The 72089-nt window shown below is 44.9% G+C and overlaps 1 protein-coding gene across 2 annotated transcripts; it reads right to left on the reverse strand.

Annotated features, from left to right (window-relative positions):
- Positions 1-1011: 1011 nt before the first annotated feature.
- TRAF3 (TNF receptor associated factor 3) lies at positions 1012-50673 on the reverse strand. Of its 2 annotated transcripts, none has more exons than XM_083518716.1 (11): positions 50553-50673; positions 43656-43914; positions 37648-37699; positions 32156-32260; positions 30196-30363; positions 28535-28615; positions 22518-22592; positions 15826-15918; positions 5675-5815; positions 5136-5310; positions 1012-2046 (listed from the first exon to the last, which is right to left on the reverse strand). In XM_083518716.1, exons 2-11 carry the CDS (start codon positions 43892-43894, stop codon positions 1475-1477), a joined length of 1701 nt encoding a protein of 566 aa, XP_083374842.1. In that variant the 5' UTR covers positions 43895-43914; positions 50553-50673; the 3' UTR covers positions 1012-1474. The 2 variants fall into 2 exon arrangements, with proteins under 2 accessions (XP_083374842.1, XP_083374843.1); XM_083518717.1 differs by lacking the exon at positions 50553-50673 and adding an exon at positions 45476-45585.
- Positions 50674-72089: the final 21416 nt, after the last annotated feature.

Raw genomic sequence — 72089 nt, forward strand, 5'->3', positions numbered from 1 at the left:
AGCACCTGAAGAAGTAGTATTCCACAACACTGAACGGATGGAATATCTGGTTAAGTCAGAAGCGCAGCTGTTGGGCTTCTGTTTCCGTATCTCGCGAAAAATATTGGCGTGGGTTTTTACAGACCAGTCAGCACATTATGCCTAAAGTCCAGTTAAAAAAAATGACCATTTCAGGAATCTGAACTTAAAATCTGAATACAAAGCTATGAGCTATAAAGCAGCACGTTACAGCTAAGGCACATGAATTGCATGCAAGCCACCGTTTTTCCATTAAGACACTGCTTTCTCCTAACGGATTGTCCTCTGCACGATAGCGGTTAATTTCTAAGCAGAGGATCAATTAGCAGGTTTCCTATAAAGGTATTACTCAGCACTATGCCCCCTTCTCAAACACCAAAAATATGTTGCACATTTATGCTTTAGCAAAAAAATAGATTATATATAGATATATAGATATATTTTTATAGAGCTTGGTCTGAGCGCATGAGGCAGAACTTTAAAAACATACAGGATTCCGTTTAGAACTCCAAAGTTCAACAAATGCCCTATTTTAGGGTGAAAATTATAAATCTGATAATGATGCACAGCATCCATGAGTGATTATTTTTTCTTAATTTTGAAATAGTGTCATTAACTACGACATATATTGTTAGGTTTACATTTCTAAAGAGAAATAACAGCTGTAGTTGAATAGTTTCTTTTCATATCACAAGTGATAACCTGCATTTGATCTTTTTTTTTTCTTCCAAGAAATATCAGTCTATCAACAGTTTTAAAATAAAATGCTTTTTTTCTGTAGCAATTAATAGAACTCTAAACAAAAATATGACTCTGATTTAGACACTTTCGAGAAGATCTGGACATTCTGTCGAGGTCTTCTGGCAAAGTAATTATTTTAAAACAGAGACCAGGAGAGGCCTTAAAAATAAACAATATGCTGTATTTCAGACAGGATTGCACTTATCGATTTTCAAAGTAATAATATCTTTTAACTGCAATGTTACTTCATAATTTCTTCTTCTTTTTTAACTTAACATGCTGACAGTTTCTAGCTAACCCACGTGTGAACTTTTACTTTTGTTTTCTAGTTAAAAAGGAATAAAAGTTTCATGTCTTTTCCAGCACAGGATATTTTTGTCTCCCCCCCCCCCCCTCCAACCGATTAGAGATTACCAATAAATTACGAAAAGGTTTTCTGACTGTAATCGTTTGTCCTCGTGAGGATTAAGTGACTTGTCAGAACTTGAAGTGTTCCTATTAGTTTTAATTAGAAAATATACCATGGTATGACTTCTTAATGGGTTGCTACGTTTGCCATTGGACCCCTATGCAAATTTATGCCTCCAAACGCTTCCTTCTGATAACACAAGGTGGTCCCCTCTGAGCTTTAGGGACCTCTTATTGAAGACAGGTAGATATAAAAAAGAGCCCCAAATGGAGTTGTCTTCTGTTGAATCTGCCTCTCTGCTATACGTCAGGGGTCTGGTAGGTCCGATGTATCCACTATGACTTTAATAAAAATAGTATCATCTTTAATATATGTTCCGTTTTCTAGAACAGTCTGTGCAACGAAGACTGGGCAGCCAGAAGCAATATTCATTTCTCCGGTGGGCTTCTTGAAACTACTGCTGTTGGGGTCTGGTTTGAAAGCATCCCCTAAATGGCGCCTGGAAGGTCCTTGATCCATCAACATAAGGGTGACTTTTTGCTTGAAGGGCCATGGAAGCAACGCGTCGTATTCTCCCCGCATGATGACAAAGAACAAGGACAAGTGCGTCCCTTTCCCCATGCCGTCTCCGTTGAGATAAACTCTGGCACACATCTTATAGCCGAAGTACCCCGTATAAAAAGGTTGACTGTATAAGGACAATGTCTTCCCCATGACCGCCTCTTGCTTCCGACGTTTATAATCTCGGATTTTCCAGATCAATATTCCATTGTAGCTGGCCGTTTCCAAAACTTGAAAGCGGAGATCCATATCAGCTAATCGGATGTCGTGGACGCTCAGCATCTGATCATGCCTAGATAACTGGGATTCTAGCAGACCTGGAAGGAAAAGAGAGAAAACACCCAAACATTATCAAGGAAAAACATTTATTCAGGTGGGTTTTCAGGTCAGTTTTTAAAAATGATATTGGGCTTCTTTTTCCTTGGGACCTGAAAACACAACGTGAGCAATGTAATACGATGGATCTCAGCAGTTAGCCTACACACACACACACACACACACACACACACACACACACACACACAACATTACTGCTCGTGCAGACAAGATGTATTCCAAGTGCAAAAAAGATGTAAAAAGCTCAATATGAAATGTTATCAGCAACAAAAATGCAAAGAAAGAAAGCAATACTTTGACAACATGACCCAAAACACAGCCTTAAGACAAGGCACACCTCACTGCCAGTTTCTAACTAATGCTTAGTCCACAGTGCTTTCACCGTGACATTTTGCTCTGTGAAAGTTGCAAAAAAAGAAGAAAAACCTTGCAATTTTGACTAAGCGTTAAAGAAAGGTGCACAATAGCATCAACAGCAGGCAGAACTGGGTGTGGTGGGATGACTTACCTGGTTCCCAACCCGGAGGTGGCTGCTAGGAACCAAGGAAAGAGGGGCAAGGCAGTGGAGAGGTCAGCAAAGTGTGGACACAGCAGCAGGAACGGCTGATCCCCTTCCCTGCTGCATCTGCCCCAACCTCTCCAATGCCTTGCCCGTCTTGGTTACTAGCAGCAACCTGGGCATTAGGAAGCCAGGTAAGCAACATCCCACCCCACTTGCCACAACTAGTACTTGTTAATATAATAATTTATTATTTATACCATGCCCATCTGGCTGAGTTTCCCCAGCCACTCTGGGCGGCTCCCAGTCGAGTGTTAAAAACAATACAGCATTAAATATTAAAAACTTCCCTAAACAGGTCTGCCTTCAGATGTCTCTTAAAGATAGGATAGCTGCTTATTTCCTTCACATCTGAAGGGAGGGCGTTCCACAGGGCGGGCGCCACTACCGAGAAGGCCCTCTGTCTGGTTCCCTGTAACCTCACTTCTCTCAACGAAGGAACCGCCAGAAGGCTCTCGGTGCTGGATCTCTGTGTCCAGGCTAAACGATGGGGGTGGAGATACTTCTTTAGGTATACTGGACCGAGGCCGTTTAGGGCTTTAAAGGTCAGCACCAACACTTTGAATTGTGCTCGGAAACGTACTGGGAGCCAATGCAGATCTCTCAGGACTGGTGTTATGTGGTCTCGGCGGCCGCTCCCAGTCACCAGTCTAGCTGCCGCATTCTGGATTAATTCCGGTTTCCGGGTCACCTTTAAAGGTAGCCCCACGCAGAGCGCATTGCAGTAGTCCAAGCGGAAGATAACTAGAGCATGCACCACTCTGGTGAGACAGTTTGTGTGCAGGTAGGGTCTTAGCCTTCGTACCAGGTGGAGCTGGTAGACAGCTGGTAGACTTGTTGGTATTTTAACAATGTAAGAACATAAAAAGGGGCTTGCTGGTTCAGACTGAAGGCTTACATAGCACCCTGCTCTGACAGCGGCCAACCATAAGCCTATGGGAAGCCCACAAGCAAAAGAGGAGCACAAAAGCACTTCCTTGCTCGCAACATACAACAACTGTGGTTCAAAGCCATATCAGAGGTACTATAGCAATCAACTCAGAGGAGGAGAAGTTATATGCTTAATGCCTGTATATATTCTCTCTGATCTCAACTGAATAAGAGACCTGCTCTATGGGACTCCAGAATCAATTTTCAAAATTCATGGTCTCCAGCAACATAAGTCTAACTGGCTGTGCCCCATTGTGCCCCCCCCCCTTTCAGGTGGCAAGGGGGAAATCGCCCTGTGCACTGGTGAAATTCCACCTGTCGCCATCAGGCACAGCACCCCAGCCTGAGCACTGAGTTATAGATCTATATACTACTGTTCAGCAATGAATAGACTGCATATTTACACAACAGTCCAAGCAAGGTGCATTAACAGATGGCTTATTCTTCATAAAAGTTATTTCTTTTCTTGCTGATTCGCGTTTGAACCAAACCGTATCGGGTAAGCTGCTAAGAAAGGCCTGCGTCATATCGCTAATTTGTGGTTTTTATTACTTTGTTCACAGAATAAGGCAAAGGCGTCCTTTACTTTATCATGGTGATGCTCAGATGAAACATCCCTCTGAACTGCACATAAAATAAAAGCAGCCACAGATTATAAATGGGGAGACTATAAAGGATTTTTTTTGGGGGGGGGGGGACGATGACATTTTTGAAAACCGATTATGCTTTTGAATACTGATTATGCTTTTTCCATCACAGCGGCTGAAAAAGCATGCCAGCAACTTGTTTGGGAGGTACTAATGTCTGTTATGAGGAGCATCTAAAAGTTGTTATTTCCATCAAATTTATCACCCACCCTTCACCAGCAGGTCACAACAAATTAAAATTCAAGATTAAAGAGAGAAGAAGAGTTTGGATTTGATATCCTGCCTTTCACTCCCTTTAAGGAGTCTCAAAGCGGCTAACATTCTCCTTTCCCTTCCTCCCCCACAACAAATACTCTATGAGGTGAGTAAGCTGAGAGACTTCAAAGACGTGTGACTAGCCCAAGGTCACCCAGCAGCTGCATGTGGAGGAGCGGAGACGCGAACCCAGTTCCCCAGATTACGAGACTACCGCTCTTAACCACTACACCACACTGGCTCTCAGAGTCAGAGTTAAAACGGGTTACAACCACAGGAATAAGGTGGGCCCTGGAAACACAAAATTTCAGGTTTCAAAGGCAAGGTATAAAGAGGACTCATAAAGTTCGTTATTAAGGGGTTGGGCCACACAACAAAATGGCATAGCCTGGTTTTCTCTGACAGCCACATGGTTTGGCAAGGGAATTGCATAGGCTAAGGCCCTCAATTGGTGCTGTAACACAGACACAATGGGGATGAACTTCTGAGATGGCTATTAAGCAGACAGCTCACAAGAAACTACAAGGTTTGCAGTTATTGCTTGTCTTCAGAGGGGAAACATCCCCAGCAAGAGTTCCACTTCAGAATGCACCTTATTAGTTATTTTGACAGGATCTGCCAGGCAAGTTCCTTGCTGGCTTTGTGCTCAGGTTTTTTTTTTAAAAAAATTATTTTTTACCTGCATTCCTATTTCCTTGACCGGCATTCTTATCGACGCTTTCCAGCTCAGTCACTCTGTTCTGGAGAGACTCGACGCTGCTCTTCATGCTGTCTGCCTCCTCCCAGTTCTGTCGGAAGGGACGGATCTCTTTGTCCAGTTCTTTCAGCTTCTCAGCTTGGCTGTCTATCACTCGCTTTAAATGAAAAGAATAAATCGTTTTTTAAAAAAAATTAATATTTAAAAGGAAACCTCCAAGGGAAACAACAGACGAGGGAATACAGGACGACTCACTATTACTGAAGGACAAAATAAAAAAATTCCTTCCAGTAGCACCTTAAAGACCAACTAAGTTAGTTCTTGGTATGAGCTTTCGTGTGCATGCACACTTCTTCAGATACACAGATGGCAACAGACGCGTTCGACTGGACTTATTCCTAGGAAAGTGTATATAGGACTATGGCCTGAATTGTCATACTTGGCTCTGCAAACAGGAAGGCAAAGAGCAGAAAAATGCTCACCCTGCTCTGCTCAAGCACGGGAAGAAATCAATAACTTACCTGTAAGTGATGTATTTTGGACTCATTACTCCGCAGCATTTCCTTCTGTCTCTCAATTTCTATTTCAAAGCTACAAATCTGATTATGTAAAGTTTGTATACTCTTGTTCTTTTCCAAACTTTCATTCTGGAGCATGGCGACCTGGAGGGAGGGGGAGAATAATCTGCAATTACTCCCACCAGATGTACAGAAAAAGAACCAGCCATCTCTCACAAACAAGGAGGAGCGTTCCAAATAAAATATATCTTCACTGTGTTTCGTGTATTTTCTAGCCCTTCCTGAAAGCAGATTTCTTCTTCTTCCTCCTTCCCCTGGATTAAAAGGAGGAATACAATTCTGGTCATAACTCTTAACTTCTAAGCAAGTTTCACTTATTTAGTTGGTCGTTCCCAAGGCTTTGATTTCTGGAGATAAGGGAACTGCATTATTTGAGGGCAATCCATACTGGGCATCTAAGTCCTTTACAACAGACAGGCCAGTAGAAAGACTTACAGAAGAAAACGATGACCGAAAAGGAAAACAGAAAAGAGGATGATTAAAATTGCTTCACCCCACTTGGTGCCTAAAAAGAAATAGGCTGTGGCTGCTTTAAGAATCGTATTTCAATGGTTCTTCAGTAAAGGTCACAAGTCAAAACCAGCCTGTAATGATTTCCATGAATGAAAGATACATACATAGGGAGCAATATGAAAGAACAGGGGTGTGCACTGATGATATCATCTAAAAGAAATCAGCTTGTGCTTTGTTGTCGGAAAATGCTTAGCGCACCTACTGGACTGTGCTGGAACCACAAAGAACAGCTGACTATCATTTTTCAGTCACTGTGAGGATCTTTGCACTATTCATCAGTGCTTTTCTTCCCTTCAACCATCTCGCACCTGGAACCCTGCCCTCTCGTCCTGGCAAAACGTGAAGATTGCATTCAGCATTCATCAGCAAAACAGCCCAAAAAGGAAACAGCTAGAGAGGGTATTTATGTACCTGAAATACCACCACAGACTGCCTAGGACCACCATTTGTGATCCATCTTAAAAAAGTAGGGAAGGTTTCTCAAATGTTTCCGACACAATGCTGCCTATCAGTTACAGTAAAAGCACACCTGTGCCAGTATTGATAAGGATGAAAGCATCTGGGTTTTCTAACACAAGAGGGGTCAAACTCTTTATAAAAGTGGTTGTCCTTCATTTTGCAATAAATCCACACTTCCTTGCCAAAACGAAACAAAAAAATGCTTCTTTCTCCTTGCCCCCAAAATGAAATTGTGTATGAGCAGGTGCTTTTAAGATGCAGAAATACTAAGGAGGTGGGGGATTTGACAGGCAGATTGGTCGGCCCACTGAGATGGCAGAACTCAAGGATAGTTTGTCAACCCTAGGATTTCAGTCCTCAATCTGCTCTTGGCTTTCCTGTTGGTTCCTGGATCTATGAGTGATTTGAGCATTCAGCCCAGATTCCTCTGAGACATCGCAGTTAAGTGCACTCACCATGCCAACACACATACCCAAGCCTTGGGGTTAAAAAACCAAAACCGAATCTAGTTTTGTTAAAAGTAGTAGGAGAGATGAGGGCATAATACATGCTGGTTTTCTTTTGACATCTGAGAAGGGAACAAACCTTTGCCATCCTCAAAGGCATGAGTAGGCAAACTAAGGCCCGGGGGCCAGATCCGGCCCAATCACCTTCTAAATCCGGCCCACGGACGGTCCGGGAATCAGCGCGTTTTTACATGAGTATAATGTGTCCTTTTATTTAAAATGCACCTCTGGGTTATTTGTGGGGCATAGGAATTCGTTCATTCCCCCTCCCCCCCAAAAAAAGTCTGGCCCCCACCACAAGGTCTGAGGGACAGTGGACTGGCCCCCTGCTGAAAAAGTTTGCTGACCCCTGCTCAAAGGGCTGAACAAGGGGGTTTTCTTGGTAAACATCTCAAGAAAAACATCATTTTTCAGGTTCCTCTTCTGCACCAAAACAAAACAAAAACCCAAACCCAAAAATCTTGTGGCGTTTGCCAGTTATATTCCAGCTATTTCGCACTGGACAAGCTGTCTAATACATTAGCGCACTAAATTCCCTGATTATTTCAGAAGGCTATTTTTAGAAACCCAACCACAAATGAGCAAACTTCTCAGCTTGTACCAGATTTGATAAAATGCTTATCGCTATAGCCTTGGGCTAAAAGAATAAAATCTCTTTCATCAGCTAATAGGTTTTATTAGAGAGGGGGCGAGGGGTTCAAAATTTGAATTTGGATCGCTAGCTGCGAGATCCTTTCTGAAAGAAGTTTCCGTCTTGTAAAACTGGGGAAGGGTTGTCATCCTACTTTGGAAAATTTTCTAAGTGAGGATTAATCTGGCAACTCTTCTCCAGCTGTGCGAAGACAACTTCAACCAAACAAAATGGTAAAATCAGTGCCAATCTGAAGTACCAACTGTATAACTGCATCTGCAGATTATAGATACTACTCAGAGGTACTGCTGGGTCTTTTGAGAGAACCTTTTTGAATGAAAATGGTTGTCATTGTCGTCGTCCCCCCCAATCTTTTCTACTATGCTACTCAGGGTATAGCTATGTAAGATGGCAGTCTGGTATCAGTTTAACAGTTGTGGCTTCCTCCGAAAAATCATGGGAATTGTAGTTTAGTAAGGAGAGCTGGACCATAAAGAAGGCTGATCGCCGAAGAATTGATGCTTTTGAATTATGGTGCTGGAGGAGACTCTTGAGAGTCCCATGGACTGCAAGAAGATCATGTTAGGATATTTCCGTTCCACCTTAAAGGGAGCAGGCTTTGTGAGTAACAGAGTCTGCGCATGTCCTAGTCACAGGATGTTTATGTTCTTGCTGAGATTCCTTTCGTTTTCTCAGTTGGCCGAAGATGCTGACACAGAACGGTCACGTTTTCTTTTGTTCTGTTAAACGCTAATAAAGTCTGAAAATTATGCTCTTCTGCGGTGCAAGCTTTTGGCTGTGTTTCTGCTGATAAACAGTGTACACCCAGCCCTGGAATGTGGCTAGGAATTTCCAGAGGCTTCGTGTCGCTAACTGCTGGATCTGCCTGTCTACGGGAGGCCGATGGATCGTCCAGAACTCCGGCTTGGGGGCTCATGATGGACACTATCTCCCTGGCAGTTTCCCAACAACAAGGTTTCGGGCCCAGATTCACGGCACCTACAGGAGAGTAAAGCTGCAACAGACTGCGTTTGAGGTATGTGGGGAAAGCGAAAGGAGGGGACGTTTTCCTGTTTTACCTCGGCAAAGAGTCTTTGATCTCCGGCAGATAAATTGGCCTGGGAGCCGAGCCAGAAAGAGTTCGTGATTAATGAGCTGCCAAGATAAGCAGTCTTTGGAGGCATAGGGCTCACGGCTCAAAGCAAAAGCTGAAATGGAATTTTTCCAAGCTGATGGAGATGCTCAGTCCCTTAAGTTGGATGGGCAGAATTATGACACCTGGGCAAAATGGTGTGAGAGTCTACTGCGTCAGTTTGGGGTCTGGCATGTTGTTTCTGAAACCCCCCCAGTTCCTCTGACAGAGAGATGGAAATCAGCTGATTCGAAAGCGATGGATGTAATAGTCCTATCCGTATCTCTTGAGGAAATTAAGACGCTGGCTGGCAACACCACTGCATGTGCAATGTGGTCTGCTTTGAAAAAAGCTCACAAACAAATAATCCCAGCCCAGAGTTTGACTGCATCGGAGGTCCTAGCTGTTTCCCAGAATGCGATTGAGTGCAGGGATGATGAGGGCACCGGTTGCAAGCTGCAGGGGGAGCTGACCGTCACGTCGTCCCAGGCAGCATTCCAGCCTCCAGGGGGAGCCAAGGAGTCGGCAGCTGAGAGCTCTGGTTCTCATGGGAACCAAGGCCATCGCCTTTGCAGAGGCCGGAAAGGCAAAGGTAAACAGAGCCACAGGCAGACACCTGCAGATGGCCAGGAGCAGAGGGAGGGTGAAGAGCCCGCGCAAGGGAAAAACAAAGCGTTGTTTACTGGCACAGCTTCACCAAAGGCTAAAGGCACGTCTGCAGATGGCCAGAAGCGGGGGGGCGAGCTGCAAAAGCCCACGTCAGTGGAAAGCAAGGTTTTGCTTGCTGGCACAGCTTCACCAAAGGCTAAAGGCAAGTCTGCTGGCCAGGAGCAGCAGGGGGGCAAGCTGCAAAAGCCCAAACCGCTGGAAAACAAGGGTTTGCTTGCTGTAAAGACTGCTCCAACAGCCAAAGGCAGATTTATTGTGGATTCAGGTGCGAATCGCCATGTCTCCAAGGACAGGCATCTCTTTATCTCCTTCAAGCCTCAGGAAGGTGAGATCCACCTGGCTGATGGAAGGACGTTGCAAATTGCTGGAGAAGGGACTGTGAGACTTGCAAGTTTGCACACAACCATCAGCGGTGTACTGTATGTTCCAGGAGCGGCGAGCAACTTGTTGAGCGTACCACAGCTTACTGGGCGTGGTTTTCAGATTTCCTTCAAGAGGAGCGTCTGTGTCATCAGTAAAGGCAAAGAGGACTATTTGCATGCAAAGTTTATGGATGGTTTGTTCCATATAACTTATGATGACACTGTTGCTGTGAATAATGCTGATTCTTGTTGTGTTGCACAAACTAACAAAGTTCTTCATGCAGGTTGCATTCACGATGCGCATCGAAGGTTTGGTCACCTCTCTTGGAAGGCACTGGCCAAGATGCCAGAGGTGGTTGAAGGTTTGAACATCAAACCCTGTAAATTTCACATGAAATGTGTATCCTGTGCAGAGAACAAGGTGAAGGTTGCTCCAAAAGGCAAGGAGTCTAGCAGGCAGGCTTCCAAACCCTACCAGCTAGTGCATGCGGACCTGGTTGGTCCACTAGCGCCCTCTTTAGGAGGAGCAAGGTACTTCATGATTCTGATTGATTCTTTTTCCAGGTACATTCATGTGTATTTGCTCGAACAGAAATCGCAAGCGTTTCCGAAGTTTAAGGAATTCTGTGCTTGGTTGGAGAATGTGCACAGTAAACGTATTTCTTGTTTATTTACTGATCGGGGCGGGGAGTTTACTTCTCAGCAGTTTGAAGCTTTCCTGACTGAGAAGGGAATCCAGCATGACATGTCAACGCCCAGATCGCCATGGATGAATGGGCTTGCGGAGAGAGCAAATCAAACATTGCTGCAAGGAATCAAAACCTTGTTGCATGATGCCAATCTCCCTGATAAGTTTTGGGGGGAAGCTCTGGGGAATTTGGTTTATACCGTTAATCGCAGATTGTCATCACCCATTGGTTGTACCCCCTATGAGAAGATGTTTGGTAAGAAACCCAACACCAAACACATGAGAATCTTTGGTTCAGACATGTGGGTACGCACACAACAAACCAACAAGCTTGGAAAGCGTGGGGCACATGGTTTGTTCATGGGGTATGAAAAAGGTGCATACAGGGTATGGATGACTGACTCTAAGTCCATTAAGTTCACAAGGAGTGTTGAGTACAATCCTAAGTGGGGGGAAAATGTGGGAATTTTCCAGAGTTACCCAGAGGAGGAAGAAGGTGATGTCAAGCAAGCAGCTAAAGCTGAGGAAGCTGCTGCTGATGAGGATGAGGATGAGGATGATGATGATGATGATCAGAGTTCGGATTCCAGTTCAGTGGGCGGCGCTGCTGCTGATGTCAGTGACAGTGATGACACGGCAGACTACCAGAGCGCAAAAGCCTCAGTCAGACCATCTGATGCGTCTGACAATGAACTGGAAGAACCACTGTTCACCATTGGTCATTTTTCTCCTAAGAAAGAGGAGATGAGTCCAGAAGACTTGCGTCTAGTACGCAGATCTGAAAGGGCGACCAAGGGCAGACCTCCAAAGAGGTATGCTGATGAGTTTGCTAAGACAGCAACTGCTGTTCTTAGTAACTCAGAGAAGGTATGGGAACCTTCAAGCTTCAAAGAGGTTCAGGAGTTGACCTCTAAAGATGCTGAGCCTTGGCTTAATGCCATGAAGGCTGAAGTTGATTCCTTGAACAGGAACCAAACTTGGGAATTGGTACCGGTAGTCCCAGGAATGAGACTGGTTGGCAGCAAATGGGTCTTCAAGGCCAAGACAGACCAGAATGGCAAGGTAGTCAGACACAAAGCCAGATTGGTTGCCAGAGGTTTTTCACAGGTACCAGGACAGGATTACCACGAGACCTACTCACCCACAGTCAAATATGAGAGCATTCGGCTGATGCTCAAGGTCGCTGCGGAGGAGAAACTGCATGTTTCCCACCACGACATTAATACAGCTTTTTTGTATGGGATTTTGAATGAACAGCTGTTCATGCTTCCACCTGATGGGATGGAGATACAGAAGGGTATGGTCTGTAAACTGCGGAAATCCTTATATGGTCTCAAGCAGAGTGCCAGGTGTTGGAACACAAAACTCACTGAGACATTGCTTTCTCTAGGTTTTCACCAGGGCAAAGCTGATCCATGTGTGTTTGTCAAGGAGGAGGGACAAAACAAACTGTATTGTTTATGTTTTGTTGATGATCTTCTGATGTTTTGGAAGAATCAGGCTTTTTACCAAAGCACCCTAGCTCAGCTGAAGGAGCACTTTGACATGAAGGATCTTGGTGAGGTATCCAACTATCTTTCTCTGCAGGTGGAGAGGGACCAAGCAGGTAATTTTCTGGTACACCAAACACAGAAAATTGCTGATGTGTTAACCAGGTTGAATTTGGTTGATGCAAACCCAGCAGACACACCGATGGTGACAGGTTACCAGGTAGACAGTACTGCTGAAGCGTTTTCTGACACAACGCTATACAGATGCATTCTAGGCAAGCTGAATTTCATTGCCAGATGTTCAAGACCTGACATTGCTGTAAGCTGTAATCTGCTTAGCAGACATGCCAACAATCCTACGGTTCAGGATTGGAAAGCTCTGAAGCGCATAGCCCGCTATTTGAAAGGGACTATGCACTACAGGCTGAGGTTCACCAGTCAGAAGACTGGAGGTCTTGAAATCTTTGCTGATGCAAGTTTTGGAAGTGACACCACGGATGGTACAAGCACTTCTGGTGTGTGCTACATGTACAACCACTGCCTGTTTGACTGGTTGTGCAAGAAGCAAACAACAGTGAGCCTAAGTTCCTGTGAAGCAGAACTCAATGCTCTGTCATTTTCACTCATGGATTGTGAATGGTTGATGCAACTGTTTAAGGACATCAGGGTGTCTGTGAAATGTCCTATACAAGTGTATCAAGACAATAGATCGTGTTTGGCTTTGCTGAACTCCGAGAGTTGCAAGCAGAGAACCAAGTACTTGCAGATTAAGCTACATCGTGCAAGAGAGTGTATTCAGAAAGGACTGATTCAGGTGTCCTACATGGCAGGAAATGAAATTCCTGCTGATCTGTTGTCTAAGGTTGTTAACAAAGAACAACATAAGGTTTATGTACAAAGGTTGCAATTGAGTGAACCACAGGTACAACAGGTTACACGGAAAGGGGGAGGATGTTAGGATATTTCCGTTCCACCTTAAAGGGAGCAGGCTTTGTGAGTAACAGAGTCTGCGCATGTCCTAGTCACAGGATGTTTATGTTCTTGCTGAGATTCCTTTCGTTTTCTCAGTTGGCCGAAGATGCTGACACAGAACGGTCACGTTTTCTTTTGTTCTGTTAAACGCTAATAAAGTCTGAAAATTATGCTCTTCTGCGGTGCAAGCTTTTGGCTGTGTTTCTGCTGATAAACAGTGTACACCCAGCCCTGGAATGTGGCTAGGAATTTCCAGAGGCTTCGTGTCGCTAACTGCTGGATCTGCCTGTCTACGGGAGGCCGATGGATCGTCCAGAACTCCGGCTTGGGGGCTCATGATGGACACTATCTCCCTGGCAGTTTCCCAACAGATCAAACCTCTCCATTCAGAAGGAAATCAGCCCTGAGTGCTCACTGGAAGGACAGATCCTGAAGCTGAGGCTCCAATACTTTGGCCACCTCATGAGAAGACAAGACTCCCTGGAAAAGACCCTGATGTTGGGAAAGATGGAGGGCACAAGGAGAAGGGGACAACAAAGGACAAGATGGTTGGACAGTGTTCTCGAAGCTACCAGCCTGAGTTTGACCAAACTGCGGGAGGCAGTGGAAGACAGGAGTGCCTGGCGGGCTCTGGTCCATGAGGTCACGAAGAGTCGGACACGACTAAATGACTAAACAACAACAACAAGAAGGACATTGAGACCTTTTTAAAAGATCTTTAGCCATGCTCACAGAACTACAGTTCCCACAGTTCCCCAGGGAAAGGAAATGGCTTTTGAAGTCTGCTGCACAGATTACAGCTCAGTAGAGCAAAAATAAGAGCAAAAAGAAAAGATTCTTTGATAAGGGGACTGCTGAGGATGGCTGTTTTTTGTTTTTTTAATCTGACAAACCTGCCTTTTATGTAGGCAGGATAGAAATCTCACAAATAAACAAACGAGACATGAAACAACCCTACAGAACAATCGTACGTAATTTTATTCCAGTAAGTGTGTGTTTTCCCCTTTGATTGCTAACGATTTACTTTTGTTCAACTTACTTATGCTGATTTGGAAGAAAAAAGTAAGTTTTAAATTTTAACTTACTAGTCCAGCCAACCAAACCTCTCACTTCTTAAACCACATATGGGACTTCCGTTTTCTGAATACCTGATCAGTTTGCATTGAATTAAGTCAGGAGTCCATTTCCCCACCCAACTCCAATCCAGAGCTTTGTTTGCACCATGAACACAGTGAGATGCGAAAAGGGAGCAGGCCAATCAGGGGTTGTTGTTGTTTTTCCTTTTGCTCTTGGGGGCTTTGGAGATGGCAGCAATAAATGTGAACTATAACTACATATTAGTCCCTAAGTAGAAAAATGAATCAACTTAGAGCAACACCCATGGCTATTTCAAACCTAGATCTAGGCATCCAGGGAATTTGGTTTATTATTTAACCAAATTAACAAAAACCAACACACAGAGAGACACGTATGTTAAACTATCTAGTGGGGGAGGGGGTTATTGGTTTGTTTTGTTCTTATTCTTGTTCTTATTATGTATTTTGTGTTTTTATCTTGTCTTTTTATGCTGTGAATCGCCCAGAAATCTACAGATGAAGGGTGGTATAGAACAGGGGTCTGCAACCTTTAAGACAAAAAGAGCCACTTGGACCCATTTCCAAAGAAAAAAAAACCTGGGAGCCGCAAAACCATTGCGACATTTAAAACAAATATATCTCCAGAGCCGTGATCTGACAGCGGGTGGGAAGGTGACGTCGGGACGGTGCGTGACTAACGCACGCACCGCCCCCATGTGACATCACAGGCAGTACAGGGCCCGCCACAGTGGGGAGTGTCAGGGCGCACAATGTGCCTCCGCCCCTTGCTAGTATCTGCCCCGGAGCTGCGGCAAAGGTGTAAAAGAGCCACATGCGGCTCTGGAGCCGCGGGTTGCAGACCCCTGGTATAGAAGAAGAAGAAGAAGAAGAAGAAGAAGAAGAAGAAGAAGAAGAAGAAGAAGTTCTTATGCCGGGGGAGGGGGGCTTTTCTACAACGAAAAAGAGAAATGGGTTTACTGATTCAAGTGTACTCTCCAGATGTTGTGAGACTACAACTCCCATCATCCTTGAAGATTGAGCATGCTGGCTAGGGATGATAGGAGTCGTAGTTCAATAACATCTCGAAGGCACCACATTGGCTACGCCTGCCAAGTCTACCCAAGCAAGACCCTTTAAAACTGAGATGCCACAGAATGGAAGTTGACACCTTGTGCCTGTAAAGTATGAGGGGTCTAATACTGAGTTATGGCCTCTCGCTCTATGCTGAGCTGTTGGAAATGCCCACATTAAAAACATCCTTAAAATCAAGCAGCAATGCAGGTTTTAATAGTGTAGGTTTTTCTTACTTGCCTGTCTTTGTAAGGCAGCCCAATGGGGGGGAAATTATAATTAACCAGTTGGGAGTGAAAGACAAGTTTACCTATCTATATTATGCACATTCTACCAGTTAATGAAAACCTCTTTAGAAGACTTCTTGTTTTTCAAACCTTAAGAACAAAAATCTTGCAGCTACACAATTCATTGCTTTTGGAAACAGAGAAGTATTTCAGCGGCCGTTCCAAACTCCCACAATGGTATCCCTGCTAGACGCATAAAACATAAAAGTAATGCAGATAAGGTGAGGAGGAGATGTACCTTATTTTCTAGACAATTACTCCATTCTTTCAATAAGTCTACATGCTGCACTGCTGAGGTGGCTTCATGTGCTTTAACTTGCTGGTTTGTTCCCTGTGACAAAGAACATGATTTAGCCAACTTCATTTCTTAGCCAACCCTGCATTCAATGTAGCACCAACCCACCCACCCACCATAGGTCTGGCCCAATGATGCATTTCTCAGGCATATTATTGCAACAAACCTGCTTTAATAATAATAATAAAGACACACAACACAGAGACCGCATTTGCACATCCTGCTAAGCCATAGGTTGGTGCAATGTGCACGAGCAAGCAACGCGCAACAGGGAGCCTTGAGCTTGTGTGCTGCTGCTTTTCATGGCCCAGGTGTTGAAGCTAGATTGTTATAAGGCAGCCTCCCCCAACCTGATGCCCTCTGGATGCTCCTGGGCTACAACTCCCATCATCCTTGCCCATTGGTCATACTGCCAGGGCTGATGGGTTTTGTAGTCCATCAACGTCTGGAGAGTACCACGGCCATGAGGGGCAGCTACTTTAACCTAACCATAGGGTGTGTTTTTTAAAACATTTTTTAATATTTTATGAAGAGAATTTCTTTTATTAAAAAAGGGTAAGAAAAAAAGGGAGAATGGAAAAATAAAGAAAAATACTGTTACATCACCACACATTAATATACAGATGAGAATATCCTTGTTATCCTAATACACATATAATTGTCAATAACCTAATATATTCTGTGTAAACGCATTCCAAATGTCACTGTATCTATCCAAAGAAAGTCTGCGTCTATAAGCTGCTTGTCCATATGTTGCCAATCTCACGTTGTCAATCACTGATTAAGGGGAATTGTATCTCCATTCTTTCAATTCATCACTATCAGTCTCTTGGCCATGGTTAATAGTATCTGCAGTTTGCCTGCCATGGCCAACTGTGGTTAAGTAACTGCAGAAGCAAAAGCCTCTGAACTCCTCCTGGCATGGGGAGCGCATGAGCCCAAGCCTTGCTGCAGTTCATTCCTGCTCATGCGCTTCACTGTAATCTGTGGCTTAGCATGATGTGCAAACACAGCCTGAATTCACCTTCCATTCAGGGGTGCTGGAGCCCCACCCAAAACCCTTCCTGCGTGGCTTTAAAACTACCATGCAAAAAGAGGTTTTTGTTTTAAAATGCATTTCAGAACCATTTGTGTAAGCACCAAAACACACACACACACAAACACAACAGCCTTCAAAAGGTAAAGGCTCAATCCACCAAACCTTGCCAGTGGGAAAAAATATCCCTATTTATTTCATTTAAACAGTACATTGAGGGGACGAACAAAGGGGCAGGAACCCTATTTTTCTACAGTGTTTGTTAAGGTGAGACCTGAATTGCTCAGCTGCTTCCTCTTCTAACCTGTCCTTCAATTGCTGGCCATATAAGCAAGAGTTCTTCCACCATAGGTCCCCAGAGGTAGAGGTGCCTCCACACAATCTGCTAATTAAGCATTCAACCAGCTTGCCCAGTGGCTGTTACGGCATCTGCCAATTAGGAAGCGTCCATCCCAATTAGATTTGAACAGAGGTTGTACAACTACCCATCAATTGATTTTTCTCATAGAATTGTAGAGTTGGAAGGGACCCCAAGAGTCACCTAGTCCAGCCCCCTGGGGCTCAACTAAAGTATCCCTGACAGACGCCCATCCAACCTCTGCTTAAAAACCTACAAGGAAGGAGAGTCCACAACCTCCAGAGAGAGACCGTTCCACTGCGGAACAGCTCTTACTGTCAGAAAGTTTCTCCTGATGTTTAGTTAGAATCCCATTTCTTGTAACTTGAAGCCGTTGGTTGGAGTCCTACCCTCCAGAGCAGGAGAAAAAACTCATCCCACAATATCTAAAGCAAGCATGTCCAGCTCCCAAGAGACTGTGATCTATTCCCAGTATAAAAAAACTGGCAGTGATAGACTCTCCTCCCTGAAAGAGAGGGGAGTGGTTGTGGTCGGGAGCCCGAGCACCGCCCAGCAGGGGGCGTGGCCCCCTGCCTCCAGCTCACCTGGCTGGCGCTCACGCCCCCCCGGTGGCCACCCAACCAGGTGCCACGGAGGGGGCGTGTTCAGCAGCCTTTTGCTGCAGTGCCAGCCTCTCCCTGGCCTCATTCCTCGTCGTCGCCCCGTTGCGAGTCACCCGCCCTCCACTCCCTTTTAGTTAGGGCTTAGGTCATTGGCCTTGCTATGGACCTTAGGTTGGTCGCCCTGGTTGCCCGGTAGGAGTTTTTCCATTTGGCATTAGGCTTTTTGGTTTTTTCGCCTACCTCGTAGCAATCGTCACAACTCTTGTGGTATTGGTGGGTAGGTTAGGCATTGGAATAATGTGTTGTGGTGTGTCGAAGTGCTAGGTGTGGCCATCGCCTATGCCTTCAATTTTTAGGGGTATTCCGTTAAAGGAATCTGGGGGTCGTGTATTCCGTCCGATGCCTGCTTGGCGGGAGGCCATGGCACGACCCTCGGTGACAGCAGGGGTGAGCCTATAGTTGGATTAGCATCAACAGGCTCCACCTACTGGTGAATAAACCCACTTGTTTCGATCCAATGCCTAAGCCAATACCTTTTCATTGCTGTAATCAATAAAGTTGTGGCCTTTTTCTAGCCCATCAACCTTATATCATGTGTCCTTGTGTCTTCATTTCACTTCGCGGGGGTCGGGTCCTCGAACCACAACTACTCATTGTTATTGTTGGGAGGAACAGCATGCGTGAGATGGGTGGATTGCCCAGAGTTGTTGAGATTTTTGGGGGGAGGATTGCACAGAGGTTTTTTTAGATTTTTCCATGAAACTTGTACACGATCTACCAGGATCAGCCAGGTATCTACCCGTAGATCATGATCTACTGGTTGGACATCCCTGACCTATAGCATGTTTTCCCATCCCTTCCCACTTATCACATTTTTTTTTTTTTTTTTGCTGTGCTTTAACCCATTTAACAATGCACACCTAAATTTGGCAGCCTGCAAATTCAACTGAACCCCTCCCGCAAAACAGCGAGCCTGGAAGTGACCTGCAATTCACACCATCCCTGAACGTTGGGCTAAGTTGACTAGAGATAATGGGATATGTGGTACAGTGACATCTGAGGACCCAAGGGTAAAGAAGCTCTTGTAAAACCTACATCTTCCCTGGAGACTCAGAACCCTAGAGATGTGGGGGCCATTCTCCAAGGGGCACAGACCCTGGGTTGCTGGGCTCTCTCTTCCACCGTTAAGCATGGTGTGGTCTGGAGAGAGTGCTTCTAACACTGGAACCCAAGGTCATCCTGTGTGGGTGATTGGCAGGAGATCCAGGTCAAAACAGTTTCTTCTCGCATAGCATCCTTGGGATTTGCTGCTGCGAGATGCTTATGATGCTGCTTTTACAAGGGGGATTAGTCAAGTACACAGAAGACGAGGCTGTCAAAGGCTGTGTGATACATCCTGGATCAGAAACAGCATGTTTCTGTATGGCAGCCCTAGGGAAAAGGCTGCTCCCTTCATGTCCTACTTCCCAGATGTGTCTAGCTAGCCACCACGAAAAACAGGATGCTGAAATGACAGGCCTTTGGCCTGCTCTCTCTTCAAACCTTTAAGGTTGGAAGCGAATCACAGATGTCCACACAGTCTGGCTTCACTGTGTCTGGGGGGCACAACAACGTAAGAATAGCTTGCCAGGGGGCAATTTTTACTTGCTCCCCAGCAAGTGGCTATTTGCAACCTGTCTTCCCAAGAAGCAGTTTAGCACAATGCCAAATTTAAGCAACAAATTAGCCAACAAATACCTTTCAAATCTACGTGCTCTATTTTATTTTACTTGCCTTTTCTACTCTATGGTTATCACGTTCCCAGGAAAAGGAAGGGAGTGCGAGGCAGAGAGAGGGAGAATGGTGGAAAAACTGTGAAAAGCAGTATGCCTTCTGCTCTCTCCTGTGGCCAACGGGACACAGGTCTAGTTCTGCTGCTGCAAACCATTGCTCACAACCTGTTCTGAAGCCCCTGAACGTCTTCACTCATTGGCCTAAAGGGTTAATTCCACAGGAGCAGAACTTGGTGGATTGTCTACCCAGGAAACTAGAGAAAGTAAACCAACAGGATTGGATGCTTTTATATATGGAAATGCTCATTGGCTGCATTTGGATATAATGCTAAACCATGGTTTAGTGTTACAAGGACAAGCTTCAGTGAGTCCTGCCCTTCTGTTCTATATTAACAGCAGATTTAAAAAGAAAAACTTATCTAGACCACTTTAAAAAATAAATAAATAAATAAAAATATGTGTTGTAGTTTAGTGTTTTTTCAACTCTAAACTCTGGTTAATTTTAACTATGATTAAACCATAGTTAAAACCATAAACTATGGTTTGAAGTTGGTTTGTTTCCACTAACCACAGTTAAGATTAACTGCAGGTTGTCAAGGTTTAGATGACATATTAACTATAGTAAAATAGAAAACAGACACAGAAGCTCTGGGTTCACTGAGGCTAGTTCTCATAATGCTACGCTATGATTTAGCACAAAGCCCAAGCCAGTCCACTGAGTAAAAAGAGAACAAGATGTTTGTGGGGTGGGGGTGGGGAGCAGATTGAAAGATTGAAATTTAATTCATCAACCCTAGAAATGGCAGTACTGCTTCAAGAGAGTGAAATTTTCCATTTTAGACAGTTTCCAAAATGCTCTGCTTAATGCTTTTAGGTAATCAGAAAATATGTGATCCTTACAAACACACACATCAGTATGAATAACTACTACATACAATTACACAGGAAACAAGTAATATGTGGAGTATGTACATCTGCTTGTTTCAGTCCCTTTAGGGGATGAGACACCGTGCAAAAAAGTTTTGTGTAAATTAACCTTTTAAACGTGCGTAAATTAAGATGCAAGTTTAATATTTCTGTGATTTCCAATGTACATGTTCTGTATAATAGGTATTCCAGTAAAATATATATCTACACACGCACAGAAACACGGAACATAAAAATAGTGATTGGTGATAAGGGAACAGAAAGCAGTGCCAACAAGACAAACTATTTCTACCACTGAGAGCAAATGTGGTTGTGTGCAAACTGTTGAATGCTTTGTTTCCCAGGTGTTAAGAACCCCTTGGAGGTTTCTTCACAGTGTAATCCTAATCAAGCCTACTCAGGAGTAAGTCGTATTAAATTCAAAGGAGCTTGCTCCCAGGTAAGCAAAGATAAGATTACGGCCCCAGCCCTGTTGCTCCTCACTGCTCTTATGGCCTGTCTGTACTACAGATATATAAAGGTAAAGGGACCCCTGACCATTAGGTCCAGTTGTGACCGACTCTGGGGTTGTGACGCTCATCTTGCTTTGTTGGCCAAGGGAGCCAGCGTACAGCTTCCGGGTCATGTGGCCAGCATGACTAAGCCGCTTCTGGCGAAGCAGAGCAGTGCACGGAAATACCGTTTACCTTCCCGCCGGAGCGGTACCTATTTATCTACTTGCACTTTGATGTGCTTTCGAACTGCTAGGTTGGCAGCAGCAGGGACCAAGCAACGGGAGCTCACCCCGTTGCAAGGATTCGAACTGCCGACCTTCAGATTGGCAAGTCCTAGGCTCTGTGGTTTAACCCACAGCGCCACCCACGTCCCTACTACAGATATATAACCCAGTTTAAAAGAATATTGAAAACCGTAGCTCTATATGGGAATTGGACACAGCTACTCACCACCCAAAAACCACCTACAAATCTCACTAATTTGGGGAGGAGGATACCTGTGGGTTTGGGGGGCTCACACTTGGGCTAAAGAGGGTTTAAAATTTTAAATTAAAAAAGCAATAAACTGCAGGTCTGAAGAATGTCTCTTCATATCCTTGTTCCGGCCCATTTCCTCAAAAGGAACAAGAAATGGGCAATTTATATGAGACTGAGCACTTCCCACTAATGTCCAACCGTCGATGGGTTTCACTGGAGAGCTAAGACAAGAGGCATGGCATGGCAGGAAAGGAAGAATTGATCTACCTGGCAAAAAGTCTCATTTTAAAGTTCACCCTCTTCCACGTTCATTCTTGGTGGCTTCGTTTGCGCATGCCAAGGGTTGGACAATGAACCTACTCGTTGTAGGTATGAAGAACCAGGGTCGTCCTTCCCCCAGCCCAGAATCCTGCAGTTATTTGGGGACCACTGGCCACACTGGGTACCCCCAGCCTAGGCTGACACATTTTTAACTCCTTAAAGGACACTCACTAAACCTCTACATATACCCCATTTAAACGCACAAAGGCAGAGGTCGCAGGACAGCAGCTTATAGCAGGTTAAGCCTTCCGTGGATTTTATTGGGCACAAGCAGTATTAAGGGCCAAAAGTTTCGTTGCAGAAAAGTAGTAAGTTTTGTGGAAACAACTTAAGTAATTGCAGTCTGCTTTCTTGAGGGGCAAGTTGTGCCTTTCAAATTCCAAATGCAAGGTATCTATTATGTTAAGAAGCAGAGTACTGGAACCCTGACACACTGTGGTTCCTAGAAACACGTTTACACATTTAAATTTCTATGGCAGGTAAACTGATCATCACCCAATACATAACTTCAAAATCACTCAAGCCACTGGGCGCCTTTCTCTTAGCGGATAACGAGAGATGTCAAGCCCAGTCGAGAGAGCTATCAATAAGTATTAAGTTTTCTTATTGTAGACTTTCAATCAAGTATATAAATCATTATATACTGACCTGAAAAATGCAGCCATAACGCTTAAAACTACAGGTGCTTGGGGCATTAATACATTCTGACAAATGTGCATTCAACTGTAACGGGAAAAAAATGTGAGTTTTTTTCTTTCTTTATTTCTTTTTTTAAACTGAAAAAATGTATGCACAATAAGGTTCATAAGTATATTTGGGCACACAATGAAGGTTTGTGCATTGTGTGGCTTGGTTTTTTTGTTTTTTTTTGCTTGCTTCAAAAGCATGTGCTCATATATTACCTCCAGTTGTACTTGAGGGGTATACATATACACATGTAATCACAAGAACATTCCAATAAGATATACAAAAGTGACACATTTACAGTGAAACCTCTTCGGGTGGCTACTGCAACCTGATTCGAAAAGGACCTCTGCACACTTCCCGCGTAATTTTGATTTCTGACAATTTCTCAAAGTTATCATGGTCCGCTGAGCAGCCACTCTCGACAGCAGTTTCACTGTATTAATAATGCACACACCCCCTCCCTCCTGCCCTCTCCGAAACTGTTTTTAATTCGGAACAGATTTTTTCCTCTTCCAGAAACGTGTCATGCAAAATTCCAGTGATAAGAATAAAGAACAGAGTGACAGAGACTTAGAACGAATATTGCATGAAACAGACATATACATTTTCAATAAAGAAACACGGGTTCTATATTTACAGAAGCAGCAGGCAGAAATAAGTGTTACTTAAAGTAGAGAAAGGGTCTTTCACCCTCAGCATATATAAGCACCCTGGGATTTCAGCTAGTTTTGGCTGAGAGGGCAGCAGCTAAGATCAAAACAGAAGACAGCAAGTAAATGGATGAATAATAAAGAAGCAAAGGTCCGTAAGTTTCCATGAAATGTTTTTGGACAGGCGTTGCTAGACTACCACTCCCATAATCCCCAACCACTGGGCATGCTGCCTGGGGATGATGGGAGCTGGAGTTCAAGAACTTCTGGAGAACCATGTTTCCTGTTCCCTTTAGGACCTCTGAGAGTCCTAATATTGCCTATTCCAGAGCCTAGGGCAGGGTATACCAAACTTGGGTCTCCAGCTGGTTTTGGACTGCAACTCCTATCACCCCTAAGTGGTCAGGGATGATGGGAACTGGAGTCCAAAAACAGCTGGAGACCCAAGTCTGGCCTATCATGTACAATCTCTCCAGAGCTTCAAACCGCCTCACTCCTCGGCCCATCCTTGCTGCTAATAAGAAGGCCTGCACAGCCAGCTTTTTGTTTGAGATTTGTAGCACATGGTGTGAGAGAAAAGCATTAGAAACAGCAGATGATGCGTCCCTATTATCACAAAGCACAGAAATAATCTAGGAATTTACTAAAGGTCTAATCCTGAAAACTCTTTATGAACCAGAAGACTTAGTGAGGAGATGGAACTGATGGATTCATTCCTCTTACATTTATACCCCACCTTTCTTCCATCATGGAAACCAAGGCATCCCACATGTTATTCCCAAGGAGTCCCCATTTCAGGCCACTGACCACATCCAGAGCTGGTTCGCTTCGGCCTTACATACCTCCAAAACATCCCTTGGAATTTGGTGCTGATCACAAATGTTGTGTGGCCTCAAAAGTTCAGATCACCCAATTTGGGGCATTACCTCAGGTTTATTAAATTGCAATTTACCTTTCCAAGTTCACTACATTGTCTGTGCACAGCCTACACAGCCCAAACCAGGACAGCCCACAGGGAGATAAATCAGCTCATATAATCTTTGCACCAGATTCACCAGCGGATGGAAAAGGTGGCTCCACAGCACATCGATAATAATGACCATGCTCCTCTCCTTCAGAGATGCCTGTGGGATTGTTCCCCACCATTTTGGGGGGCGGGACTGAAACCTGTTGTTTCGTAGTATATTACTCATGAGAGAGCAGGCATTAATTATATGTTCTCTCTCTCTCTCTCTCTCTCTCTCTCTGCTCCTGACCTCTGCTCAGCACATACACTTTGACTTATGAGAGGCCTGCTCCCCCAGTTTGAGAAATCACCTCTGTCGGTCGTGTTGTTGTGCTAAAATATTGATGTTTATTAGTATGTCCCGATATCAATACTGAGCATTCTTGGGGTGCTCTTGACTCTAGGGCCAGATTCAACTGAATCTGGCACAACAAGACTTCCCTCTCAGTTGAACTCCCCCCAAATCAGCTCAGGAGAACCTCAGAACAGCATGCAGGGGAGAAATAGGGGAGATGGTTCCATTTGGCAAGTGAAATTCTTGTGTTGATGGAACAAACAACTTAGCATGATGCTAAGTTAGCATCTTCTAGGGTCTTAAATTACATGTCAGTGGACCATAAGTAAACAGGCTTGAGGATGTTATATCATAAGAAAGTTAACATCATTGATTCATAAAAAGGTAAAGGGACCCCTGGCCATTAGATCCGGTCGTGGCCGACTCTGGGGTTGCGGCGCTCATCTCGCTTTATTGGCCGAGGGAGCCGGTGTACAGCTTCCGGGTCATGTGGCCAGCATGACTAAGCCGCTTCTGGCAAACCAGAGCAGCGCATGGAAACGCCGTTTACCTTCCCGCCAGAACAGTACCTATTTATCTACTTGCACTTTCAAGTGCTTTCGAACTGCTAGGTTGGCAGGAGCAGGGACTGAGCAACGGGAGCTCACCCCGTCACAGGGATTCGAACCGCTGACCTTCTGATAGGCAAGTCCTAGGCTCTGTGGTTTAACCCACAGCGCCACTTGCGTCCCTCATTGATCCATACAGACAGCTAAATAGTATGCCTTACTGGACCATCACAAATACTATTTTCCCCCTTTTTAATACCTATAAACTAATGTGGAACAACATGTGACGCTGGTCGATGTATTTCCATGTGACAGTTAATGATGCAAGGTGCATTTATGGGCTCGTACGAAAATGTCAAATGAGAACTGATGGGCAGAATATGGGGTGTTCCCAGAGATTTTCCGCTAGGGCCTTCCCTCCCCGCAGTTTGTTTTCAGTTTTGGACATGGTAGGGCACGGCAATAAAAAAATGGCTGGACAGTGTTGCAGGGGAAAAGCAACAGACAACAGGCAACAGCTCCTCTACCTCTCCCACATCTTCCAGTTCTACCCTGCAACCCCATAGGATGTTCATTCTTACTTTCTGCAGCTAGATGTTTATCCTAAAGACTGCGTAATGAAGTCACTCTTAACACTTTACTTGAAAATGATGGTTACAGGAGCTGGATCACCTCTTTAAAGTTAAATTACCAGTGCATAAGTTTTGTTCCCAGTGACAAAAAAATTCCACAGGTCAAATTAAGTGTAGCAGGAGATGTCTGTCCGAACACAGTATCAAATGCAAAGGGTGGTTGTGACGGACGGCCGAGCCAGACCAATCTGGTGGCGCAGTTCCCCTGAAACTCCACCAGAGTACCGGAGCCTCTCTCTGATTGGCTACAGAGTCGGCTAGTCACACAAGGGGGAGGAGCAGCACTATGGGAGAGAGAATAAAAGGAGCGGTTTCGGAGGGAGAGAGTTAGAGAGAGCTAAGGTTCAGGTTTTGAGACAGGGCTTGATTTGAGATGTTAGACAGGGTTTAGGTTGAGAAATAGGGTTTGATTTAAGAGGAGAGATAGGGCCGGATTTGAGAAGATGGACAGGGCTTGTTTTGAGATGGAAGTGAGACTGAGGGAGAACTGGTCCTGAGTTCAGTTAAACATCCACACTGAGGAGACTATCCATAGCGAGAGGACAGAGACTCACAGCTTAGATATGGAGACCGGGTTGAGGGTCTGGGATAGGACAGGAGTGTCCTGGGAGGGCTGTGACTGAACTGGGAGAGGAAGAACCTGTGGGAATTCAGGCTAGCGGCATCTCTTTCTATCCAGGAAGGGAGAGTTCTTCTAGGTCCAAAACTCCCAACCCAGTAACAAGGGGTGAGGTGATCCCCTGGGTCTGTTATGCTATTTTCAAATACCTCAGGAGTGAGATTGTTAAGTGAGTGAGTAACTGGGGGAAAGTGCCCCTCGCTCATGAACCAGGGTAATAAATCTGTGAAGGAAGCTGTGTTGCAATAAAAGTATGTAATGGAACCGCCTGTCATAACTAAGTAGCAGAAAGTGATTTAAGCATCTTACCAGCTGATTAATAGTGTCTGGAGTTTAAGAAGAGCTGTGCCTATACTAGTGTATTTAAGACCGTGACATCTTTTTTGCCCACTTCTAGTAGTAAGTTAACTTCTCTTTGTTGAATACACTTTCCTTGTTTGTTTGATCAACTCCTGACTGGGACTCTAAATCATTAAGTTTCCCCTCACACAAGTCCTCCCCCCCCCAGACACCCCGTGGTAAATTTGCAAAACTCTGTATTAATTGATGCACGGTGAGGTGTGCACGCTATATTTAATTGGGGGCAGTGAGCAGGGTGAGTCCGCCGCATTATTAATTGGCGATAAGCGGCTGGATCCGCTACAATGAGGTAGTTCTTGTTGAGGTTCTTTCAATTGCTGTTGAAAATCTAGTACCCATGTTTCCCTTATCTTGCACCTGCAGGTCTTGTAATTAGTGTTTGAAGGTCAAAGTGACCTGGCAACTGGCCAAGAAGGTCACTGTGACCTGGCAAAAGTGTGGTCGTTCTTGGGTATATTAAGAGGGGGCCGTGCATTGCCTTCTTGCTTGGTCGCGAGGAAGATCTGCCAGATTGATACTGAACTCTGTGCTGGATGTATGTTGTGAGTTGCACTTGCTTTGCATTTGAAGCCTGTTAGTTTGGAACTAACAGGGTTAAAACTCCATGGTGTCCTGTATCTGGGAGGAGCTTGTCGCAGAGAAGTGCGTCACAGTCTGTGTCACTGTTCAGACTTGCTTTCGCTTCTGCCTAAGACGCAGCTCAGCTCAGAGGCTGCGTGTGTGCTTTTGGAGCACAGAGAATGTCGGAGGTTTCTGATGGATATACTGCTTTGTAAATAAACGCTTCTAGAGATAAGAACCGAACTGTCTCCTGACGTGATTTATCCCTCATCTCACACGGACGCAGGACCGATGCTACTCTGCTCTCCTGCCAGGTCAGCTTCCGAGCAGAGCCACGCAGGGAAGCCTGACTGGACGCAGGATTTAATTCCCAAACCTTCTACTACGGATCTAGTGGAAGCATATAGCGTATTGCAACTGCCTTAAAGCTTTGGACCTGGTCAGTAAAGGACTGAACCGACTGAAAAGCTGGGAGTCTGACTGAATTTCTTCCAGCACAATCTGCATGCGCTTGGGGAGCTGCACACGTCTGGCACATGCCGTACGCCAACAGTCCTACTGGTGCAAAGACTTCTGGTTGCATAAAGGAACTTCCCATCCCCAACCCCCGAAATCCGTTTCAGGGTTTCTCCCAACCATCCAGAACAGATATGGGGAGAGCGCAGAGGTGCACAGAGAGCGTAGAGAGCAGGGATTTGTACTAACAGAAATCCTTGCGCTAATGGAACTGCTATGTTGGGTACTACACAAAACGTTTTTAAAAACTGGGTCTTTTTGTAAAAATCAAAACCCAGCCTCAACATTGGAGAAGCATCAGCTAGGTTACAGACTGCAAGAGTACATATTATAACTCTGTTATTCAAATTATTTTAGGGTTGTTGTTTTTTATATAAAAAAACTTTTAAAGCATTTAAAACTACAACTTAAATTCAGAATACGAACACCACCTAAATGATGCAAAGGTTACACGGTGCTAAGAAGTTCTTCTCTGATACCTGCAGTAAGCATTTTGAATTTAGCTCTAACTATGACTGAAGCGATGAGAAAATAGACAGGATCAATGAAAAAACTTAGGAGAGGGGGAAGCGGAATCTGCATTACAAAATCAGAGAAGTCTATAGAGATTTCTTTTTATAACAGTACGAAGGTTTGTTTCCTTTTTCAAAAAAAAAGCATACTGTAGCTGCTTCTTCTCGCAAATTTCTTGCACGTTATTACTAAGAACAACATTCTAAGCCGAGTAATATATGACAGGCTATTCTTCATTCTTTCATTTTCATGAATGGCTGTGCAATATGATCTCTTACCTCTTTTCTCAGGAGCGCTGAAACGCTACATTTATGAGGACACGTGACCATAACGCAAGGGCAGTCTGCATCTTCATGTTTCTAAGCGGAAGAAAGGGAAAATCACACACTTGAAAGTCCATTAATAATTTTCGCAGGAGGACATTAAAGAACCAGCACGTCTCTCCTTCATAATTTACATCTCAGTACTCTGATCTTTGGAGACATATATTGCGGTGTTTATGAAGTCCTGCAACACTCGTTACTGAAGTCACACTTAGAGCATCAACACACTTATTTCCTTTCTGATATAATTCACAAGGGTGCACATTATTTTAAAACGAATTATTAAAGTAAATAAACTAAAAATCCTTGCTTCCAGCTGTAGCACACTCTTCAACCTCAGGTCCCCAAATGCTATCATCATCTTCATCACTATTTATTAGATTTCTTTCCTACAACTTCTCCCCCCCCCAACTCCATAAAATATTAACTGCATGGATTTCAGACTATATAGCTGCAATTCCAATGTTATAGTTTTAAACCATTTTAATTTTCATTGTATTGAATTCCTTAGACACAGTTGTGATTAGGTGATATATGAAATCTATAAATAAATATCAGACATGCACATGGGGGTGGGGGCTGACCCGAGTTTACAGTTCTCTGTGCTGTTAAGTTTATTATTATTATTATTATTATTATTATTATTATTATTATTATTATTATTATTATTTTACCCTAATCCCTCAGGTCTCAGGGCAGTTCACAATATAAAATCACAATATAAAAACACAAAATACATAATGAAAACAAGAACAACAACCCAATAATCCCTAACACATTTTAAAAGGGCATTGGATGTCAAACAACCAAACACCTGGTTAAAGAGGAAACTTATTTTGCCTGGTGCCTAAAACTATATAATGAAGTTAAACTAACTGATTAATTAACAGGCTTCTATTACACTGGTCATCAGTGCAGATACCAGGGCACGATACAGAATAAAGCAAAGCATTTGACATATAAGAGACAATAAAACAAGTTGACAAAACAGAAAAATTAGGAACCAGTGCAAAAGTCGCCAAGCTCTGGAAAGCTATGGAAAATAGGTTTGTTAGTTCTTGAGCTACAAAGGGGATTTCCAACTCTGCGAGGCATGCAGAGTCTATGAATCCTTGAGTTCTAGCTAGCAGAACAAAAGATATTTAAAGATCTCGTTTGCATAACTTTGATTCCCTTCCCTCCCCACAAAAAAACCACCTTTCTACCTTCCGAAAGGGCAGAGAGAATTGTTTGCTTTCTTTCATTTTCAGAATGTCACTGGAAGGCTGCCTGATATGATAAAACATGGATGGGTTTATCTTGTGACCAAAACAAGAGGCGCCTCGAAGGAAGCAGCTGTTAATTAAGAGCAGGTCTCCTTTTGATCAGCTTAAAATGCTTCTCCAGTAAAGAGAATAGGTGTCTTCCTGCACTGGGCACAGTGTCCCATTCACTGTGGATCAGATTAGATTCTAAGCAGAGATCACAGGTTCCATACTACAGCACCATTTGTGGGTCCAAATGCCTCCCTACCGTTAAAAAAACAACAACCCTTTTTAAAGTTCCTGCTATACAGAAGTTGAAAAAGCAATGGCAACTTTTAGCAATGAACTATTTTAGTGAAAAGCAACACTCACCTGTATCATAATCATTGGGACTTGGTTTTTACAGTATTTACACGTTGTTTCCCGATATTTACAGGTCTTCTCTACGTGGTCTGGCAAGTCTCTTCGAAGTATTTTCTCCTTGCAATCAGCCCGAGGGCATGGAAGCTCTTCAAACAGACAGTCATTTCTCAGGTGGGTCTGAAGCAAACATGTACCAGGCGGTCATGTACACTTTTGGGTTTCACATTTTCTCACTTTAGCCATTAACATGTGAATCTTACCAAGTTAATTTAAAGAGAGATAGCACCACTCTTTCTCAAAATCAACCCTTTCCTTTGTTTCAGATTAAGTGCAAATATACCATATTTTTCGCTCTATAAGACACACCTAGTTTTTGGAGGAGGAAAACAAGAACAAAAATATTCTGAATCCCAAAAGCCAGAACAGCAAGAGGGATCTGGCTTCTGGGATAGCCTCTTGCTTTTCTGGCTTCTGGGACAGCCGTGCAGCCTGCATTCGCTCCACACACATTTCCCCTTACTTTTTAGGAGGGAAAAGGTGCGTCTAATAGAGCGAAAAATACGGTAACTAACTAGCACAAAGCTGGAAAAATCTCAAGACACCTGGCTACCTACACACCTGCGGTTGCCACCCAGAAAAGCTTTAAATATGCCTTTTGCAGAAGTGGTGGTTGATACCTTTGAGGCTAACTCCTAAATCTTACCAAAGTAGCACCTAGAAAAGGTAAGGTGGTTTCCCAACTTTGTTCAAAAAAGCAAAATATTGGTACCTGACATCTTTCATGACCACACAAATCCTAACGGAACAGTTCCAAACATCTTGCCTCCTCTACCCACCGTTGCAAACACTTCCTTTTCGCACACATTTAATGAATTAAATGCCCCACCTTTCCTCCCAAGGGAGCCCAGGATGGTAATCATAAAGGTAAAGGTAAAGGGACCCCTGACCATTAGGTCCAGTCGTGACTCTCTGGTTTAACCCAGGATGCTAATCATATAAGCGATAAAACAATCAAAAAGTCGAAAAAGCAATTCCAATAGATGCAGATGAAAATGTAGCTTCTGCCAACTATGCTTGGATAACCAGCATCTTTTCTCACATTGCATTAGGAGCTGGTTTACAACACCCCCTGGCAGATAGTCACTTTATTCTGTTGCTTTGGTTTTGATCTGATAGGTCACAAACAGTGACCGGAGTGTGACCTGACTGAGGGCTGGACCAGGAGAGAAAAAGCAGGGGGAGTAAGCGTTGGGAAAAGCAAGAGAAAGATCAGACTGAAGGTGCTTGGTCTGTTTTTTTGAGATCTCAAAATCCACCCTTAATGTTTTCAACAGGGAATGATATTCGAGGTTTCGAAGTCTAGAGGTCATTAGCCGCTCTGCTTTCCAACATTCGTTCCCTCGTTTTGGTTAATAGGGTGGACACGTTTGCACATCACAATAAGCCAAGGTTTCTGGCGTGTTGTAGTTTGCTTTGGATGAACAGCACGCTTGCACATGCTGCCCAATCACTCCCTCCCTGCGCATGAGCCAGGAAGCAAAACAAGCAGCTGCAGTTAAAAACTGGCTTCCCATCGCATCCAAACCCAGGACTGTGGTTTGCTGCTTCCTAACAGGCTGGGCTCTGTAAGCCTATTGACTAACCATGGCTTAAGCCAATATCAAACCATGGCTTAAGGTTGCATAGCAATCCTGCCTTATTAAGGAGAAATAAACGAGATGTAATGGGAAGCCATTCTTAGATGCAACTTCCTTTTTTCATTTCTCCCACTTGCACCAGGGAAGGGGTGACGCAGGAGCATTTGGGCAGCTCGTGGGTATTAAAGTGCATAACTGAGAAACCTTGGCTTACCTTAATGTGCGAACGCAGCTGCTGGGGAACTTTAGTTAGTTGACCACAGAACACAGACCACACCATTCTGTAAACTGGGGGGGGGGGGGAGTAATTGCAAGATATTCCAACTACTTACAAGCAACTGTCCCAAGGTCAATTGTTCTCTGCAACCTTTATTTTCATTCCTGCAGAATATCTGAAGGGCAAGAAGCTCCCTCCGACAGCAATTATCTTTAAATATCTAGAATTAAGAGACATTTAACAGATGGTTATAGCAGTGGTCCAAGTCTTCACACTATTGCAGCTCTGCTGCATGATTGTAAGTGGCTGACTAAAAGGCCAGCTTTTTAATAGCTATATAAAGACACACAGAGATTCTCATGAAACGAGGAAAATTGTTTTCAGAGCAATTTCTCGAGAACAATATCGGCTAACACCAGTTTTGAGCGCGGGTGCTGCCGTTGTCACCTCGTGCCGACAGGCTATCAATCAGCACAATGAAAACATCCTGATTTCTGCATGCACAGCAAGACAACAGTGTTGCTGCGATGTCCAATGTAGCCTGGGGAAAAGCTCTTTTTTATTTATATCATGTTCTTCTGCTGTGCTATGAATACAGGTCTGAAGGTTGTCTACACTTTTAGAACACTCGTTTCTCTGCTCAAATAATTTGCCTTTTTTTATTAGCAGGCGCACAAGTACAAAAAGCTAGGACACAAGCAGGTTTGCTCTTGGTTTTGTGCAAAGGAACGTGAATGAGGAGCTACAATTTTTTTAGCTGGCATCCCAATGAATCAAATGGTATGACTGGCCATTCTGAATTAAAACTGAATATCCACTGTAGGTAGCCTTTCAGATCTTCAGCTGGTACAGATTTATCCTTTAAAAAGCCCAGCCGTGAAGAAGCCTCTTAGACTGAAGATGCTGAACAACTACAATGCCACAAAAATTGGGGAAGAAGGTTCTGAAGTGATCTACGTTATTTGACTGTGTTAGTGGCAGACCACGAACCACATCAGCCCAATTGGCACCCTTCCAAAGGGACTACAATTCCCATCATCCCTGACCAATGGGCCATTGCTGGTTGGGGCTGATGGGAGTTGGACAACATCTGCAGGGCACCAGATTGGGAAGGCTAGACTACATACACCAGTAAACTTGCTTTTATCTTGTATTTTAATCTGTGGACCGCCCTGAGATTTTAGAATGAAGGGTGGTATATAATAAATAAACAAAATTAACTGATTTTGAATCACCCAGACAGTTTTCTAGGCCCCATGGAGCCAAGAGAGCCTGAGCGAAGTCAATGAGCATTCATTCCTTCTGACTAATATGATGCCCACAGGTTTATTGTGGTGCATGCACAGACAAAGTGAGATCACAGGTCACTGATATGGTCCCCTCTACATATGCCTCCCAACATAGGTTGGAGTTGAGGCTTGGGCTGATGACACCTGGAGAGAACCAGTGTCTACCCCATCACAGGTGGCAGAACACACTATACTTCTTGTGGCCCAGCAAACACCCAACTCTCTTTTCCGCAGACCACACAGACCCAAGTTTAGAACATCTGAAGATAGGACAGATGGCCCGTGGGAAAGGAAATCGGCTTTATGATGAAACAAAAGCCTACACTGGGTTACAGAAATCTGCCATGAGCAACCAGGGAGGAGAGAAACGCAATAGGACAGTGAAGAGTGTGCACCAAAAATGCTCTGTAGCCAAAATGCAACAAGCTCAGCTGCAGTAGCAGCAAAGGAACAGAGAATGAGAGAAGGGATCAGGTGGCCAAACCCATGATGGAGTGAAGAAATATGAAAACAACCATAAAACAACAGTTAAGATTTGTCTTTACTAGGCACTGGAGAAGAGTCAACACTTCTAAGAAGCCTCCAGCTCAACTAGCTTTGGCATGGTGACGCATTATCAATTCCCACCTCCCTTCCCGCCCTCCACTCCAATAAGGAAGTAGGAGGAGTCTTCCTGGATGATGTCGTCAACAACTGCTGACCACTGCTCCATGTGGCAAGCCATCTCTCTAGAGCTTCTTGAGGAAGAAAATTCCAGACTGGCCTTTGGCTGCTCCTGGGGATGGCAGAGTACAAGAGGGATAGCTGCCTTAGTGGATATTTGCTTGAGCAACAGGGCCTACCTGAGCTGTTGCTCACCTTGTGTTTCGCCATTTTCCTGCATTATGTTGGGATTCGTGTTTATGTGCCTCTATGGGCATTAATTGCCCTTGAGCAGGCACCTTCGATTCTCTGGACCAATGCCCAGTCTGACGTCAATGCTATTGTTATATCCTCCCTAAGTGTCCAACATTTGGCCCAGGTGCTTGGGTATGGTTTTGGAACGTGAGGTGTGCCTTGTGCCACCTACCTCCGATCCCACACTGGTCTTGATCACAGATCATTGACCATAAAGCCTTGATCTTGACACTGATTCATAGACCACCTGGTTTTAAGGATTCAGTCCTGTTGGGTTTTCAAATGACCCAATTCTCACAACAATGCAACGGAGGCATGGGGCTGGTATCGACAGCCGTCCTTTCTCCTACCCTGCATGTTTCAAATACAACTACTGCAGTCTTGGTGCCCAGCTCCAGTCTGGATACCAGGATTACCTTCATATGAACAGTCTCAGTATCCTGCTAAAGCTGTAGTACCTAGAGCATTTCTTGGCTGGCTCCAGTTCAAGCCTAAACACCTGGCATCCCTTGGATCTGGAAGTCTCAGTAGCCAAGCACATGCCTTGGTACCTAGAGTGTTTCTCTAAACTGGCAGTCTTGATGTTTGACTTGTATTCTGGTCCTCAGCACCAACTCATGCCTAGTGCTAGTCCCAATATCTAGCCTCTCTCTCTGTCCTGACAGGTTTGAATCCCATCTCATGTCTCAGTTATTGGGGTTTTTTAATGCAAAGTTTCTCTGCTTACATTCCAATTTCAGTACCTAACATTTCTCAGCAATAATGGTTTCAGTGGCAAGTCCCATCCTTTGCCGCTGATATCCAACTCTATCCTCGGCATCACGTGTTCTCTGTACAAAGGGTGTTCAAGCTTCAGTATCTCCTGTCTTCTCATTACTGGTCGCTCTAGGACCCAGACTCAGCCTTGGAACCTCGCATCTTCTACATTTTATGGGCTTAATGTGGGCATCTTCTTTGGTACAGGTGGCCTTGACACCTACGACGGTGTCCCTGGGTGGGCATGAACCACCAACCTACTTCAACACCTAGTGGCCACTGGTGGCCTTGACATCTGGCCTATGACTTGGTCTCATTACAGAGGCAGTCCCAGCCAAAGCCCCTGTGCCCTACACTTGGCAACCCTTGGCGTAAAGCACATACAGTTGAAATGCACTCAACAACATAGGCGCCACATTTTCTGGGTACATAACTGCTTTTCCCTGAATGACCTGGGTTCCGAACAAGTTCTAGCACAAAGTGTATGCTGTAAGGTGAGAGGAACCTTAAAATGTGGCCCTCCTTGCATCTCCATCCGGTCCTTGGGGGTCTCACCCAGGCCTCACCAGCCCTGCTTAGTGCCTTCCTGGAGTGCTCTTGCCTGGCTGAAATGTCAACAAAACTTCTTGCTTGCCATGATGGGAGGCAGGTATGTGTGTCTACAAAACCTCTGGCTTTTGCACAATCGTCAAGAGTTGCATGCAGCGTTGAGTCTGGCCCCACGTGCCACTGGCATCTAGTCCCCAGGAGCCTGCCCATGAGCAAAGGCAGCTCTAGGGGCCAAAATTGCTCCCCACCCCTGCTGTGCAGACTTGCTCCAAAAAACCTGTAGCCTTGTAACCTGGCTTCAATCCTGGAGCGTGCGGCCTTCGCAAGGAGCGTTTGGGTCTGTGATCCATACCACAACATCTAGCCTTCTGCTATGAATGCTTTATTTGCACAGCAGGCTTTCTTCTACTCCTTCTGCGCTGTCTGCATGCTCCTCAGCATCCCTCCGATTTGATTCGCCTTCAAGTGAACTTCATCAGCAGCCCACGTCTCCACAGCCCTTTGTTAGCCTCTATCTGCATGACTGCACCTCTCTGGGACTGCGGAATGCAGCATTGTTCTCAGAGACCGCATGCTGTTGACTACCTGGCTGTATATATCGTTAAGGCTCGAGTTCCTACCTGCCTGTCATTCATTAGCCTCATCCCAGTAGCAGCAGAGGAGCTGTCCTTACGAATCAAAGCAGATTACACCACGGCTATGTGTCTCCTGATCAGGGACAATGCGCACCAGCACACTTCCTGCATAGGGAGCATTTAACCTTCTAGGGCTTCTGGGACATGCCCTGCGTGTTTTCCTTCAGCAGATGCACCTGCCTAGCTGTCTTCCAAGCACCTGCCCAGGTTGAGTGTCAACGCAGAGCCACTAACTGGTGCAGAAAGACCAGAAGCAGGGTTTTCATGACAGCCTCAACCATCCCGCCAACTTTTGCCTAGTGACAAATCTCCATCAGATGATCGCTGCCAAGCATCACCTGCTGGCTTTGCTACAAGACGAGTCAATACTTGTACTTGAGAGGAATACCTGCTTTTTCATCGCTGGGTGCAACTTCATCTACTTTCCCCCATGGGGACTGGAGAAACTCCACACCAGTAAAATGTGAAGAGACAAGTCATTCTAGTTTTTAACCACACTGATGCTGCCATGGGGCAACTATCTGCTTCTCTGGTGAATTGACCATGACTCTATAAACCTTCTACAGCTTCCCTTTCTTGCATAGATCCACATCCATGAGGCTCTATTCAACTGCACAAGCAGAACGATTTCCACTTGTGCCAAGGGACTTCCTCCTCTCCCCCCTCCTCTTTCCCCCACAACCCCCAAATCTGCTCCAGAGTGTTGTGGGAACCTCCACAATAGGTTTAGGGAGTGAATGGGGTGAAGAACATTCTGATGCATGAAGAGAAATCATTGCACTGATGAAACGTTCCCCATAGCACTCTTGTGAATACAACCCACGATCCTCAACACTACCAGCTCCTACGTTCTTTGGGTGAACTGCAGGGGTAGCCAATGTGGTGGGGTTCTCCAGAAGTTGTGGGACTATAACTCCCATCATCCTTGGCCATCGTCTCCACTGGCTGGGGCTGATGGTAGTTGCAGTCTAACAGCATCTGGAGGGCACCACGTTAGCTACCCGTGCTGTATTGTTTGCAAACTCCCTACTGCATAACTATCTTGTCATGCTTGCCTTGTTATAATAGAACTTGTGCAAGATAACTACATCTCTATCCGCCTGTTATGGATTGCTGGCTACACGCACCTCGGCTGATTCCTCAGGGAAGATCTGCAGTTATGTGTGAATGGCGAGCAAGTAAGGAGACAGTTCATCATTAGCTGTCTGCTATCAGGAGTTAGAAGATCAGCTATAAGAATCCGGCTCTACCTGCTTTCCTGGGGGTCAGGTGGGCCCTGTTTTTGAAAAGGACAACCCATACAAGAACTGCACTCATGAAAAATTCTGGAGCAAGAGAAAAAGAGCTAGAAATGCATTTACACTGCAGAAAGTAAAGGCCAATTTCTTGTCTGAGATAAGCAAAGCAATCTAGTTTAAGATGCACAATAAGGTGGTTTGTTTTTGATTTTTGGGGGACGGGGTGGGGAGATGGAACTATACCTTATCTTTCACTATTGTTTCTTGACATGCTGTACATTTTGGAATTGCAGCGCTAGAAAAGAAAAACAACAACAACAACTGATCTCACACCAAAACTTTGTTTGCATACATGTAGCATTTCATATATGTTGACAATAAATTTAAACAGAGGTCAGTACATTTAAAAGGGGGGGGGGGAGAAAACTAGGCAAAGTTTGGGACCGCACTGGTCACAGAGGTTAAATGACACACATACACACAAAAAGCAGGCAGAATACAAACAATCAAATCAAAATGCACCTTATAAGTTGAATCCAAAACTTTCTCCTGTATGAAAGGGCAAAGGAAACATTGATCCAACAGAGGCTCCCCACTAGTGAATGGGAGCAGAGTGGCAATTTCTATTGGTTGTCCCTTTCCACTGCAACTCCCAGCACAAGCACCTATGCTGTTCCAGAAAATAGTCTCCCACAAGAGGTGGTGGACTCTCCTTCCTTGGAGGTTTTTAACCAGAGGTTGGATGGCTGTCCATCATGGATGCTTTAGCTGAGATTCCTGCATTGCAGGGGGGTGGACTAGATGACTCTCGGGGTCCCTTCCAACTCCACAGTTCTAGGATTCTACGACCCCCTCAACCCTCTGGGGCTGAGCATCTCAGGGGGCTACAAGGAAGAAAAGGACTCAGCCTCACATCCCATCCTTCCAGGACAAGGAGAGCTCTGCTCAGCGCAAGTCTGGGCCCAGACCTCTGATGTTCAGAGCACCTTTCCTTCAAGCAGAATTTTATTATTTCCCCTTCCTTTTTGTTTGTTTGTTTTGTTTAATCTGCATGAAAATCTCCTGGTATTAATCTCCTGGTATGCCCCACAGAGGACCTTAAGGTCCACAAATGACAACATTTTGGAGGTCACAGGTTGCAAGGTGATTAGATTGGTCTCAACTAGGGCCAGGGCCTTTTCAGTACTGGCCCCGACTTAGTTGAAAGCTCTGTCACAAGAGACTAGGGACCTGCAGGACTTGATATTTTTCCCCAGGGCCTGCAAGACAGAGCTGTTCCACCCGGCCTTTGGTTTGGACTCAGTCTGACCCTTATGTTTCCCTCCCCTTATGGTCTTGATTTATTGGCTACTTTTAAAATGACGCTGCATTTTAAATTGCATTTTAACCTGTATTTTAAATTGGTTTTCTTGTTCCCCCTATTATGTTTTTACTGTGATTTTATTGGTGTTAGCCGCCCTGAGCCCGGCTCTGGCAAGGGAGGGCGGGGTATAAATAATTATATTATTATTATTATTATTATTATTATTATTATTATTATTATTATTATTAACAGCTCAGCGAAGACTCCCAAGAGAGGTTGTGCCAGCTTCCCTTAACCAGGTCAGGGATGATGGGAGTTGCAGTCCTAAACAACTGGAGGAGGAGGCTGGGTTACACTATTTACGGCTATTATGAAAGTTTATGACAGTAAATGCCTGGACAGCTCAGTTGATTAGAGCGTGGTGCCGATAGCGCCAAGGCTGCAGCTTCAATCCAGCTGCATATTCCTGCATTGCAAGGGGTCCCCTTCCATCTCTAAAATTCTATGTTTTAAAAATGGGAAACCATAACTTTATTAATGAGGTAGCAAGCTTACTGTTCTGGGTCAACTTTTAAAAGCATGGCTATAAACAGTTGTTGTTTTTTAAAAAAAAAACCCTACTTGCGCCATAAGACTGTCTACCTGCAACACTGAGCCAAAGCTCTTACAAAAGCATCATAATGCTATTGCAATGCTCCATTCACAATCACTTGTCGGCTTTGATGCAACAAGAAGATTACCTTAAGAGCATAACAGAGTGAAAGCTTCCTTTCTTACTGACAGCAACAATGCTGGGAGATAAGGTTGCTTCGCAGCTGATGCCTTCATGCACACTGTGTGCACACGCCGTTCTTCATGCATGGAGGGGGGTCCACTCCCGTATAGCTCACTATGCTCCCCTGACAGCTGGACATGCACAGTGCTAGCACAGTGATAAAGTTGGGGGGTAAACCTTCCTAAGGGTACCTGCTGGCATCTCCCAAAGAGGTCCAACATCACTGCTCTTCTCCAAAGCTCCAGTGCATAATCTGTATGTGTGTTAAAGTTTCAGCCCAGATTGTCTGCCGCTCAATGGATGAGTAGGATGCTAGCAATTCAGTTGTGCAAAATGCAGCGGCAATTGCTGTTCTAGACGGTGCCCTTGCATCACCTATATTAACTACTTCAATTATAGCCCTTGATTACTCTAGTCAATTTAATCCTCATCTTTTAAATGCTGTCATGCTAACAGCAACACACTCCCTAACGTCTTAGTAGGCCCACAAGCTTAACATGAGTTAACAGAGTGATGCAGCAGCAAAAAGAAAAGAAAGCTAATGCTATTCTAAAGGTAAAGGGACCCCTGACCATTAGGTCCAGTCGTGACCGACTCTGGGGTTGCGGTGCTCATCTCACTTTATTGGCCGAGGGAGTTGGCGTACAGCTTCCAGGTCATGTGGCCAGCATGACTAAGCCACTTCTGGCGAACCAGAGCAGCGCACGGAAACGCCGTTTACCTTTCCACTGGAGTGGTACCTATTTATCTACTTGCACTTTGACATGCTTTCAAACTGCTAGGTTGGCAGGAGAAGGGACCAAGCAACGGGAGCTCACTCCGTCGCGGGGATTCGAACTGCCGACCTTCTGATCGGCAAGTCCTAGGCTCTGTGGTTTAACCCACAGCGCCACCCGCTATTCTAGGCTACATCAACAGAAGTACAGTGTCCAGATCAAGGGAATAGTCCCACTCTGTTCTGACCTGGTCAGACCACACCTGGTGTCCATTTCTTGGCACCACAATTTAAGAAGGATGTTGACAAGTTGGAGCATGTGCAGAGAAGGCTACCAAGATGATAAAGGGTCTGGAAACCAAGCCTTTATGAGGAACGGTTGAAGGAGGTGGGTATGTTTAACCTGGGTAAGAGGAGACTTAAGATGAGATGTGATAGCCATTTTCAAATAGCTAAAGGGCTGTCAAATGGAAGATGGAGCAAACTTCTTTTCTCCTGCTCTGGAGGATGGGACCTGAACCAATGAACCAAGTTACAAGAAAGCAAATTCCAACTAAACATCAGGAAGCGCTTTCAGATGGTAAGAGCTCTTAAGACAGCAGAATTGACTCCCTTGGAAGGTGGTGGGTTCTCCTTCCTTGGAGGTTTCTAAGCAGAGGTTGGATGGCCATCTGTCATGGATGCTTTAGTTGAGATTCCTGTGTTGCAGGGGGTTGGACTAGATGACCCTCAGGGTCCCTTCTACAGTTCTATGATCTCCACTGACTCTCTTCATTTCTTTCATCTCTAATTTCCCGTCACTTTGAGATGAGGATAATGCAGGAAACTTGTGTTCTGCATTAGAACAAATACCATTCATCTGATACTGTGCTATTGTCTCCTAGTCCTTATTGAATGCACTCAAGCATCCTGTTTGCTCTTTTAAACTACTGCTGCATACTGAGCAGTAATCTTCGCTGGGCTGTCTTCTGTGGTTCTTGTCTCTCTATCCTCAGATGACCCAGAGAGAGAGAGTGCTAAAGGCTCTACGGCATAATCGTTATATTCTAACAAGTACACGAGAACCGAGAATGGAATTGCTTTCCACCCACAGCTCCAAACCCAATGCAGTGGCACGCTCTCCATTCATTTTAACAGTCGGGAGTTGGAAATGGAAGTGGAGCCCACACAATCACTGCAAACAATGATTCTAGAAGAATTATATAGAAAGGGGTAATGGTATGCAAACAACAATGCACGAGCAGCGAAACACCACAAAGCCATTTACTTTTTGCAGCTTTCAGGTTATTTGAAATTCATATTGTTATTTCATTCACACACACACACACACACTTTCAGAAGGCCATTTGCTTGGTACAACACAGAAAACACAATTAACATTCAATCACATATCTAAACATCTTAGGGAAGTAGACGTCCACCAACTTAGCATTTTGGATTACAAGTCTCATTCTTCCCAAATTGATTTCATCATAACAGGAACCTCCCTCCCCCCCATCTTTCACTTTACCTCATCTAATTATTATTATTATTTTTGCCTCCCTCTTATCAGCTGTTAACAGCGTGAGATGACAGAATTCTACTACGAAAATCGTGTGTGTGTGAAGGGACCCCTGACCGTTAAGTCCAGTCGTGACCGACTCTGGGGTTGCGGTGCTCATCTCACTTTATTGCCCGAGGGAGCCGGCGTACAGCTTCCGAGTCATGTGGCTAGCATGACTAAGGTGAACCAGAGCAGCGCACGGAAACGCTGTTTACCTTCCCGCTGGAGTGGTACCTATTTATCCACTTGCACTTTGACATGCTTTCAAACTGCTAGGTTGGCAGGAGCAGGGACTGAACACTCACCCCATTGTGGGGATTCGAACCGCCGACCTTCTGATCAGCAAGCCCCAGGCTCTGTGGTTTAGACCACAGTGCCACACACCCAATATACACAAACAACTTTCATCTCTAATATATCCTGCATTTCATGGGGTTGGACTGCATGGGCCTTTGAGTTCCCTTCCAGCCCTATGATTCCATTATACACATATCCAGGAAGAAATAACTAGACTTTATCCTTTATTTGCAATAAAACAGCACTTTTGTAGGACTCAGTAAGATTTGTTTCTGATGCCTGCATATTTACAGTGATGGATCAAGAAGGACAAGAAGCCTAGGTGCTGCACAATGAGCTTAACAGCAGTAGCGAGCAATTAACAACTGCCTAAAACAATATTGCAGCCCATCATTCCAAAAGCTCAGAGCCACTAGGAAGGCCCTAGGGCTTGGTGTCTTCTTCACTTCCCTGTTTTCTTCTACAGCTATATAATTGTTGACGTGGATGTTTCATATCTATCCGGCAAAATACGAAAATGTCAACTCCTTCGTTTCTCTGGACTATTTCTGAACCGGCAAATAATTTATGGTAATGTTATCAGCATCAACTTACAAGAGATGCAGTTTAAAATTAGCTACTCTCTCAGGTGTTTCAAAACTCTTTCTTTGGTCTTTGGGGAAAATATAACCCCATTCTTTCCAACTATCTGTCTGTCATAAAGTAAAGGTAAAGGGACCCCTGACCATTAGGTCCAGTCGTGACCGACTCTGCGGTGCTCATCTCGCTTTATCGGCCGAGGGAGCCGGCGTCCAGCTTCTGGGTCATGTGGCCAGCATGACAAAGCTGCTCTGGTGAACCAGAGCAGCACACGGAAACGCTGTTTACCTTCCCGCTGGAGCGGTACCTATTTATCTACTTGCACTTTGATGTGCTTTCGAACTGCTAGGTGGGCAGGAGCTGGGACCGAAAGACGGGAGCTCACCCCGTTGCGGGGATTCAAACTGCCGGCCTTCTGATCGGCAAGTCCTAGGCTCTGTGGTTTAACCCACAGCGCCACCCGTGTCCCTCTGTCTGTCATAGAACCACACAATTGTAGTGTTGGAAGGGACTGTGAGAGTCATCTAGTGGTCCAACCCCTTGCAATGCTGGATTTTTTTGCCTAATGTGAGACTTGAACCCACAGCCCTGTAATTAAGAGTCTCATGGTCTACCGACTGACCTATCCAGTCTGTCTTCTCTCTCAGTGGCATGTATCAAGCACTAACTAAGGAGCAAAGGAGTTTTGGTTGGCCTTCCATGGTCAACCAAAATGTATGGTTCCCCTAAGTGAGGTGGGGGGCAGAATCTCATACCTGGTGTCACATAGAGCACTATTTTCTGGAATGCCTCTGAAGTCCAGAGTGAGGTCACAGGGGAGCCCACTTTGACCCAATTAAAAAATGACTGGTGAGCTCATTTGTGGATTGCTAGATATGAAACTAGTCCGGGTGTTTGCTCTTTACTTTATGCATACATATTCAACATGCAAAGTTACTTCATGCCTAGAACTTGACCACGAAAGGATTTAGGTTAGAAAGCCAGCACTTTGCCTTCAGTACCGTTTTACCCCATTGAAACAATACCAAGAAACACTAACCTTAGCAAAGCATTCATACAGGTCTCGCAATACCGATGCCCACATTCTGTCTGCTTTGGATTGCACAAAATGAGGTGGCACTTTTCGCATTTGTATTTGTCCTCCACTGCATTCACAAATTTCTCTTTGTAGCCACCTTGTTCGGGCACGTAAATGGATGGCACTGGGCTGCGGTCGGGATTTGCCTTTTGGACCAGTTCCACTGACACCGGGGGATCTGTTTTCTTGCTTGTGTCCATGTTGCAGTTGATAAATATTACTAAAAGAAAACACATATGCACACATGCATGAAGAGAGAGTCTTGTACCCACACAATTCAGATGAGAAACAGATGCGTATTTCATGCAAACATTTGTCTGAGGTTCCTCCAACATCATGAGCGTTGGAACATATTGAGTACACAGAAATATGCAAAAGCACTTCCCTCTCCTTCCTTTGAAGAGAAAGTGCACACATGCAGATTCACTACAAGCTGCAGCAGCAAGTGGTGATTTGCATGCATGGAAAAACAGCTTCAGATAAAATTCCCATATCATCTATCGCCTCAAACACAATGCTTCTCCAATGAGGTTGTTCCAGCATTCAGTTGCAAACGACCAAATGAAAAGTCACCAACTTGTGTCTTTGGTGGGGATCCTGCAGCCCTGATTAGGTCCATCAGACCGCTTACCTGAAGCCACAGTCACCTGCCCTACACCTGACATCAGGTATTATGTTAGGTGTGGTGCAGATAAAGACGCAGTTCCCTGCCGAAAGGAAGGTTTGAAGGCAACTGCAAAGTCATTCCTTTTATTCCAAACTACACTGGCAAAAGAAACGCATCACCTGAGTCAAGGTGATGCAAAGGTATTGACAGGTGGGTGGCCAGGATGCAGCCCACCAACCAGATCCAGTGCCTCCACCCCAACTTACACTGAAGATGTTGGAATTTGATATAGGTGCCTAGTCTGAAAGTAGTAAGAACCGATTAAGCCTGAAATATACTTATTTTATCTAAAATATTTATACACCACCCTTAGAAGCACACTCGTTCAAGGTGGCTTCCCAAAAAAATGCCAATTAACAATACAGGCCCAATAAAATTAAAATAAAATAAAATAAACAGGCCAGCAATTGATATGACTTAGGCCTCAAATATCTGAACAGACAGCTTCTTCCCTACAAACCCTCCTAGGTTGTAAGGTCAACAGAGGGGGTCTTCTGGGTAGTCCCACATCCCTCAGAAGTTCGGGAAGGGTGGCTGTGAAGAGGGCATTCACTGTGGCAGCCCCTGAGTTGTAGAATTCTCTGTGTCTTCAGAGCCCATCCTATTCCTGTGTCTGTACTGCGTTTCAACCGTATTTATAATTCTGAATTTTAAACTCCTGTCATATGCCCCAGGACCTGCTGGTGAAGGGCAGGTAATAATCATCAGCAGCATCCCAAAACTACTAAAATATGACCAAAAACCCCCCCAACGATAGCCAAAACCCTAAACTAAAAACACCTTCTGTGGAAAGCCAGCGAGGAAAGATGGATTCTCCGACATTTTCAAAAGGCCTAGAGTGCTGGGTCTGCTGGGGCCCAATTGGCAAGATCCTCAATGAAGCTGGCAACACTAAAAACCACAAGGAATAGCCAATATTCTCCTTAAGCTCATTCACAGCTCCAAAGAGTATGGGTTGTTACGAAGACAGCGAAGAACAATAGAAGCAGTAGGCTATCTACTCTGTAGCCTCCATTGCCTCTAGCCTAGCACATTCTGTCCGAGAATACGGTGTTAGGGGACTGAAATACAGTAGCTGTCAACATACTACTGCAGAAACATCTGACCTGGTTACCTCTTGTTTATCTCTCTCCCTGGCCTTCCCCTTCTGTCCCAGTTCCATACTTCAGTCAACTCAGAATGCCTTGCTCTTAGATCAAGGTTGGCCGGTTCCTCAGAGGCGATGTAACAAGATCTTCTTACAACTGACAGCTAGAGGGCATAAATTAAATTTCCTGCCATCACAGCCTTCCCAACAGTCTGCGCTGTCACCAGAATGCCTTCCCTCCTGACTCCAGCCTACTAAGCATTCCCGGAGGGCGAAGAAAAATCACATTTCGAGCCGAGAAGGGTAAAAGAACCAACGTACATCTCCACTGCACCTCAATGGCTACAACCTTCTTGGATCCATTTCTATTCCCTCTGTTTAAATTATTGTGAGCCACTCTTGACGCTGGTCCCTAGACATAACTTAGCACGCCCTTGGTGTTAAGCAAAGAACAGTAGCAAACAGTTACACACTGCAATAGATCAAAGCTTATATTAAAAGCCGTTATAGAATTCCCTTCCCCTCATGCCAAATCCGAGAGTGCACGGCCATTTTGTTTTCCAAGACGTTTAATGGCTGCTAACTTATTTTAATCAGGGCTTTGGCTATGTTAACTGCTTCCCAAAGAATCTGCTGCTGCTGACTCGAATAGCTACTTATTCTTTTTTATCGCTTCTTTTAATTTTAAAAAAATTAGTATTATTGCTTCTTTTTAATTCGTTTGCAAAGTCAAAGGAAAAAGAAGAGGGAAGAGAACTTTTTAAAGAAAATTTTAAAATAGTATTGTTATTACTTTTGTGTATTTTTATTTGAAAAAAAATATATATTAAAAATCAGTATTTGTGGTTTTTAAAGAAATTATGGAGACTTCACAGAATGTAAAATGTTATAGGAACTTTGAACAGAAAGGCAGGATAGAAACTATGCAAAATAAATAAATATAGCTGATAGATTATGGAAACAAACAGCAAACTCTTTATTAGAGGAGAAGGCTTTCTACACCAAATGGAAGTACTCACTATCTATCCAGATATACTCTCTTCAAATCCCCTGCTCTCTCCTTCTTAAAGGTAAAGGTAAAGGACCCCTGACAGTTAAGTCCAGTCGCAAAAGACTCTGGGGTTACGGCGCTCATCTCGCTTTACTGGCCGAGGGAGCTGGCGTTTGTCCACAGACAGTTTTTCCAGGTCATGTGGCCAGCATGACTAAGCCGCTTCTGGTGAAACCAGAGCAGCGCACGGAAACGCCGTTTACCTTCTCGCCGGAGAGGTACCTATTTATCTACTTGCACTTTGATGTGCTTTCGAACTGTTAGGTTGGCAGGAGCTGGGACTGAGCAACGTGAGCTCACCCTGTCACGGGGATTCAAACCACCAACCTTCTGATCGGCAAGCCCTAGGCTCAGTGGTTAGACCACAGCGCCACATTTTGCAAATGCTTGTCAGCCAATATACACCCAAACCCATTTCTGGTAATATAAGAATTCATCAATATCCCATTCATACACAAACTTCCCTTGCTTTGCTTGGGTTGCCTTTCAATGGCTAACCTTGTCTAAGATTAATTTTTTTCATCGAATGTGTTTAAATCAGGACTACTCTGCCGGAGAATAAAAAGCTGGGTTGTTACACAGTGCTTGGATCAAATACTGCATCTGGCTCATGCAGAATCTCATGCAGAATTCATGTGGCGCTTGAAGTGTGGGTATTTCTGCAGGAAACTGGAGAAAACCCAAGCGCTGGTCACTAAGAAGGCAACTGTGATCCGCCGCACGTTCAGCTTATGTCACTCTTTGCCTCTGAGGCTCCCGATCCGGCGCTACCTGTTTTATGGCGGGGCAATTTCATTTTAACATTCTAACACAAGTGCACCCCCCAGGACAATTGCTCATTCGAGTTGAATCCGATTAATAGTCCTATGTTGCCTTAGAGCTAGGGCGCAGAAACTGATCCAATCATAGGACCAGATCCTTATTTCCTCAAACTCCAACTCTGACAAACCCCTGACTGACACCTGTCAAAAGTTCAAAGGAGGGGGAGTTACAGCAACCTCCTTCCGAGATGCTCCCTGCAATTGCCCACTGGTTGATCAAAACTTGGACTAGAGACAGGGAAAAGCTTATTGAAAACGGAATATTTTCTCCTCTGCTGAGAAAGCGGTTTGTATTTAATGGACTTCCTCCAGTGCCTGGAATACAAACTCCTTCCTCTGGGAAGAAAGAAAAAGATGCTCTGTTTTCCTTTTCCTTCCAAAGGTTGCAGTTTGTATTCAAAGCTCTGAAGGAAGCACCGTGAATGCAAGTCGCTTCCTCCACACACACACACACACCCGCTATGCTAGGGAGTTTCCAGAGGATTACAGCAGTTTATCCCAGCTGATTTGGGCAGCTTTGGCTGTGCAGGTCTCTCTTAAAGCTCTGACAGTCAGCAAGGCTCTTCAAGGAGCATTGCAAAGGGGCGTGCAGACTTTCTGGGCCCAGCCACGAATTTACCTGTTCCACACCTGACATCACATAAGGCATCAGGTGTAAGGCTTGTGGCCATGTCTCCCTGGTGGGCCAAATGGGAAGGGCCTTATGAGGCCGGCAGGTCAAAGGTACCACACTCCTCTCTTACAAGTTAACAGGCAGTGTATAACTTACATTTCAAAGAAAATAAAATTATTTACTTCTAGTCCCTTTTTGTGGAAGAAAGGAGTATTATTTATTAAATTTGTATACCACCCGATGCACACAGGTCTCAGGGCAGTTCACAGCATAAAACCGCAATATAGAAGCATAAAATACATGATAAAAAATAAGAACAAGAACAACCCAAGACAGTCATACTTCATGTTACATTTGCTTCATGTTACGTTCTTTCAGGCTGCATCCCGCGGCGACCCGGAAGTACCGGAGAGGGTTTCACCGCTCGCACATGCAGAGAGCACAAAATGACATCATGCGCAGAAGCGCCGAATCGCAACCCGCGCTTGCGCAGATGCGCCGCTGCAGGCTGCACTCTTTTCATGTTGCGAACAGGCCTTCGGAACGGATCCCGTTCGCAACCAGAGGTACCACTGTAATTCCTCCATCCCCAGCACATTTTAAAAGGGCATCAGATGTCAATCAGCCAGAGGCCTGGTTCAAGAGGAAAGTTTTTGCCAGGCGCCTAAAGTAAAATGAAGGTGCCAGGTATGCCTTCCTGGGGAGAGCATTCCACAAATGGGGGGCCACTGCAGAAAAGGCCCCGTTCTCATGCTGCCACTCTCCAGACCTCTCATGCTTAAACAGCTGTGCTTAAATGAAGCTGCCTCATAATCTGCCCTCTCAATCACCTATCCCATATATAGCAGGATATTAGCAGACCTGAAGCTCTTTTACAAGAGCATTTTGCAAAATCACACCAAAGCAAGATTTTCTGTGAAAACTGGAGAAAGCATATATATTCAGTTTCCTCTAGTCCTCTTCACTACTGCTGCCACCCCTTGGTTTTGCAACATCTACTTGTCTTTAAAAAAAAATAATACCCAAAATTTCAAGAAGAACGGTAGACGGGACAAAAGCTGTCCCTCTTCCTCCAATTTTCCACTCCCAACTACAATCTTTCAAGCTTGCCTTTCATTTAAAAAATAAAATAAAGGAAATTGAGATCAGGAGGAAAGAGATCAGGAACTGTGCATCATGTATGGTTTGGCCCTGAGAAGAGGTGGGCAGGTCAGCGGATGATTTAGGGACTCATCAGAAAAGGTTGTTAAGAATTCACCTGAGCAGATGAGATCACCAAGAGAAATAAGCGTGGGCTTAACAAGTTTCTCCACTCCTGAATAAAGCATAAATTGGGGAAGAGAAGGTGACTAGAGAAGGCGATGAAGAAATGGTTTTACAATTTGAGGAGAATTACAGAGAGCGCAGGATGTCAGGGGCAGAAAGAGGACAGTCATTCAATGTTTAATAGACAAGCAGCAATCAAAAGAAGAAAGAGGAAAATAGCACAGACCCCCCCCCCCCCAAAAAACCCTCCCAAATAGCAGTATTTTGTCATATGGAACTGAACAACTTGATACAAAAAGTGGTAAAACACTGCTATTTGGAAGTTTTTTGCTACTATGTTTTTTTATAAGTGCCTATTCACAGAGGCTCAGAACCAAATTCAGAAAGAGCAGACTACGAGGGCTTTCTGTAAGCTTTAGGCAGCTTGATTGTCAGCTGGCAAATCATGTTTCCTATCAACTCAAGACATGGCTCCTCAGGGTTCCATTTTATGAAACAGCATATATTGGCTATCGATTTCCAGAAAACAGCCAGAAAAAAATGCACCAGTAAGCTATACCTCAGCAGGAAGTCGTGCTGACACACTAAAGACTTTGACAGGAGGCAGAAAAGTAATGCAAGGTGCCCAGGAGGAAGAGATCTTCACCCAGGTGTCACCCTGGACTATTGGCTGCGATGGGAACAAAAGGGTGAGTTTGTCCACAAAATTCAGAACCGACTAAAAATATGAATAAACAATTCAGTATAATTTGAACACTACACTTACAAAAAAATTAATCCACAAAATGAAAACTTTGCACTCATATAAAGCTATGGTTTTCCCAGTAGTGATGTATGGAAGTGAGAGCTAGACCATAAAGGAGGCTGATCACCAAAAAAATGATGCTTTTGAATTATGGTGCTGGAGGAGACTCTTGAGAGTCCCATGGACTGCAAGAAGATCAAACCTCTCCATTCTGAAGGAAATCAGCCCTGAGTGCTCACTGGAAGGACAGATCCTGAAGCTGAGGCTCCAAGACTTTGGCCACCTCATGAGAAGAGAAGACTCCCTGGAAAAGACCCTATTGTTGGGAAAAATTGAGGGCACAAGGAGAAGGGGACAACAGAAGACGAGATGGTTGGACAATGTTCTCGAAGCTACTAACGTGAGTTTGACCAAACTGTGGGAGGCAGTGGAAGACAGGAGTGCCTGGTGTGCTCTGGTCCATGGGGTCACGAAGAGTCAGACACGACTAAACGACTAAACAACAACAGTATGCCGCTATACCACCAATATTCTTGTTTCCCTAGACAAAATTTATTCATTAAATTTGTATACCACCATTTCTCCCAAAAAGGAGCCCAACAGCTTACCTGTATAATGGCAGACGAAAGGGGCAAGGACATCTACGTTCGAACAGAGAAGAAAAGGCAACAAAAAATGAACTGCGAATCCGTTTCCCAGTTGATACCGTCAAATGTTGACTCCTGTAACCTAAGACACAGAAGAAAACTCAATTTAAGTCCACGTGCAAAATTGAGATTGAATTTAAAATCACAAAAACCTCTGGAGAGTAGCGATAGAAGGACTTTGTGGAATTTGGTTCTCTTAATTTCTCGTTTTTCCACGCTTAAAAATCCAGTTTCCCACATTTCCATAGCAATCAGCATTTTATTTTTTAAAACCCCCATGAAAACTGCATACATATTTTTAACTAAGGCACGTGTTTTTGCAAGCAATTTCCCCAGAGCTTCTCAGGGCAGACAAGGCGGCGAGGAGCAAAATGTGCCCCCTAACAAATGAACCTGGGGCCACCAACCCTCTGGCCCTCCCCACACAATGTCATTGCATAGATTTATTGATGACAAACATCCTAGCAGAACATAAAAGGACAATGTCTTGCAAAAACGAAACAAAAAAAAAAAAACCCCTGATACTTTTCAATCAGATGCCCAAGCGTACTTTGTACTTGGCAAGCAGGAGAACAGATTTTTATTGATCACTAGCAGTGCTACTTCCAGCACAGTTACAGATCTTGATCAAGACTGATAGGTTTAGGTGTGTGCTTTATGAATGTCGTTTAGGAAAGCAGGTCACAGGACCAATGAATCATGTAGCCTCGCAGCTTTGCATATCTGGCTCACATTATCCTTCATGGAGCCCCATGACGAAGACATGCCCAGGCATCCTGAAACACAACGGCAAAATCGACACCTCCTAGTTATAAAACAGAAGAAGCAGCTGCACCTTACGCAGGAAGCACTAAAAGTTCAAAAGGTCTCACTTGTGAATAACATATTCACAATCTCACCTCCCTTTCCCCCCCACGTTCTGTCAGAATTGCTTTTCTGCAAGGGGAAGAATTTGAATTGTCACAAGACATGCATCTTCCGTGCTCCACTCTGATGTATGTGAGTAAATCGAGATAGCAGCAGTGCCAGATTTACATATAAGCTAAACAAGCTATAGCTTAGGGCCCCACTCTCTTGGGGGGCCCCAAAAAACTGAAAGGGGGGGGAAACTGGATGTACATTTCCAAAATATAAGATAAAAAACAAAATAAAACCTACGTACAGCAACAGTGTTTTGTGTTGTGTAGGCTCTTATGATGTAAGTAATGGGCCCCGCCTGCTAGCCTGCTCCCTAAAATATCACTGGTTTGCTCATTTCTATATATAGGGTGCCTACATTCTGCATGGACTGGTTGCATGGTAACATGTGGCAAATGGCTTTAGATACCTATCAGGTCCATAAATTACCATATAGTATATATTCAAAACAAAAAAACAGTAGCAATTTGTTGTTGACAAAGGACAGCTGGACATATAAAGGGCCCCATTACCTTCAGTAGCTTAGGGCCTCATCAAACCTAAATCCGGCCCTGGCTAGCATGCAATGTTGCAAGCCCAATCGAAAGGACATTGTTATGTTTGCGGATGAACTAACACACCTCTGCTTGCCCAGGTAAGGATCAAGCCTTTGCCAGCTTTCGACTGAAATGCATGTTTAAAAGCCTAAGCTTTCTCAACAAGTCTTGTTTGAATGCTTTCAAAACAGCTTGGAGGGCGCGAACAAACCACTCTCCACTTTCCCATCTCTTCCTGCTACGAGGTCCCAGAAAACTGTATTTAGGGCAGAGAAGAGATGGGTTAGGGCAGGTTAGATAGCAGCAGTGAGCACTCCCCAAAACCCTAGCTAAGTGGCATTTCCTGCAAGGAATGGGACCCCCAGTCCCAGAAGCCCCAACAGAAATGACTTAATAGCATAAGCTTTGCACCAGGGATTCTAAATGACCTTTGGAGGATACTTCGAACAAAAAATTGCTTTTTTTGTAGCAGAGTGTGCCAAGAGCAAAACAATACTGTAGGTTTCTGTGTGTGTTTAATGGCTACTTCTGAAAGACGCTTAAATCGTGTTACGGGGAGAAACTGGGCTGCCTCCTTGTACTTAGTCCTGCAATAAGTTTCTCTAGTGCTGCAGATACAGTGGTGACTTTCTAGTAAGTATAAATTGCCCAGCTTGACATCCTTGCCTTCAACATTTTAGGTTATAGTTCATTCCAAGGGATGCAGTAATCTTTCTACCCACCCTTCCCAGCAAGATGCCTTTCAATGTTTTGGCTGCAAAGAACAAAGCTTTTCGACTGAAAAGAGTACGTTCTAGTGAGCAAAACATCTGAAATGTTTCAAAGAGAACCTTGATCCCTTCCACTGGTTTAGACTAAACTTGCAGTACTACTATTGAAAAGTGTACTTTAAAACAAATATATATCAGTGACAGCAGCACAGAGGAGATAGCACACATATATTTCCACTTGCTCTGACAAGAAGAGGTATTTATTTCACTTAACTTAGACCTGGAACGCCTTTACCATAGTTTGCCTAAATGTGGCCTAGAAGCAGTAAGAGGGCCTGGTGATTGATTGGGTCTCGGTAAACCCTAGTCAGAATCATAGAAGGGTCATCTAGTCCAATCCCCTGCAATGCAGGAATATATGATCAGCTGCTTCTGCTGCTGAATGGAAAACTACATTCACTGAATATTTCCTTTAAAAAAAAAAAGGTTCAGGGAGCATATATATCAACGGATATTTCTACCTGAAGGAGCATCTCCACCCCCATTGTTCTGCCCGGACACTGAGGTCCAGTGCCGACGGCCTTCTGGCAGTTCCCTCATTGCGAGAAGCCAAGTTACAGGGAACCAGGCAGAGGGCCTTCTCGGTAGTGGCACCCACCCTGTGGAATGTCCCCCCACCAGATGTCAAAGAGATAAACAACTACCAGACTTTTAGAAGACATCTGAAGGCAGCCCTGTTTAGGGAAGCTTTTAATGTTTAATAGACTATTGTATTTTAATATTCTGTTGGAAGTCGCCCAGAGTGGCTGGTGAAACCCAGCCAGATGGGCGACGTATTTATTGTTGTTGTTGTTGTTGTTGTTATACCCAGGAACGTGTGAAGGAAGGCAACCAAGATGACCAAGGGTCTGGAAACCATGCCTTATGAGGAATGGTTGAAGGGTATGTTTAGCCTGGAGAGGAGGTGACTGAGAAGAGATATGATGGCCATCTTCAAATACCTTTATGGAAGATGGAGCAGGCTTGTTTTCTCCTGCTCTTGAGGGTAGGACTTGAGGCAATGGCTTCGCTACAAGAAAGAAGTTTCCCACAAAACATTTGGGGGAAAATTACAGACAGTAAGAGCAGTTCGGAAGCGGAACAGACTGCCCATGAGATGTGGTGGACCCCTGGAGGTTTTAAAGCAGAGGCTGGCTGGTCATTTGTCATGGATGCTTTAGCTGAGATTTGTGCATTGCAGGGGGTTGGACTAGATGACCCTTGGGCACCTTCCAACACTATAATTCTATGAAGCCCAACTGAGAAGTATTGTTGCTCTACGAATGCTTCTGCAGAAACGTAAGAACAGCCTGCTGGATCAGGCCAATGGCCCATCTAGTCCAGCATCCTGTTCTCACAGTGGTCAACCAGATGCCTGCAGGAAACAAGCGAGCAGAACATGAGCACAAAAGAATTCTCCCCTCCTGTGGTTTCCAGCAACGAGTATTCAGAAGCATTGCCGCCTCCAACTGGGGTGGTAGAGTATAACCATTGATAGCCCACTCCTCTTCCATGAATTTGTCCAATCGTCTTTTAATGTCATCCTAAGTTGGTGGCCATCACTGTCTCCTGGGGAGCACATTCCATAGTATGACTATGACTATGACGAGGTACTTTCTTTCAACTCCCCTTAATCTTCTGATGTTCACCTTCATTGGATGGCCACAAGTTCTACTGCTATGAGGGAGAAAAACCTTTCTCTATTAAATTTTCTTCATGCCATTGTAATCTTTTATAAACTCTTATCATGCTGCCTCTTACTTGCTTTTTCTTTAAACTAAATAGTCCCAAATGCTGCAACCTTTCTTCATCCTCTTGATTATTCCTGAAGGCACTTTTCTAAACCTTTTCCAGCTCTACAATATCCTGGCTGAGGTGAGGTGGCCAGAACCTACAGCTTGTGTGCTCCACTCTCCTCTTTCATGAATCAGAGAGAGATTGAAAGGTTCTATTTTCAATTTCAAACAAGACCACAGTTCCCGGTGACCTCCAAGCTCTGTGAACTGTGGTTTGTTTAAACTAGGGTTTAGTGAGAACAAGGCAAGATCTAAATCCAATTTTTACTGACTACACAATAAACACAGTTTGAACAAATGGTGGTTCCCCGACTTCCAAACTCTGTGAACTGTGGTTTGTTTAAACTAGGGTTTAGTGAGAACAAGGCAAGATCTAAATCCCTTTTTACTGACTTTTCAATATACATAGTTTAAACAAAGGATGGTTCCCAGAGCTCAGACACCACAGGCAACTGTGGTTAGTTCAGAGGTAAAGTGGAACATTTCAGTCTTATCAATGAACTCAATGGGACTTACTACTGAGTAGAGGTGTACAGGATTGTCAGTCTGAATTTAGAACATCTTTGCATTGTAGCACACATAAACCTATGTGTCATGGGGATCAACAAGGGCCATGTATTGTAGAACAAACCCATCCATTACAGAAAATAATTTAAATGTCAAGGAACAAATCTAATTGACCTTATGAAATTTGCAAAACCCCTGTTCCAGAAAAGAAGAACGTCTTATCTAGGGACACAGAGTGACAAATGTAGAAGCCTTTTAAAGGCAGATACAAGAGGAGACTGTCCCCTATTGCAGCGTTCTCCAAACATGTGCCCTCAAGAGCCACAGCTCTCATCAGCTCCATCCACCATGGCCGAAGAATCTGAAAGGCACCTTGGAAGGCTGCTCTATTACAGCTTTTCTGCCATAACTTCAAAAACTATCTTTCTATACATTACATGATTCTTTATTTCAAACCAACATCGAGGTTATTATAAAAGAGAAGAGTTTCACATAGCACGTTATCGTAGGGGTGGGGTGGGGGAAAGAGACCTAATTTGCACCTATGAATGAATTATATAGTTGAATTAATTCATCAATCTATCTTGAAATCTGCATTTCACAGTATATTTCACACTTATCAACTAGCAAAATATTAATCAAAAAGGGAATTTCGTATGGAGGAGTTGTCCCGGCTATTGCTCCTCTCTGTAAGTCCCTGTTCACTCTTGGCTCTCAACTTCCATCCCTTCCAAACAATCAAGTATGGCGGTTTCTGCACCTCTTCTTAACATGAAGCGAGTTGGTTGCTAGACATGCAAACAGATTTAAGGTGATGCTGCAAAGCAGCAGCACCCCAGCTATGGAATGCCCTCCCCTCGAAGATATAGGTGGCAACAGCATTAGCTGACACTGGAATGTAAGCAAAGAGCTCAAGTCTTTGCAGGGGGTTAATGCAATGCAGCCAGTTGTAAACCAATAGACTGCCTGTAGTATTACTCGTGGTGTTTACAAAATCTGATGTTTTAACTTTTACATTGCAATGCTCTTTGTGGCTGCAATCCTTTGTGTAGGTTCCATGATGCAACCCACTGTAGGATTGTGTATCAATGAACAGTGGACTAGAAATTGAATTATTAAAATTATTTGCTCCTGATGGCACCAAGGCATCTATGGCTCCTTTAAGAAGGAGACCACCACGTTCCTCTATGTAGTTTTTTTTTGGGGGGGGGCCTTTTATAGGCTCTCTGCAAGATGGAAGTATATGATCTATTATCACCCACCTCTCAGTTATGGTACCTCTTCACACATCCCCCCCCAAAAAAAGAGAAATAGCAGTTTTCGTGAAGTCTTTTGTCTGCTGACTATGCATTGGTCACCTTTTAAGATGTTGTACCCAAATTTTGCAGAATTGCTCCTGAGATCAAGGAGCAGGTTTTCATTTATGAACACCACTGGGCACCATTTTGAACCAAGATGGCAGACTTTTCATAACTGCCCTGGTTTTTCGGTGTCTCAGCATTCCTGAGCAATGCCAGGTACAAGGCTGCTAGTAGTTCATGCGAAGAACAGCAAGGAGTGCACAGGTAGGATATTCCAAGAAAACCCAATGGAACTGGGTGGCAAATCCACTGACACACACCCTTCTCTTTCCTGCCCTCAACCTACACGAGCTGTGCCAGGGAACAAGGCTCTAGACATGACAGTAGCTCCACAACAAATCTCCCCTACTCAGGAATTGCTCTGACCATGTCATGAAGTCAGAAAACTTAAGTATTTATTTATAGAAATCCTTTGCCGTCTTCAGATCCAGAAGTCGCTGCTGGCAAACACTAATGGGATCATGGAATCCGTTGCCAACTGGTTTTTGAAGCCAAGGAACTTTAAAATAAAATGCATTAATAGCCGTTTGGCATTTAATAAGTTTTTTTTAAAAAAAAGAAAAGAAAAGAAATTAAGACATGAATCCCTACGTAAGCTGCTCTTGCAATATAGTTAGCATCACTGGAGGGTCCACAGGGATTTCTACTGACAGCGATTTGTCTGGTGGCATTACAAGAAGCTGTACAAGGACGCTAAAGATATTTGGGATGCATATAAGTAGCAGCTTCTAACTGGGAAGCTGCCAGATCAAAAGGTACCCAGAGGACACCCGCCATTTTTTATCCTGCAAGTCATTACAGCGTAGCAGAGGCTATGGAAATAGATGGTAATAAATGCACTGCCTCAGCAGCTATGTCTATCTTAGCTGGTGGTAATCAGGATTTCTTCAAATAACCAAGATTAATTTTTTTGTATAAGCGAATAAGCAAGGAGGCTGGGTTGGAGATCCAGAACTGGTTAGCCCCAGTTCCATTGCTTGAGAAGTAATCGATCTTCACCCCATTGCCTAATGATCCAATGTTATCAGGTAACCTCCTCCTCCTCCTCCTTTCCCTGAACCTGCTCTTCAAATCTTAAAAAACGTGTGTGAAGCAATTATTCCCTCGGTAAAACGTTAACAGGCTGAATCTCGCAGAAAATCTGCAGGGCTATTTCACCCATACAAATCAGCAATTTCTGTTAACGTTTCCATAATTACTAAATGAGACAGTGTTAAAAGACAAGCTAATTGGCAAAGGAGGTGTAGCTGTCGTGAAATAAATTATATTAATATACTTCCTGTGTGGATTTCCCTGATACCGTCATGGAGCAAGGGTGGGCAAGCTGTGGCCTTCGGCCTAATTTCTCGCACGTGTGGGTGACTAGAGGAAGAGACGCGGGACAAGAGGACGACAAAATGTGGGAGAGGGCGGAACAAATGGTGCAATGGAAGGGGAGAACTCCTTGGTAAGAAATCAGAGGGCAAACCTCTGCAAGAGAGACTTGTATGTCACTTGGCAGCCCACTCAGTGAGGAGATAAGGAAAGAAAAGTGTCTGGTACGCAGAGAGAGATAAATGGGTGGTAGTAAGTTGCTCCCCAACAGATTATCCATTATTACAGTGGTACCTCGGGTTAAGGGACGTGGATGGCGCTGTGGGTTAAACCACAAAGCCTAGGGCTTGCCGATCAGAAGGTCGGCGGTTCGAATCCCCGTGACGGGGTGAGCTCCCGTTGCTCGGTCCCAGCCCCTGCCAACCTAGCAGTTCGAAAGCACGTCAAAAGTGCAAGTAGATAAATAGGTACTGCTCTGGCGGGAAGGTAAATGGCGTTTCCGTGCACTGCTCTGGTTCGCCAGAAGCGGCTTAGTCATGCTGGCCACATGATCCGGAAGCTGTATGCCGGCTCCCTCGGCCAATAAAGCGAGATGAGCTCCGCAACCCAAGAGTCGGCCACAAGTGGACCTAATAGTCAGGGGTCCCTTTACCTTTACCTTACCTCAGGTTAAGAACTTAGTTCGTTCTGGAGGTCCGTTCTTAACCTGAAACTGTTCTTAACCTGAGATACCACTTTAGCTAATGGGACCTCCCGCTGCCGCCATGCCGCTGCTGCATGATTTCTGTTCTCATCCTGAGGTAAAGTTCTTACCCCGAGGTACTATTTCTGGGTTAGCGGAGTCTGTAACCGGAAGCGTCTGTAACCTGAAGCGTCTGTAATCCGAGGCACCACTGTACTATTAATTAAATTTGTATGCCGCCCTATGCCCATAGATCCCAGGGCAGTGGACAACACAGAATGTAGCTCTCAACAGAGAGGGGAAAAACATTTCCCAACCCTCACATAAAGAGGTTGCTGTTTTCCCCAAAGGTTTTTGAGGGAGGAATCAGATTTCTAAATCCAATATAAATAAAACATGCTATGCTTTCGAAAACATTTCAAGATGCCCCCTGTACAAATCCTGCTAGAGGCACAGTCTGCACCAGAAGCTGTTGCAGTCAGAGAAGGATAACACAACGGAGAACCCCCTTTCGGTACACTTTGACATTGCCTCCATTTAGACTCAAGATTAAAGAGTGATCTCAGCACCACCACCCAAAATATGAGCTCCAGAGAGTTGGGGGACCCTCCAGAACCAGGTGTGGAGGGTTGTAGCAGAAAGGCGAGTCAGTAAAACTCACTTTTTCCCTTCCTCTTCCTGAGCACAAGGCTGTATACTGTCCAATGAAGTACAAGTGTCCCCCCACGTACGCACGTGTGAGTGGCCGTATAAATGCACAGTGCCAGGAAATACAGTGGTTCCTCGCAAGACGAAATTAATCCGTTCCGCGAGTCTCTTCATCTAGCGGTTTTTTCGTCTTGCGAAGCAACCCTTGCGAAGCAACCCTTCGTCTTGCGAAGCAATGGGTTTCTCCGTCCTCCACCAGTCGCGGACTGTGGGCCGGGGGGGAGGGGTGGCATTATTAATCCGAGAAGACTGTTCTTTCAGGGCTCTACCATCGCCATCGATCCCCGGCATTGAATGTGTTGGCCTAGTGTGGGGCTCCGAGGATAGCTTGGCTGTCTGGCTGGTGTACCGGCCACCTAGCGCACCAGCAGCCACCCTGTCAGGCCTGCTGGAGGCGGTGGCCGGCTGGGCCTTGGAGTTCCCCAACCTACTGGTACTGGGGGACTTCAACATCCATGCTGATGCCACTCCCTCCTCACAGGCTCTGGACCTGGTGTCTTCCATGGCGACACCAGTTTGATTCGGGCCCCACACATCAAGCAGGCCACACGCTGGATTTGATCTTTGGCGCCGGTATAGATGTGATCATGTCTCCCTCGATGAAGGTGCCATGGTCTGATCACTACGCACTGAAAGCCAGGATTGATTTTCCACCCCCACCCCTCGCCCGCGGAGGCTGATGGACCCTGATAGATTCCGTCAGGCCTTGCGGGACCTTGCTCCCCCTGGCGACTCATTGACTGAGCTTGTTGAGGGCTGGAATATCCAGCTCCTGGCAGCCATCGATGAGATCGCACCTAGGCGCCCTCTGCGACCCCGCAGAAACCGGGCTCCCTGGTTTACCGAGGAGCTTCGGAAAATGAAGCGGGACCTCAGACGGCTAGAGCGAGTATGGCGGGGTGCCCGTGACGGAGCTTCAAGAACATCTTATAGGGTTTTTATGAAAACCTACGAGATGGCAGTGAAGGCTGCTAAGAAGTCCTACTTCTCGGCCTCCATTGCCTCCGCTAGCTCTCGCCCGGCGCAATTATTTAGTATAATTAGGTCTTTAACGTCCCTCGAAGGACAGCCAAATTTAAATAACAATTCGACACACAGCTGCGAGGCATTTGCGAGCTCTTTTGCGGAGAAGGTCCTGTTGCTCCGCCATGACCTCCCTGCCAATTTGGATACAATGAAGGAACTGGAGGCCCCTCGACTGTCCTCGGGTCCAGTATTGGACCACTTTGACCGGATATCCCCAGCCGATGTGGACAGACTCCTCCAAGCTGGAAAGCCCACCACTTGTCCTCTTGACCCGTGCCCGTCCTGGCTGATTAGAGCGTGTCCAGACGAGGTGCGGGCCCCCCTGGGTGATATCATCAATTTGTCCCTTGGCACTGGGATATTCCCAGGGGAACTGAAGGAGGCAGTGGTGCGTCCGCTCTTAAAGAAAACATCATTAGATCCTTTAGATCTATCCAATTACCGCCCGGTTTCGAATCTTCCATTCCTGGGTAAGGTGATTGAGAGAGCGGTTGCTGAACAGCTTGGTAGGTTTCTGGATGAAACATCTGCTCTCGACCCATTCCAGTCCGGCTTCCGCGCTGGCCATGGGACCGAGACGGCTCTAGTCGCCCTAACAGATGATCTCCGCAGGCAGCTGGATCGAGGCGGGTCGGGGCTGCTGATTCTTCTAGACCTGTCAGCAGCCTTCGACATGGTCGATCACGAACTCCTGGACCGCCGCCTTGCCGACGTGGGGATCCAGGGCACAGTCCTTCAATGGCTGCGCTCGTTTCTCTCCGGTCGGGGACAGAGGGTGGCGCTTGGGGGGGAATTGTCATCGCGCCACTCCTTGGTGTGTGGAGTGCCTCAGGGTGCGATTCTCTCCCCGATGCTTTTTAACATCTTTATGCGCCCCCTCGCCCAGCTTGTCCGGAGTTTTGGGCTGGGTTGCCATCAGTATGCCGATGACACCCAACTCTATCTGTTGATGGATGGCCATCCTGACTCGGCCCCAGATACACTGACCAGATGTCTGGAAGCTGTGGCTGGATGGTTACGTGGGAGCCGGTTGAAGTTAAATCCTTCGAAGACAGAGGTCCTCTGGCTGGGACGGAGCGATATGGGATTGAGGGGGCAACTCCCGTCTCTTGCAGGGGTGCAATTAGTGCCAGCATCATCCGTGAAGAGTTTGGGTGTAATCTTCGATACCTCCCTCTCTATGGAGGCGCAGATTACAGCTATAACAAAGGCGGCATTTTTTCATCTCCGCCAAGCTAAGCAGTTGGCTCCTTATCTCTCTCGCCCTGACCTAGCCACTGTGATCCATGCGACGGTCACTTCCAGACTGGATTATTGTAACTCGCTCTACGTGGGGCTGCCCTTGAGACTGACCCAGAAACTCCAGCGGGTGCAGAATGCTGCGGCGAGACTCCTTACGGGGTCTTCGCTGCGAGATCATATCCATCCGGTGCTGTACCAGCTGCACTGGCTCCCGGTGGAGTACAGGATCAGGTTTAAGGTGCTGGTTTTAACCTTTAAAGCCCTATACGGCCTAGGACCCTCGTACCTACGGGACCGCCTCTCCTGGTATGTCCCACAGAGAAATTTACGGTCTGCAAATAAAAACACCCTAAAGATCCCAGGCCTCAGAGAGGTTAGGCTGGCCTCAACTAGAGCCAGGGCCTTCTCAGCCGCGGCTCCAATCTGGTGGAACGCTCTGTCACAAGAGACTAGGGCCCTGCAGGACCTGACATCCTTCTGGAGGGCCTGCAAGACAGAGCTGTTCCACCAGGCCTTTTGTCAGGGCGCAGCCTGACCCCCTCCTCTGGCAATCTGCACAAAACTTTGTTTGATGGTTGCCATTAATTTGATTTTAATTTGATTTAATTAATTTTATAATGAATGTTTTAGAATGTTGAGCTATTTTTATTGTTGTTAGCCGCCCTGAGCCCAGCTTCGGCTGGGGAGGGCGGGATATAAATAAAATTTATTATTATTATTATTATTATTATTAGCGGCTTAGCGGATTAGCGCTATTAGCGGTTTAGCGGCTATTAAAGGCTTAGCGGATTAGCGGCTAAAAGGCTATTAGCGGCTTAGCAGCTTAGCGGCTTAGAAAAAGGGGGGGCGGAAAAAAATCGGAACACTCGCAAGACGTTTTCGTCTTGCAAAGCAAGCCCATAAGGAAAATCGTCTTGCAAAGCAGCTCAAAAACGGAAAACCCTTTCGTCTAGCGGGTTTTCTGTCTTGCGAGGCATTCGTCTTGCGGGGCACCACTGTAAATAATTTTATTCAAACTTGGAAATGCTGGGAGAGAGCGGGAGAATCCTCATGGCTTGCAAGGAGAACCTCCCTGAACCCAAAGAGGGTGTTGATGAGGGCAGAGGGATCCCCAAAGAGACCAGAGATGCAGCGGCACTTTGTTGAGGCTGCTCAGCCTCCCCGGCGAACAGCTGGTGTGTGGGGTTGCGCAGCAGCCGCTTCTCACACATCCTCCAGCTAGACCCAGAGCTTCAATGCTAACTGTGGGTATTTTAGATACGGTGCTTTTGTTTGGGATTGGCGAGAGAGCACCAGGGAGGGCATTTGAAGGGTGCTCCCCACTTTACGCGATTTCACTTACACGCGAAGGGGCCCGGGGCATAACCCCCGCGTAAGTGGGGGGAAGGGGACACGTGTATATAATGCAAAGGCGCACACAAAATCAAAGGCAGAGATCCCAGGCATTGGAAACATCTTTATTAATATGCCTAAACACAATCTTCCCAAGGTACTGTTTGCAAGTCATAGCTTCGCATTTCCTAGCACAATTAACATAAACTGCACCCAAGTATTTTAAGTTCCGTTTGCACCATTCACATCCATGTGGCCAATTCAGTTTAAATTCAGAATTCTGACCAACTCAAGTTGCGAAACGTGTTTGAAAGGTAAGTGATGGGGAAAACAAGCAACAGGTAAAATATGGATTTGCAGTTGCTATATCCCTCCATTTTATAGCTACAGTTCAGAGGTCAGCAAACTTTTTCAGCAAGGGGCCAGTCCACTGTCCCTCAGACCTTGTGGGGGGCCGGACTATATTGGGGGGGGGCGGAATGAACAAATTCCTATGCCCCACAAATAACCCAGAGATGCAGTTTAAATAAAAGGGCACATTCTACTCGTGTAAAAACACGCTGATTCCCGGACTGTCCGTGGGCCAGATTTAGAAGGCGATTGGGCCGGATCCGGCCCCCGGGCCTTAGTTTGCCTACCCATGCTATTGTTCCTAGCAATAATATCCCAAATCCCAAATCAAGAGGAGCAACACTATCTATAGCGTGAAAATGGTTTGCATTAGTCGGAATCATCTGCAGCTAAGAGAACAAATCTTACCTTAATCCAATAAATGGCCTGAAAAGAAAGCATTACTGTTTAACAGAACCGTTCTGGTACAAAATATGGCGAAGGCCCATACGCTGAACTTAAGTCCAGTGCACTGAAATAGACCCAGAGAGATACACATGTGCAGCCCCTGATATGCAGCAGCAAAACTTCACAGGAAAAAAAACGTATTTCTAGTTTCTTGCCTAACAGTCGAGCCTCAAAAATTCCCCTGCACATAACACAAGGCGCTACCTTTCTGACTCATGAACTGCACACCTGCCTGCCCCTCCTTTGCAAGTGGGAAGGGGCAGGCAGAGGAGTAGAGAAATGTTACCATAGACTTGCACTTTCACTGTCTAATACTAGCTCGCACCAATTACTGCATTGCAGTCTTCCTTGATGGCTTTACAATGAAGTGAGCATGGGAAAGAGCTTTAGGAACACAAGTATACAGTAAGCTGCTTTTGCAGGAGCCATATAATTAAGCAGATTACCTTCAAGGCATTGCAAATTGAGTCAGGACAGAGGTTACCAAAGTAGGGTGGAATCTCCATGGCCTGGTCTCTCTCTATTCCTTCCTTCAAGCCTCTTTTTGCTGCTCCAGGAAGTGTTTCATCACTGAATTGTTCATGGAATACCTATTTCGCATGACCAAAGCAGAATTTGCGAAGAGGAAAAACCAGATTTTTATCGCTACTTAGCTCCAAGCAGATTTTCTTTCTTTCTTTTCACTCTAACACGTTTCTCTCTCTCGCACAAAATAGTGCTATATAAGACATTCGTCAGCAAACAAAGAATTTGACCCGGTATTCCATGTTGCCGCAAAGCAAAAGATCCATTATCTGGTATTGGCCAATACTTTTAAAACAGGGGTAGTTATGACAATGTTCAGCTTTGCAAACGCAGCGACACCCACCACTGTGTTAATGAAATATGGAACACAGCAAAATGTGGGGGTAACCACCTTGAGATCAGCCTGGGCTGAATGGATTTTTAAGACGATTCCACTGTACACAGCAGAACCACCAATTCTGAATTCCATCACACTGCTTTTCCATTACTGACACATTCATTTGGCCATAGGAAACATGGGAAGGAACCTTATTCCAAATCCAACGACTACCTCAGTAAAGCCTGAGAGCCAGTGTGGTGTAGTGGTTAAGAGCGGTAGACTCGTAATCTGGAGAACTGGGTTCGCATCTCCGCTCCTCCACATGCAGCTGCTGGGTGACCTTGGGCTAGTCACACTTCTTTGAAGTCTCTCAGCCCCACTCACCTCACAGATTGTTTGTTGTGGGGGAGGAAGGAAAAGGAGATTGTTAGCCGCTTGGAGACTCCTTAAAGGTAAAGGGACCCCTGACCATTAGGTCCAGTCATGACCGACTCTGGGGTTGCGGCGCTCATCTCGCTTTATTGGCCGAGGGAGCCAGCGTACAGCTTCCGGGTCGTGTGGCCAGCATGACTAAGCCGCTTCTGACGAACCAGAGCAGCGCATGGAAACACCATTTACCTCCCTGCCGGAGAAGTACCCATTTAGCTACTTGCACTTTGACGTGCTTTTGAACTGCTAGGTTGGCAGGAGCAGGGACCAAGCAACAGGAGCTCACCCTGTTGCGGGGATTCGAACTGCTGACATTCCGATCGGCAAGTCCTAGGCTCTGTGGTTTAACCCACAGCGCCACCCACGTCCCTTTTTGGATACTCCTTACGGTAGTGATAAAGCAGGATATCAAATCCAAACTCCTCTTCTTCTTCTTCTTCTATAGCACACTGACTGGCAACAGGATTTCAGGCAGGGGATATTCCCAGCCCTACCTGGAAGATGCCAGGAACTGAACCCGGACCTTCTGCATGCAAAGCAAATGTCCTACACCGTGCGGTGGCGCTTCCCTTCCATATTACGTCCACATCTGCGTAACAGGAACTTCGTGCACATGCTTCTTGAACCCAGAAGCGTTTTGACAGCACTGTTCACGTGCCACAATCCGAGGTGGATGATCCCTACCACAATGCGCCCGAAAATCATTTGCGAAGCAGATCATCTGAATTGCTATTGCCTTGCCGAGAGGTAGGGAGTATTTCACCACATTGAAGGCAGGCGTCCATCAGAATTCCCAGGCGTACAACTGCAGAAGCACAAAGCTCATTACCGTTTACTTCCAGCAGAGCATGTACTATGCTGCCAACTAGTGCCCAGATCAACACAACACACTACGGTGTAGAGACTAATATGTCAGTTTCAGTTTCTCATTTTCCCAGCCTTAAATTCAGTTTGCCACAGTTCCACACTGCTCTGAAGGTCCTCATGAAAATTCGCCTGCATTTTATTGCATGTTCCTCCTACGTATTTTTGCAAGCATTCCAAATAATGTTTTAGTTATTTGTTATTTTCACTTACACATGTGCTAATATAGGCATACTTTCCCCTAATATGTGCATTCTTTGTATGTCCCTTTTGGTTGGAGGCATCACAAAATCTGAACCTATTTTATACGCTGAATTCATGCCCAATTTTAGCAGGGGCAGGAGATTCTGTGGTCAACCAGGGGAGATGGCTGCAAGCACATAGGTGCCTGCTAGCACCATGTTGGCGCTCCTGAACTATAAGGGCAATGAAGAGAAATCCAGCAAACAACTCCCATTATCCAGAGCCACCCTAGCCAATGGTTATGCATTACGGAAATCGTAGTCCAAAAATATTTGAGAGCCCAAGACTGAGAAAGACTGCTCTTGACAAATGCTGAACGCCACCTTAACAGTTTAACCCAGAGCTTTCCAAACTGTGTGTCACAACATGTTAGCGTGTCAGCTGCAGTGTGTAGGTGTGTCATGCGAACGAGAGAGGTTTTTGTTTAACCTCTGGTTTGCTAGTAAAAGTGAATTACTGTGTCGCGAAATGATGCATCTCTAAAAAGTGTGTCACCAGCATGAAAAGCTCTGGTTTAACCTGTTGAAAAACTACACCAACACTTGGGTTTTACAGCCAAATAAAACTCTTCATATTAGCAGGCAAAACCCTGCTCTTAAAAATAAAAACAGAAATAAATGTTCTGTCTGTGGCAAGCAAACAAAGGAGATATTATATCAAAATGTCCAAACAAGAGCCTTTGGGCACCTCCTGGCGCAACCAGATGAAACGTGACGCATTTGCTGAATACTTGAAGCCATATAGTGCCTCCAGTGATAATGGGGGATGAGATTGACAGCCTGGGGCAACTCTGATTCCAAATGAGAAACCCTCAGCAAGCTTCATTCACCGGGACATAGTTAACCTCATAGGAACATTTTTAATTAGCAGCCAGATGGAATAGTTTACACTACAGTTCTCTCACCAATCACATATTCCACAAAGTTGCTTGGCGAAGAAGAAAAAAAGTGGTTGTTTAAATATATATATACATATATATGTTTGTGTATCTTTTATTCAAGTATTTACTGGCCAACTTCCAGGCCCTCGCCCTCACATGGGACCATGCACAACAGAATAAGATGAATTTTATACTTTAAAACGATCCGATCTTAGCACAGCCCGAAGTTTAAGAAAGCAGTTTTTAAGACAGGGCTAGGCTCTCCAACAGGGGTGGCTAATCTCCACACAAACACCCCACCTCCCAGCCAAAAGCAAACCTTGATGACATCTGGTTTGCTGAGTTAGACAACTCGGTAGAGCATGAGATTTTTTATCTCAGGGTCGAGGGTTTGAGCCCCATGTTGGACAAATATTCCTGCACTGAATGGGCTTGGACTGGGTAACGCTACCTCTCTTTCAAATCAGAACCAGTGAAGGTCCTGTGTGAGTGTCTGGAAGCGGTTGGAGGATGGATGGCGGCTAACAGATTGGAGTTGAATTCTGACAAGACAGAAGTACTGTTTTGGGGGGGAAAGGGGGCGGGCGGGTGTGGGGGACTCCCTGGTCCTGAATGGGGCAACTGTGCCCCTGAAGGACCAGTTGCGCAGCCTGGGAGTCATTTTGGATTCACAGCTGTCCATGGAGGCGCAGGTCAATTCTGTGCCCAGGGCAGCTGTCTACCAGCTCCACCTGGTACGCAGGCTGAGACCCTATCTGCCCGCGGACTGTCTCGCCAGAGTGGTGCATGCTCTGGTTATCTCCCGCTTGGACTACTGCAATGCGCTCTATGTGGGGCTCCCTTTGAAGGTGACCCAGAAACTACATCTAATCCAGAATACGGCAGCTAGACTGGTGACTGGGAGCGGCCGCCGAGACCACATAACACCAGTCCTGAGAGATCTGCATTGGCTCCCAGTACGTTTCCGAGCACAATTCAAAGTGTTGGTGCTGACCTTTAAAGCCCACACACTGAGGTCCAGCTCCGAGGGCCTTCTGGCAGTTCCCTCACTGTGAGAAGCGAAGTTACAGGGAACCAGGCAGAGGACCTTCTTGGCAGTGGTGCCCGCCCTGTGGAATGCCCTCCCACCAGATGTCAAGGATATAAACAACTATCTGACTTTTAGAAGACATCTGAAGGCAGACCTGTTTAGGGGAGTTTTTAATGTCTGATGTTTTATTGTATTTTAATATTTTGTTGGAAGCTGCCCAGAGTGGCTGGGGAAACCCAGCCAGATGTGCGGTGTATTAGTAGTACAGTGGTACCTCGCAAGACGAATGCCTCGCAAGACGAAAGAGTTTTTCGTTTTTCAAGTTACTTCGAATTTCCCTATGGGCTTGCTTCGCAAGACGAAAACGTCTTGCAAGTTTGTTTCCTTTTTCTTAAAACCGTTAATACCCAGGGTGCACTGCTTGAAGAGGTGCTTCGCAAGACGAAAAATTCGCAAGACGAAAAAACTCGCAGAACGAATTAATTTCGTCTTGCGAGGCACCACTGTAGTAGTAGTAGTAGTTGTAGTAGTAGTAGTACAAGCCCAGGTTCCAATGTAAACACTAGGCCAAATGACGGCTTAGCTCCCAGGAGTGTGGCATCAGCAGCAAGGGAAAGGAGCAAAGCAGACACAATTTTCCCAGCATGCTTCCTTGTTTGACCTGGTTTGCATGTAACACTAAGCCAACGCCATGCTTTACATGGAGACAGCAGGCAAGGAAGTCAGGAATTCAACATGGATTTCATCATTTGGCAGGGAGTAGCAATGTGCCATTTGTAACATCCAACTCTGCCTTTTAAGACACTTAAAAGTCTTGCAGACTTGGAAATTCTCCATTCTTCCTGCCTTCCAGAAGGGCCATGGCTCAGTGGTAACAGTATGTGCTTCATTCAATCCTCAACATCTCAAGTTAAGGGTGGGTTAGACCCCCCGTCTGAATCCTTGGAGGGCTGCTGCCAGTCAGAAGCACTGAGCTATACAAATACCTTGGGTTACAGACTCCGCTAACCCGGAAGTAGCACCTCGGGTTAAGAACTTTACCTCGGGATGAGAACAGAAATCGTGCCGCGGCAGCAGCGGGAGGCCCCATTATCTAAAGTGGTACCTCAGGTTAAGAACAGTTTCAGGTTAAGAACGGACCTCATCATCATCATCATTTTTTAATTTGTATAACGTCTTTCTATCTTACAATACTCAAGGCGGTTTACAAGCTGAAGAAACAAAAAATGTACATCCTACAACAATCTAATGCAATACAAAAATGTGATAATAAAACTTTAAAATAGGCAACCTACATCAAAAAAGTAACATTCAACAATCATTAGAAATAGTATTAAATAATAACAACATATAAAAGTTAAACAGAAATCCACTCAACAGTTACAATAAATAATTTCTAAACTATTATCAATAAAACAACGGCAAGCCACAGTACATAAAATAATACAATTCAAATTGAGAAGCAGAGACTAGAGGGTGGGGCAAGGCAGGTAGACCTCCCGAACGAATTAAGTTTGTAACCAGAGTTACCACTGTATAGGCCATTCAGCTCCAGAAATATAGTAAACTGGGCTTCTTGTTAAATACACGTCATTCTCTTTTCATAAGACTGCTCTCCAAAAGGAAGCACTACTGGAAGAGTAAAGTAGCGCTCAGCTGCTACAAAAGGAAGGTAGTTTGCCCGCGCTAAGGTTCCCCGATTCCCATAACATAAACAAAGCACGGGCTTGAAAACGTACTAGGACCTTCCACCTGCACTAGAAGAGGCTATCCATTACTGCAGAAGAGGAGGAGGAGGAGTTTGGATTTGATATCCTGCTTTATCACTACCCGAAGGAGTCTCAAAGCGGCTAACAATCTCCTTTCCCTTCCTCCCCCACAACAAACACTCTGTGAGGTGAGTGGGGCTGAGAGACTTCAGAGAAGTGTGACTGGCCCAAGGTCACCCAGCAGCTGCATGTGGAGGAGCGGAGACGCGAACCCGGTTCCCCAGATTACGAGACTACCGCTCTTAACCACTACACCACACTGGCTCTCCAGAGTGGCAAACCATGATGCAAGGCCCCACTCCACGTTTCCAAGTGATAAATGCATTATGTACTACTGCTGGAGAACTTGGTCCTGTTTCTATTGGAAATTTAAACACCCAGGGGGGTTTCCTGCTGGGAGACAAACCCGCAAAGCTCGTTTTAACTGCCTGCTATTAATATGCACAAGCTATAATGCAAGCCGCAAAGGCAGACAATAAATAGAAATTTGGGCATACGCTGCTTCTTTCCAAAGTGTGTACACAAATATTGAGACTACATTCCCTATAAACATTTCTCTCTTCTGGCTAATACTACCTACACTGGTCAAATCCAATGAAACGTAGGGGGAAATATTTTGCTCCAATACCGAAGCGTCTACAGACAATTGACAGCATAGTTTTGAGCTACACATCTGATTTATCATAGAACCATAGAATTGTAGTATTGGAAAGGGTGCTTAGGGTCATCTAGTCCAACCCCCTGCAATGCGGTAATCTCAACTAAAGCATCCATGGCAGACGGCCATCCAAACTCTGCTTAAAAATCTCCAGTGAAGGAGAGTCCATTCCACTGTCAATTATATGGGGCTTACGCAAATATTACGTTTAGACATAGATATCCAGGAAGCCCAAAAGTGGTGTCAACAGATGGATCTAGTAGGCAAGCAGATACAATTCTACTTTGCCTACTGATCATTGCCTGTGGCTAGCCTGTGGTCATCCAAACCGAGCAAAAAAAGCGCTTGCAGGAACGCTGAACAATCTGGGCTCTACATTTTGCCAGGACTCTGAATCCGATAAACATTCAGGCAGTCACTTTTTTTTCTCTCCTTGGCAATCATTAAGTATTTTCATTTTAACATTGGGATAAACTTTACGCAGAATTTTTAAAAATAATAATAATAATAATAAAATTTTATTTATATCCCGCCCTCCCCAGCCGAAGCCGGGCTCAGAGTTATAAAAAACATTGCAGCAATTAGTCATTCTGAAATATTTATTAGAACACATTCTGGGCCTCCTGGTAGAGAATGCAAACTGATATTTTTTTTAATTTATAAACTTATAAATGAAATTCTGGCTCCATCACAACCAAGTGAGCTGGCATACACAGGTACAGATGGGTCCCCAGAGCCTTAAACCCTGGAGAGCCACTGCGAAAAAGTGTGGACAATACTGAGCCAAACGTGCTAATGGGTCCAAATCAATGTACCCAAGAGACTCCCATTATTTTCTTCCCTTGCAGCGATAAAAACTGAGTGTTAGTCACTTAGCAGCAGCCAGCTACACTTATTCAATATTATTTTGATATCCTTTGCTTGATCATAGTGGAGACCTACCAAGAATGTGCATCCTTACTTGCTTCAAGGCCCTCCATCAAACTTCAACAATCTAGATATGGAGCCAACACTGAAAAGGCTCTATCTGTGGGGCTCGTCCAATGGATGGGTGAGTTGGGCTCCGTCTTTATTAGTTTTATACAAACCTTAAAAGTTTATTTCAATATTTTATTATTATGAACTCCGTGAGCAGGATGCATACTGTTCTTAAAGCGCTGCTGTTTTCAGCTTTATCTCTGGATTGTGGAAAAATTAAACTGCTTCTTTAAAACATAAATTGCTTATTTTAATTGTTTTAAGTAAGGGAGGGCTTGGTGGCATATAGATATTGGATGTAAGTATTTCATAGGGAGAGAAATCAATTGTCCCATATAATCATTGACCACCACCACCATCTAGACCTCCATAAACAGAAAAGGCCCAAGATTTCCTTACAATAGTTGTTTAACTTACACACTTGAGTATCTATTGAAACAATGTGATTGCTGGTGGGGTTTCAGCATTCCTTTAGAGGAATTATAATCTGGATTGCCAATTTGCGTTGTTAATTGCATTATCGTAAAAGATACTATCTTATTCCCATTTTTTTGCAAGGAAACTCAAGGCGGCCAACTAATCATTAACACACAGTGCGCGTGTGTGTGTGTGTTTAATCCCCAAACTGAAGCTAAGTACATAATCAAAAATAATGACAACAAACTCAGAACAAATAGAACAATTCCAGGACAGCCATCAAAGCATCACAAAATGTAAGCTGGGACAGGTATAACTATCCATCTGGAAGTGTTTTTGCTTGGCAGGCGATTCCACGGAGCGGACTCCACAGCTGAGAAAGACCTAAACATGGCTGATACCAACCTAATCTCAGAC

Source organism: Podarcis liolepis (assembly GCF_965112155.1).
Source record: "Podarcis liolepis genome assembly, chromosome: 1".
In the NCBI taxonomy this organism is placed as follows: Eukaryota; Metazoa; Chordata; class Lepidosauria; order Squamata; family Lacertidae; genus Podarcis; species Podarcis liolepis.

What these genes read in the sequence shown, in the direction of transcription:
- TRAF3 (XM_083518716.1), bottom strand. Translation starts at nt 43,894, where the DNA reads ATGGACACAAGCAAGAAAACAGATCCCCCGGTGTCAGTGGAACTGGTC. An exon ending in TGACCTTGGGACAGTTGCTT is followed by an intron (nt 30,364 to 32,155) that starts GTAAGTAGTTGG and finishes TGTTTGCTTCAG; the next exon opens with ACCCACCTGAGAAATGACTG. An exon ending in GTTATGGCTGCATTTTTCAG is followed by an intron (nt 15,919 to 22,517) that starts GTCAGTATATAA and finishes TCTTTGTCACAG; the next exon opens with GGAACAAACCAGCAAGTTAA.